Below are 66,271 nucleotides of genomic sequence, written 5' to 3'. Positions count from 1 at the left end.
ATGACAGCACTAGACTTGCACAATTACACTTAAGCACGTCATCTTTTATTAGGTGAGTCGCATATGTTTACTGGTTGAGCCACATGGAGTATATACGCAATGTGTTTTTGTATATTTTTTTTGAGTCATGGCAAACAAGGTGGCTGTGACGGTGAAGGCAGGACTGGTGAGGATGGCACTATGGGGGGTAAAGGGAAGTGAGGGGTGGCAGAAGTAATGGTGTTGGTGGGGGAGGGTGCGGTTGAAAATGGCAAAGAAGGTGGAGGTGGTGGCGAAGGTGGCAATGTGAGGGTTGTAGAGTTGGTAGATGTGGCGCAAAGGTTTTTGGTTGTGGTAGCTAGGGGGGGAGGAAGGTAGTGGTGGTGCTGGTGCTGGTGGAGGTGACGTAGGTGGTGGTTGTGGTGGTAGTGGTATGGGTGGGAAAGAAAGTGTTAGAGGGGGTGGTAAAGATGTATGGTGGTGGTGGTGGTGGATGTGGTAAAGGTAATAGGAGGGGTGGGGGTGACGTTGGAAAGGGAGTTGACAGGTGGTGGTGGTCGTGGTGGCGAGCGGGGTGACTAAGGGCATTGAGAGTGTGGGCAAAGCTGGAGGGGGTAGAAGAACTGGCGGAAGTGGCTCAGTCGATTGCATGGGGTGTGGGAGGGGGGGGTGCTGGGGAGGAGTAGCAATTAAAGCTGGTGGGGGTGATGCTATAATGATACTGGTTGGGGGTAATGGTGGTGAAGGAAGGATGAGGTCGATGGTGAGGTGATGGTGGAGAGGGAAGGGGAGGGTGAAGCACTTGACTGCCTCAGGCGCTCGAGAGTTTACCTTCAATGGTGAAAGGCGGAGATACTTTCTCCTCCTCGTACCTACGCGCCCTGACACACACGCGCACACACACACACACACACGTGGACATTTGTTTGGATCGGGAAAGTTTCTGACAATAAACTTCTCTCCGTCTCTTAATTTACTATATATCACATTTCAAAGGGGCCCCATACGTTTTTTTTCTTTTTTCTTTTCTATCTCCCTCCCGCACGATTTTGGGGAAGTAGGATCATCGGGCAATTTCGTTTCCTACAACGGGAGCGTTCATATGGGATACGGCTTCCGGGCGGAGGCCGTTGACGATTTGGTGACGGCAAGTGCAAGGCGTCCGTGCGTTTACCTCACGGGATTCGCAGGACGGCCTCAAGATGACCGGCTGGTATCCGTGTGGAGCCGTTCGATCATATCGAGGCCACCTTTCATAACCCATCCTAATTTTGTGTGATGATCCCATGAGTGCCTTGCGGAATATAGGTTGGTATGTATATACTCTGCGGACGGGATTGATTGTCAAAAACTCGAACATTGTGCTCTAAGTCTGGTTCATCATTGTCAGCAGTGTGAGACTGAACTTCAGACCAAGACAACAGGAGGATTTGAAGATCAAGGAAGAGCAAGGAAAAGATGACGATGGCACTACCCCACCCCCCATCAAACATTTGAGATAGCTGCAAATCGCAGATCTTTGGTTGCAGCAACGGCAGGTACAACATACCTGTTCGATTTGTTTCACTTATTCAGCACCCTCTTCGTGAACCAGTTCTGGCCTATTTCCTTCCTGAACTTGAACTTGCCCAACTTATAACGTTACTGCGTGTTCTCACATTGATTTTCAATATAAGTGCTTAATTTGAATTGGCCTCGTTGATCCCTTTATTCCATTTAAACAGCAGCGGATGCCGCCGTCGGATACTGTGGCTAACCTACTGCCACCCTGCGATTTTCCTATATTTTACCACCAAAAACATACCCTTTACCTATAAGTGTCTTCGGCATAAGTAACCTACGATGGAAGAGCATAAATTAATTGAAAATTGTAGAAAAATTACGATATTTATTGGGGCGAGATTCAAACCTAGATGCCCACTTTATTTTCATTTTTTAAGACCCCGAGTTCATGAGCACGTTGTAGTCTACCATGGGACATCTGTCACGAACCAACCACACAAAAGCTTCAACAACTCTGTGATGATACAGGACACTGACCTTCGAAACTCAGTGTGGCTGTGAAAGTGGTTATTTCTCGGGGTACCACCACCACCACCACCACCGAAAAAGAGAGAGAGAGAGAGAGAGAGAGAGAGAGAGAGAGAGAGAGAGAGAGAGAGAGAGAGAGAGAGATTACTTCACCCTCCTCTTCTTCGCCCCAGCAAACAACACTGCGTTTGTCAATGCGTTGCCTCATATCTTCATACATTCGTGCGCCTTATCATGCTCAGGTGACCAGAGAGAGAGAGAGAGAGAGAGAGAGAGAGAGAGAGAGTGTGTGTGTGTGCCGGGTGTCTTTGTTTCGGAATCGGGGACATCTCCAAGTAAAACACACACACACATACACACACACACACACACACACACACACACACACACACACACACACAATGTAAAGTTGTAAATGCACACCCAAATTAGAGTTTACCTTCGTGCATGTTACTGTTTTTTTCTAGTTTTCTACTGTTTTGCGCCCGGGACGATCTTCACACATATATTTATATATATCCACTAATATGTGTTGTTTTTCACATAATCTATATACGATGACGAACGTAAATAAGGAAACTTTCTGTACACACACAAACAAACAAACAAAAAAATCAGCCGAAAGTTGGTCCAGGAAATGTTACGATAACCAGCATTTCCGTAGAGAGAGAGAGAGAGAGAGAGAGAGAGGGAGAGAGAGAGAGAGAGAGAGAGAGAGAGAGAGAGAGAGAGAGAGAGAGAGAGAGAGAGAGAGAGAGTTTTTTTCACACACACACACACACACACACACACACACAAACACACACACACACACACACACACACACACACCGTAGTGGAGTGGATGGATCTCCGTAGTGCAGTGGTTAGCGCGTTCGCCTAGAGAACTGTGTTCAAGGAGGCCTTGACTTGCCTCACAATCTAGAGGTTCCAGGTTCGATTTTAGGGCGGAATGGAGACGGATGGGTACCTATCCTTTAATTCGCGCCCCCTGTCCAGTGTCCACCCAGCACTGAATGGGTATCGTGTGTCAGTCGGGGCCGGGTTGTGTCCCGCCTACCGTACGTGTGTGTGTGTGTGTGTGTGTGTGTGTGTGTGTGTGTATGAGGTTTCGCCGTAACCAGAGACACGTTACCTTGAGCTCCAATCTCAGTCGGGGAGGGTACTGGCTGGCTATCGCGAGCATATCGCGTGGTCAGACCATGATGAATTACACACACACCAACAAGCTTGCCAAACCTGTCTCGGTTGGTTCGCTAAAACGCGCCGAAGCACTCACGTGAAGACTACATCACCTGACTCAACGAAAACAACCATGTCGACGAAAACACTGACCGGCTTCGCTCACCACCCTTCCCCCCCCTAACTCATTAACCTATATGATGCTCTTTAGCCCCCCCCCCAAAAAAAAAAAAATAATAAATAAAATAAAATAAAAAATCTGCCAAAATTACGGGCCTGCAAGAAGAGCCAAATGTCGATACCCAAAGCATCTCTGTATGCAGATGTTAATATAATAATATTAATAATAATAATAATAATAATAATATTAATAATAATAATAATAATAATAATAATAATAATAATAATAATAATAATAATAATAATAAGAAGAAGAAGAAGAAGAAGAAAAAGGAATAAAAATAAAAAGAGTAATGATAATAATAATAATTAATAATAATAAATGATAATATAATGATGATATTATTATAATACTAATATTACTGTATCATTATTATTATTATTATTATTGGTTATTAATGGTAATTACCATTATTCTCATTGCATATTATTATTATTATCATTATTATTATTAGTTATAATTATTATTATTATTATCATTACTCTTATTATTATTATTATTATTATTATTATTATTATTATTATTATTCTAATAAATAATAATAATAATAATAATAATAATAATAATAATAATAATAATAATAATAATAATAATAATAATATAGCTACCTCTATTACCATATCCATAAACTGACAATGCATTGTCACACTGGTCCCATTTAGACCTTTTCATGATAGCACATTCAATTACCAGTTTAAGCTCAATAGTTACATGAAAGAAGACCAATATTATTTGGAACAAAGAGGCGATTCTCTAAACACATGGCGCTTTTTCGCTCTACTTCTGACGCTTTTTAAACCACATAACAGATCACATGTATGAGTCCAAACCACACACACACACACACACACACACACACACCCAATGTAATTATAATAAGCATTCATAACGGCAACACTCGAAGATGCAGCTACAGTTTGGAATCTCACATTTGGAGTAAGAAATGAAATGATTGAATATATAAGACTGCTGCAGGAAAGGTTTATAAAAAAAATCATCAATATTAGATGTATGAAAGGAAAAGTGAGAATTTTAAAAGAGAATGGCAACATAAGATGCAAAATGACATATTCGCAAAAGCTGAAAAAGCTTAGTTTGAGACAAAATGATAATTAATAGAACTCTCTCTCTCTCTCTCTCTCTCTCTCTCTCTCTCTCTCTCTCCTCGGTAGCCGGTAGCCTGACCTGCCTGACGCACCATCACCACATTCACATTTTTTCTTTAATTACGTAATGCGTTCCGGGTGGCGTGCTATGCCGCATATGAAGGGAAGTAAGAGAGAGAGAGAGAGAGAGAGAGAGAGAAGGTGCTCCATCTTCGTTGCGACACGAGATGTATGAATGGATGATACGTAGATGTGAATTTGTACTCTCTCTCTCTACGTAAAACAATCTATTTAGGGTAAAGGAAATGCTCTCTCTCTCTCTCTCTCTCTCTCTCTCTGTCAAGCTACGTATTCATGGTAAAGGAAATGCTCTCTCTCTCTCTCTGTCAAGCTACGTATTTATGGTAAAGGAAATGCTCTCTCTCTCTCTCTCTCTCTCTCTCTCTCTCTCTCTCTCTGTCAAACTATACGTATTTATGGTAAAGGAAATGCTCTCTCTCTCTCTCTGTCAAGCTACGTATTCATGGTAAAGGAAATGCTCTCTCTCTAATTAATGCGCCAACACATTATGCAGGTGAAACGCGAGATCTGATGCCAGAGACGAGACATGAAGATGAACAGAAGCGGGAGAAGGAAGAGGAGGAGCTGAAAGATATAATCAACTGCCGGTTATTGTTCCTTACCACGTCCTACTCTTCCTCCTCTTCCAGCTGAGTGAGGAGAAAGTTGAGGGCCTTGAGGAGAAAGTGGAGCGTTTCATGGAGTGGTGCGCTCTCTCTCTCTCTCTCTCTCTCTCAATTATGGTTATGAGTGAATGCTACCTTTCTCACCACAATGTTTCTTACCCCCAAAACACTTATAATGCTGATTACGACTCGACCCCTTACCATGGAAACAGTGAATCACCGAGTCACACTTTTCCTTATAATTAAGAAGGCTACTTTAGTTGTTGGTACTTATTGGAAATTGGTAAAAAAAAATACCGAACTATACTAACTAGGTGGCTGGTCAAATAACAAAATAAGTAATCAGGTGATAGGACAAAGGAAACAACATGATAAACTGAAAGGCGAATATATTGCCCATTTAAGTAAACCATCCACACAATTATACATGATTTTCAACCCGAATTACAACTCCTAAGCTTTGAAAACGACCTCACTGTCATACATTTGGCTCCACACAATTACCTTTATGATTAACTATTAATAGAAAAATGCTAACCAAAAACAATCTTAATAAACAAGATGAAATAACATTATAATAAGATCCATATATGTTATAAAGAGAATATGTATATGGTAGAATGAATAACAGAATAGAATAGAAAGAATATGCATATGGGAGTGGTACATATGTTTGGCTCACAAGAAAAGTCTTTTGGACAAGTAGTAACAGATAGGTTCATTGTCACCTTTTCATACAGGGTCCCTGTCCATTTAAAATCCAGACAATAGCAATGGACATAAGAGACCCCATAACTAAGGTTTCATGAGGCATAATGTGTAAAATGAGTATAAAAAAGGAGCCCTAGCTATATATATAAAAAATAAAAAAGTCTGATGATGAAAGTCCTTGCCTTGGTTTAGATGTCTGGCACCAAGATATAAAGTTATAGAAATATTAACGCATTAACTTCCCATTTAATATAATGTTAAATTAACACAGACTAAAGAGTATGAAAAGTTACCTCAGATAAATAGTGAAAGACCTCTTCTGACATAAAATAATGAATGACTATTCAAGTATTTCTTAGCTCACTCAGCTTGGCAGGGGACATTATTTGCTAATTTTAATCATAGTAGTATCTATATTATATTTACATTTATCTACATTTCATATTTCATCAATTTCATGATGACTGAAGTAATAAAAAAAAAATGCAATAAAAAATCCTAACATTCTTAAGTAAAAACATAAATACATAAACAGCATAAATCTTTGTAGTACATATAATACCAGCTCCCAGTGTGTCAAACACAAAAAACTATGATATGTCCCTTGGTGCTTCATAACAACACCTACATCTCATTACTGTCTCCACAGTCTAAATCCTCCATACCTAACCTTTTGTCTTGGCTCGTTCATTTCTTGTCTTTGCTGGATACTCTTTCTTTGCTTCTTGATCTCTTGCCTCTATTTCCTGAGCTATTCCTGCTTCTTGACCTCTTATTCCTATTCCTTGAATGTTCATCTCTGCTCATTGACCTTTTGTCCCTGCTTCTTGACCTGTCTCTATTCTTTTGCCTTTCACCTCTACTTCTTGATAATGTAGTTCCACTTTTTGAACTCCTTTCTCTGCTTCTTGACCTTCTTTCTCTACTCTTTGACCTCCTTCTCTCCTGGTGTCTGTCATTTTCATGTCTGGTTTCTGACCTCTCTCTGCTTTTCTTTTGCTTCATTATTCCATCACTACTCTTGGTATTACTGATTTTCTCAGTCTCTTTCCTGGGATTTGAATCTCTTGCCATTTCCTTTTCTCTACCAACCCACCGCTCATTTCCTTTCTCATCTTTTGCTTCCCAAAAATCCCAGGCTCTTCCTCTTTTGGCAGGGTATTCCATGGACCCATTTTCTCTTCCCTCACTTCTCTCTGGGCTTGGATTCCTCCTCCTCTTGTTGTGTTCTTCTTTTTGTCTTTGGAAAGCTGCCTCCTCATCTGATGGCTTCCATGGGTTACTGACAGCAGTCATATGGTTCTCAGCTGTGGTGGCAAAGGGGTTGTCCCTCCCAATGAAGTCTACTTTCAGTCCTTTTGTTATCTCCCTGAGAAGAGCCTGTGCATCTGGTTTCTCTTCAGTTTGCTTTTTGGTCTCCTTTTTCTTGCTTGCTTTATTTTTGCTTTTTTTGCTGTGTCTTTTATCATCAGAGTCTTCAGAGCTGCTTTCTGCCTTAATTCTCTTCTTTTTCTTCAGCTTCTTACTCTTTTTTTTCTTTTTTTTGCTTTTTTTCTCATCTTCACTTTCGGAGGAGGATGGGGAGGAGGAGGAAGCAGCAGAGGATGACCGTCTACTCTTTTTGCTTTTCTTTTTGTTTTTCTTGTCCATCATCTCTAATTTCCTCAGAAGCTTCTTTTTCTCCTTGGTAGTTAGAGAATGCAGTAATGTGTATTCATCCACACTCTCCTCATCGCTTGAGACTAGGCGCTGCCAACAAAAAGAAGAACAGATTAAAAATCTGTTCAGAATGATAATACCATCTTTCATTTAAATAATAATGAAAATTATAGAAATCTCATAAATGAAAAAGTGTATGAAACAGTTACATAAGAAGCAATTCAACAAAAGAAGGAAGCTTCTGTGACATCTATGTAAAGCAATAAATGGATGATGCAGTTCAGTATTGAAAAATGCAGCATTTAAAGTACAGGAGAAAATAATCCCCCTTAGTAATTAATTAATTACACACTAAATAATATAACTAGTTTAAACAATAGGGATTTGGATGTGTGTGTTGATTCACACCTTCGACCCAGGAATCACTGTATTACTGGCACAGTTTTAGGTTTTATTCTGGAAGTGTTAGTAACAGGAGTGCAATCATTAAATTACATCCAGCATTTGCTAGACCCCACCTTAAATATGCTGTTGAATATTGGTGTACTTTACAGCAAGAATATAGATTCAATTGAATCAATACTAAGAATTATCAAAATGCTAAAGGTTTAGAAACTTGCCATATAAGAAAGATCAACAAAAGTTAATTTAGAAAATCAAGAAATGTAAATGGATTAAAGGGATTATGATTAATAAAGTTGATTTAAACAATATACTTAAACTGGAAAAAATGTTAGGACATGCAGGAATGAGTATTAATTCAATAAATTTAGGTTCAGGAAGAGTCTGGTCAGTGCTGTTTCTGAAAAGGGTAGTAGATGAATAATGCATATCAGTGGATATGTAATTGATACAAATAGTATGATTAAAAGTTTCATATAAGGGTTAGATAATAGAAATTGGTGCTACTGAGAGTTACAGGAGGAAGCAGTGTGGGAATGGAAGTAAAGAAGGGTATCAGATATAGTCTTATTCTTCTAACCCTGCCAACTGCATCAAAGATGTGAAAGTGATATGCAGCTCAGCAATCACAAATGGACACAGTACAAATGAACTAACGTATTTGATGCTTACAAGACGCATGGGCTTATAAGACGCACTTCAATTTGGGTAAATGTGTAGGCATGTTGTTTCTGTAACTCCATTATGAATCTAGAATTTCAAATTCCAGTGAGCTTCAAGGTTTATTGAACACATATGTAGGGTAAGAATGTTAAAAGATGAGTTCAAAATGGAGCAACAGGCACTGGTAAATACTGAATAATAACCTATCTTTTCAATATATCGTCAATATTATTCATATATTGTTTGTGTCTATCAATTAAACAAAGTTAAACAGTTTTATGAAGGTCTGTCTTACCTCAATGATCCCTGTCTTCATACTAAGGAAACACACTGGGTCTTGTGCGTGCCATCAAGTTTGGTGTACAACAGTCTGCTAGTTTGTTTAGGTACATGCATGGTTAAGCATCATCACTTAATTTTCTTCCTGACTGGTGTTATTTTATATGAAGTGCCAGCAAGTATTACCGTTATATATTGTTACTTAAGAAAAAGGTTGCTGTTGCTGGTGCAGAAGCGATCACCACCTTGTTTACATTTGCGGAGATGTCTGCGGTTTAATAAGGGCCACTGCAGCACTAAAACTCCACAAGCCAGTAACCCAAAGCTGACCTTTGACCTTAAGATGCAGGGTGATCTTTTGGGATATTTTTTTGGAAAAAAGTGCATCTTATAAAAGATGCTGTTAGGCATTAAGGGTTGTTCAGGGGGTAAAGGTAATCCGGGAGCGAAGCGGAGCATCCGAAATTAGCAGTCATCATCATCATTTCATCGATGCCTGCTCCTAGGAGCTCTCACCAGGGGATGGCCACGGTAGAAGAGCTTCCAACTTGCTCTATCCAGACACTCCCTCTTTGCCTGCTCAAAGTTTCTCAAAGATCTTTCCCCCCTCTCCCTAACTTACTCTTGCACCCTATCCCTCCACTTCACTGGAGGTCGTCCTCTAACATTCCCTCCCTCTATCTCACTCACATACACCCTTCTGATCATCTTACTCTCCTCCATTCGCTCCATGTGGCCAAACCACTTTAAAGTCTGTCACTTCACTCTTTCCACCACTCCACACTTCTTCCCTTCACCCCTGTGACACATTCCAAAATGCTTGTACACACTTTCATTACTCATTCCATCCATTCTACTCACACCACAAGCACTCCTCAAATAACTCATTTCCACTGCCTGCACTCTAGACCTCTGACTTTCATTCCAGGCCCACGTTTCACTTGCATATGTGAGGGTTGGTACTATTATTGTATTTCTCAAATCCCTCTTTACCTCCATGCTCACACTTATGCCATTCATGATTCGTCCCAAAGACCCTACCACCCTTCTTCCTTGCAATGCCCTTTCTCTTATCTCTCCCTCCGTACCACCATGCTTACACATAACTGATCCAAGGTACTTAAACTCATTGACCTCCTCCATTTCTTCACCATTCAAAATTATTTTGCATTCTTTTTCACATTCAATTCCCACTCCGTATGGGCATACAAAATCTACAACCTCACTTCTTCTTCGCTCACAAACCATCACTTTACTTTTGTTGACATTTACTTTCAGCTTTCTCCTATTACAGACACTATCAAAAACACTGACCAAATTTTGTAGGTCACTTTCATTTTCTGCAATGAACACCGTGTCATCAGCAAACAGTATCGAATTCAGTACCCACTTCCTTCCCTCATCGAACATTCTTACTCCAACTTCTCCAACTTTGCCCTTAATTTCTCTAATAACACCATCCATATAAATATTGAATAACCATGGTGACATGACGCACCCTTGTCTTAAGCCCACTTTTATCTCAAAATGTTCACTTGTTTCTCCAGTAATTTTAACACCTGCAGATGCAGCCTCATAGAAAGACTTTATTGCACTAAGCAGTTTTCCTCCCACACCATAAATCTTTAAAACATCCCACAATGCAATCCAATCGACTCTGTCATAAGCTTTTTCCAAATCCATGAAGGCAGCATATAGTTTCTTTCCTTTTGCTATTATTTTTTCTACTACCATCCTGAAGGCAAATATCTGATCCACACATCCCCTTCCCTTCCTGAAGCCTCCTTGTTCTTCACTGATTTTCTCTTCTGTAAGTCTTGCACCCTCTCTATTATGACTTTTCCATATACCTTTCCGGGTATACTCAGGAGACTTATACCTCTATAGCTCCCACATTCCCCTCTCCTGCCCTTCCCCTTGTTAACTGGGACAATGATGGCTTTCGTCCAGTCTGCTGGCACCTATTTGAATTCGCTTCGAACCATGAAAGACTGTTCTAGAATGTCCCGTAAGAGACAAGGGTTCTGGCCCACCGCGCACACCCCAGTCAGCTGTTAGATGCCTCCGTGACAAGACCTCAGTGCTTGAACAGTCTGCTGCAGTACAAGCATGCAAGCAACGTGGCCGGCTGCTCTACAATACACTAATGCTACAACAGGCCGGCACACAGCGCCGACACACTTCAGGTCAACCTATTCTGAAAACCCTCCAACCATAAGTAGTACCAGTATCTCGTACCTTTGGGCCCATTGGGAAGGGGTATTTGGGGTACATTTTGGGAGGAAGGATCTGATTACATCACAGGTGAGTCGGGGTGTGTGATTCTGGCCTTAACAGCGTGTATTGCAAACAATAAATTCGCAACATAATTTCAGAAAAAGAGAACAATTTGTAAATAACCAGCCTGGTAACGGCCGCGTTGCTGTGAACTATGTCTTACAGCTGACTCCTCTTCAAAGAGGCAGCCTCCCTCTCTCTAGCCATTTCTCACTACCTCCTTATTTTTAAAGTAATTCAAAGGGGTTTTAGCCAGGGACGTGTCCATTACCTTGATATGCGGGTGGTATTAGTTGGTCACTCGTACGTGAAATATCTGGAGCGGCTACCCGGGTGGCAAGGGGCAGTGACCTTGGACAATGGGGAACAAGTAAAGCTCGAGTTTGAGTTCAGGTCCCAGCCCGGAAAGGATTACCTTTATTTCCTAGACAACCCGGGGAAAATTGATGCAAAAGGAAATTGCAATCCTGAAGTGGTAGTTACCATTCTGGGAGGAAATTCAATTGTCAATTCGGTGACAAACAGTGAAATAAACAGCAGAGCCAGTGCCTTCTACACAAGGTTAAATCATCTTTTTTATTGCCCTTGAGTTGCTCTCTGTGCTAAAAAAAAATATAAAAATAAAAAGTGTAGTGGGAATGAAAGTTCCAATGGTGATGAGAGTGAAGTGCCTAGACCACACCGAGAAAAATGACAGGCCTTACCTCGTACCTGTATTATATAGTATAAGTATGGTGTGTAAGACTGACTCATGAGTGAAAAGTTTTTAAAAAATAGGATTTTGGAAGAAATTAACGCACCCGTATCTCAGCTCCTGCACTCCTAAAAACACTGTAACACCTATGGATATACTCAAGGTAGTATATACTCAGTATTATCAGCTTAAAGTGATCTTGAATTGTGCACAATACAAAGTACAAAAGCTCAAAGTGTCACAAAAAGTTTCAAAATCGTGTTACACCCGTACTTTTGACAACCAAGGTTCCTCCTGTGCATGTACGTAAACCCTGAAAAAAACGTGTGCATACGAAAAGGAGTAAATACTAAAGCCTACACTACCTTAAGCTCCTTTGCCTGTCCCAGCAAGTTGCTGAGAGCAATTGTAAGACAGGCGGCAACACAGATTTGGCAAAAAAGTCTACGGGGATTTTATCAAAAGTTTCGCTGCCCCGTCAAAAATTTTGGAGCCCTATTTTCACCCAAAAATTTCCAAGGTGATACTTTTTATACACACTAGACATGTTTTCTCAACCTTCCCAATAGATTAAGCCCAGAAAAAAAAGGCACTTGTGGTAAGTTTTGGTTTAAAGCCTCCAGCACTCAGCGGGTTAAAGATGAGGAAGCACTTGGGGGACGGTCATCAAATGCCTAGCTTCAAAATAAAAATGAGAAGATTGATGGAAAACAAACCATGATGATTAGAATTTCCTTGTAAAAAGTCTCCACCTACTGTACATTATCAGTTACTGAAACATGCACTTCTCAACATCTCTTTTAACCCTTTCCTTGCGGGCAGTGTGGACGCGACTATCCCCTCAGGCGCAGTCAGGCAGCCCAATGGGGGGTCTCTTTTAACCTCTGTATCTCAAAAACTATTCATCACAGCTAAAAACCAAAAACACCAATGGAAAGAGGAGGTCCAGATCTATAGGAGTCGGTTATGTATGCCTCTCTTGTGAACGTACATGCACGTTCAGGGAGTGTTGAATGTTAACACTTACGTCAGTGCATGCGGGATGATCAGCCATATTGAGGGAGCTGCGGACATCTTTTCTTCAGATTCTGGCAAGGGAGTATTGCCAACTGCAATATTTACAACTATTTGGTCAAAGAATCACTCGGTGATAGGTGAAGCCATGCAAAAATGCCGCTATATTGGGCAAGAACATCCACCAGTTACTCGTCCGTAGATTTACCGCGCTGGGCTGATATGATTTTCCACCAAATTTTGTGAAGAATCCACTCAATTGGCAATCCTGTGTTGTGAGAATTAGTGTTGGAACACTCTCATACACGGGAGATTTGAGTGTGGGTGGAGCTCACAGCGAGCGTTTAGCGCCACCAGCAAATACACCTAACGCCTGCTGCAAGCGTTTAGCAATGAAAGGGTTAATGCATGCATATTAGAAACATTGGCTTATATTGTTAATTTCTTGTCATAAGGCTTCTCATCAGCAGCTATCGATTATTAACCCGTAAACTGCGCCAGACATTTTAAGATGCTATGAGTTAGACTGCGCCAGACATCGTAAGATGACACATATTCCAAGGTTAATATTTATATTTCCTGCAATGCCAAAGTATATTCCAATGACCCTCGTGTGGCAACATCATCCCTCTTTCGCACCATGTAGTCACCATTGTCATATTAGTTACTTTTTAGTTGTCATGGAGAGTAGAAGTATGCCATATATTGATGCTAACCAGCCCCATAGCTCCTGCGGTCGTGACCGTGGGGGAGGCATGGGAGGTGGTAAAAAGAAGGTATTGGTAAAGAGAGAGATTGTAGTAGACAAATCTGAAAGTGACAGTGATTCAGATTGTATTCAACCATCTGATTCACCTGGTCTGAAGAAACATGTCAAGCGTAAGCACGCTTCTGGCCCTCAAGGTCACAGATGCGCTGCCTCTCCAACAGTACGAAAAGTTACTAGCCCGCCTAGTCAGTCAGACACCAACAAAACTTTTACCAATGCTAGTAGACCCTGATGAATCATTGTCATCACTCTGCGATGATCCAGAGTGGCAGAAAGACGAGGAAAACGACAGTGGGGGTATAGGAGAAGACTCAGCTAATGAACTGAGTGAGGGAGGGGTGTCAGCTGGTGTGGGAGAGGAGGGGGAGGCAGAGGGAGAATAGGAGCCTCAGAGACGCGGGACAACGTGTACTCCATTCGTCTGGTCTGATGGATCAGACTTTGTGCCAGACATTCATAACTTTGACAGGAATATTGCTGGTGTGACTAATGGCTGGCCTCTTGATGCACAAGAGGTTGATTATTTTGAAACATAAATTGATAACCAGGTAATGCAGCTTGTTGTGTCACAAACAAACAGCTATTATAAATACACTATGGAGCATACTACATTCACCCCAAAATCACGTGTTCATTGCTGGTCAGACACAAACATAGAAGAAATGTATGTTTTTTTTTGCTCTGTTACTGCTGATGCCACATATAAAAAAAAACATGTGCTGAGTGATTATTGGAAAACTGATGCCTTGACTCCAACACCAATTTTGGGGAAATTCATGAAAAGAGACAGATTCCTTATATTGATAAGGTTTTTACATTTCCATGACAATAACGAACGTAATGAAAATGATCGTTTGTGGAAGGTTAGAAGAGTATTTACCATGATTACTAAGAAGTACAGACAATTCTTTTCTCCTTTTTGCAAGGTTGTTATAGATGAAAGCCTGGTATTGTTCAAGGGGAGACTTATATTCAAACAGTATATACCTTCAAAAAGGCATAGGTTCAGTATCAAATTCTTTATCCTTTGTGACTGCGAAACAGGGATAGTCTTAGATGCAATAGTGTATACTGGCACCCCTGTTGACATTCCACAAGGTGACCCTTTGGGAGTATCTGGCGCAGTTGTGAGGAAAATGATGGAAAGGTACATGGGTAAGGGACATATCCTATATACCGATAACTAGTACACTAGCCCTAGTCTGTGTCAGTATTTACTGGAAAATGTGATTGGGTCATGTGGCACAGTACGTAAGAACAGGAAACATATGCCAAAATTTGAAGCACAACCTGTTCCTGGTAATGTGGAACAGCAAAAGAGTGGAAAAGTCCTGGCCATAAACTGGCATGACAAATGTGACGTGACCATGCTCACTACTGTTCATCAAGGAAATATACAGGACACTAACAAGGAAGACCACAGGACACATGAAAAAATTAGGAAGCCAGATGCTGTCATTGACTACAACAGGAATATGCGCCTAGTCGACAAAAGTGACTGTCAGCTTGCTGGTGTTGAATGCGTGAGAAAATGTGTCAAATGGTACCATAAGCTATTCTCTCATGTTGTTGATGTTACAATGCTGAATGCATAGAACATGTACTTAGTCAAGACTGGAAAAAAAAAAAAAAAAAAAAAAAAAAAAAACTGAGATTTTTCTTACAATGTAGTTTACCAGCTTTTGGAGAAATATGGGACAGTGACAGGTACAGCTTGAGGACGACGTCAGACACATGGTCCTGACAGACTCCTGTGTAAGGACTGCCTCACCAGACACAAGTTAGAATATTTACGGGACACAGAAAAAGAACGCAAACAACAGACTGTGTCATGTGTGTACCTCTACAAACAAACGTGTGAGGTCAAGAAAAATAGTTGTGACTATGTGCGCAGAATGTCAAGCACCAATGTGTGCTGTACCCTGTTTCACTGAGTACCACACACTGAAAGAATACTGAAAAGCAGTGTGAGGTAGATTGTAAATAGTTTAGGGTAAGGGAAAATAAAATAGGTGATCTGAAAGCTGAATGTGCTAAAAATAAAAATGCAAGCAAATGTTACTGTAAATTGACAAAGTGATGTTTCCTGTGATTTTTTTTTGTATTTTTTCTTTTACAGCTAAGGAGACAGTTCAAGGGCATAAAAAAATAAAAAAAATAAAAAAATAAAATAAAAAAAAAGCCCGCTACTCACTGCTCCTGAATAGAGATCAAAGGAGTGTCCAGAAAGAGAGGTCAAATTCGGGAGGAGAGGTGTCCTGATACTCTCCTCTTGAAAGAGTTCAAGTCGTAGGCAGGAGGAAATACAGATGAAGGAAGATTGTTCCAGAGTTTACCAGCGTGAGGGATGAAGGAGCGAAGATGATGGTTAACTCTTGCATAAGGGGTTCGGACAGTATAGGGATGAGCATGAGTAGAAAGTCGTGTGCAGTGGGGCCGCGGGAGGGAGGGAGGCATGCAGTTAGCAAGTTCAGAAGAGCAGTCAGCATGAAAATATCGATAGAAGATAGAAAGGGAGGCAACATTGCGACAGAATTTAAGAGGTAGAAGACTATCAGCAGGAGGAGGAGAGCTGATGAGACAAAGAGCCTTTGACTCCTCTGTCAAGGAGAGCTGTGTGAGTGGACCCCCCCCCACACGAGATGCATACTCCATACGAGGGCGGACAAGGCTCCTGTAAATGGATAGCAACTGTGCGGGGGAGAAGAACTGGCGGAGACGGTACAGAACGGCCAGCCTAGAGGAAGCTGATTTACTAAGAGATGAGATATGAAGTTTCCAGTTAAGATTTTGAGTTAAGGAAAGACCGAGAATGTTTAGTGTTGAGGAAGGTGATAGCTGGGTGTTGTCGAAGAATAGGGGATAGTTGTTTGGAAGCTTGTGTCAAGTGGATAGGTGGAGAAACTGTGTTTTTGAGGCGTTGAAGGACACCAGGTTCCTCTTGCCCCAATCGGAAATAATAGTAAGGTCTGAGGCTAAGCGTTCTGTTGCCTCCAGCCTTGAATCGTTAAGTTCCTGTGGAGTGGGTCTTCTATTAAAAGAAGTTGAGTAATGCAGAGTGAAGTCATCGGCATAAGAGTGGATAGGACAGTTCGTTTTGGAAAGAAGATCATCAATGAACAACAGAAAGAGTGGGAGATAGGACAGAACCCTGTGGGACACCACTGTTAAGGGGCTCTCACACATTCCCGGTCCCGGTACCGATCGTCCCCGATGACTCCCAATAAGCCAATCGGGGCCTGACCGCCGACAAAATAGGCAATAATCCCAGGACCGGCGGTTTACCGGCGACCATATACGATTTTTGATTTCTCCAACCGGTGACTGCAGCAGGTCAGTCGGCGGTAGACCGCCGGCCTACCGGCGGCAGACCGCCGGTCTACCAGCGGCAGACCTGTGGCACATCGACGAGCAAACACTTTCTATGCATTTTCATATATTTATAATTACCTCATAAACAGCTTCATACCTAAATTCATTCGTGTACATAAAACTCTCTCTCCTTTCACCCATTCCTCTTCCTCCTTTTTTCATCTCTTTCCATCCTCTCCCTTCCTTCCTCACTCTCCTCCATCCCTCCCTTTCTCTTCCTCACTCCCTCTCTCTTCCTCACTCCTCTCTCTCTCTCTCTCTCTCTCTCTCTCTCTCTCTCTCTCTCTCTCTCTCTCTCTCTCTCTCTCTCTCTCTCTCTATCTTTTCTCTCTTTCACCCATTCCTCTTCCTCCTTTATCTCATCTCCCTCTCTCTCTTCATCCCTCGCTCCAATCTGTTCCTCCTCGTCTTCCTCCTTCCTCCCTTGCTAATCCCCAGGTTAGGCACAGGTGTTCACTTTCATGACAGGTCTACCGGTCTGCCGTGGGTGTCGGCGGTTGACCGCTGGTTGACCGGCGACATTTTTTGACACCGCTGGTCGACCGGGCGCATCGCCGATATCTTTGAAAATTTTAAAGTTGACAGGCGGTGGTCGGCTGCATCTACGATCCTCAGGGTCGACCGGCGGTAGACCGGCGGTCTGCCGCCGACAATCCCCGATCTTACAGCCGGTCAACCGGCGACGCAACCGGGACCGGGAATGTGTGAGATCCCCTTTAATAGGTTTAGGGGAAGAACAGTGACCGTCCACCACAGCAGAAATAGAACGGTCAGAAAGGAAACTGGAGATAAAGATACATAGAGAAGGATAGAAACCGTAGGAGGGTAGATTGGAAAGCAAAGATTTGTGCCAGACCCTATCAAAAGCTTTTGATATGTCCAACGCAATAGCAAAGGTTTCACCGAAACAGCTAAGAGAGGATGACCAAGAGTCAGTCAGGAAGGCAAGGAGATCACCAGTAGAACGCCCCTTGTGGAACCCATACTGGCGATCAGATAGAAGGTTAGAAATGGAAAGGTGCTTTTGAATCTTCCGGTTAAGGACTGATTCAAAAGCTTAAGATAGACAGGAAAGTAAAGCTATAGGGCGGTAGTTTGAGGGATTGGAACGGTCACCCTTCTTAGGCACAGGCTGTACAAAGTCATACTTCCAGCAGGAAGGAAAGGTAGATGTTGATAGGCAGAGACGAAAGAGTTTGACCAGGCAGGGTGTCAGCACGGAGGCACAGTTTTTAAGGACAATAGGAGGCACTCCATCAGGTCCATAAGCCTTCTGAGAGTTGAGGCCAGAGAGGGCATAGAAAACATCATTAGAAAGAATTTAAATAACAGGCATAAAGGAGTCAGAGGGGGGATGAGTAGGAGGAATATGCCCAGAATCGTCCAGGGTGGAGTTCTTACAGAAAGTTTGAGCGAAGAGTTCAGCCTTAAAGACAGATGAGACGGCAGTGCTGCCGCCAGGGTTAAGGAGAAGAGGGAAAGAGGAAGAAATGAAATTGGAGGAGATATTTTTGGCTAGGTGTCAGAAGTCACAGGAAGAATTAGAAGAAGCAAGATGTTGACATTTTCTATTGATAAAAGAAGTTTTGGTAAGTTGGAGAATAGATTTGACACGATTCCGGGCTGAAATGTAAAGGTCAAAGTTAGCGGGTGTTCGAAGGCTCTGGAACCTTTTGTGAACTGCCTCTCTATCTTTAATAGCACGAGAACAAGCATGATTAAACTAAGGCTTTTTAGCATGAGGAGTAAAGAAAGAACGTGGAATGTATCCAGAGACAATCACCTCTGTGATGCGCTGGGCACACACAGAGGGGTCTCTCTCCTGGAAGCAGTAATCATTCCACGGGAAATCAGAAAAGTACATACATCCTCAGGTCATCCCACCGAGCTGAAGCAAAATGCCAGAAGCATCGCCTCTTCGGTGGGTCCAGAGGATGTACAGGAGCGATAGGACAGGATACAGAAATAAGCTTATGATCGGAGGAGCCCAACGGAGAGAACAGTTTGACAGATTAAGCAGAAGGATTAGAGGTAAGGAAGAGGTCTGGAATGTTGGGCCTGTCTCCAAGACGGTCGGGAATACGAGTAGGGTGCTGAACCAACTGCTCTAGGTCGTTGAGGAGAGCAAAGTTGTAGGCTTGTTCACCAGGCTGGTCAGTGAAAGAGGATAAAAGCCAAAGCTGGTGGTGAACATTGAAATTTCCAAGGATGGAGATTTTAGCGAAGGGAGAGTGGGTCAAAATGTGCTCCACTTTAGAGTTCAAATAGTCAAAGAATTTTACATAGTTAGTAGAGTTAGGTGAGAGATAAACAGCACAGATGTATTTAGTAATAGAATGACAATGAAGTCTTAGCCAGATGGTAGAAAATTCTGAAGAGTCAAGGTCAGGCACGAGAAGTGATGTCGTTAAGCACGAGGCGCAACATCCAGCTTTGGATTGAAATTTAGGATAGAGATAGTAGGAGGGAACAGAGTAGAGGTTGCTGTCAGTAGCCTCAGAAACCTGTGTTTCGGTGAGGAAGAGAAGGTGAGGTTTAGAGGAGGAGAGATGGTGTTCCACAGAATGAAAATTAGAACGAAGACCGCGAATGTTGCAGAAATTGATAAGGAGGAGGTTCGAGGAGTTATCAGGACACTTCTCAAGTTGGCAGCCAGAAGGGGAGTCCTCCCTGGGGGAATTTATGGTCCCCCCCAGGCGGGGGGGACCATAAACGTGACTGTGCCATGTGTCATCTTCCCTTTGCCACCATCCTGTCTACCCCATCACTGCCAGCGCTCCCAAGGTCGCCTCATATCCTCAACCTTTATCCAGCCATCATTGCCACATTAGGTGAATTATTATCATTTTTTTGCACTTTTTGGTGCTCAACACGTCTCTCTTAGGTGTTGTAATACTAAAAATAGTTTTCCACCAGGTTATTTTTTTGCCATTTATTGCACGCCCAGGAGCTATTCCTGAATCTCAATTGAGCAGTTTACGGGTTAAAACAAGTAATCTACATATGCCAGCTTGTGCATTCCACAAATATTTGTATTAAACATTGAAATATTTATATTTAAATATGATTAGTTTTAATGAAACCTTTTTAGAGTAACAGAAAGTTCTGGGTCACTGAGGGACTGAACACGAAAAATTTCTTGTGTGAATTTCCATTTAAATCAATGGTTTGTACTGCTTGGCAGCAAAAGGTGGTGACATTTTGTAAAAAAAAAATAATAATAATTTTTTTTGCTGCTATTGTATTTTCCACACTTAGTGTGTGGGCTTCCAAATAGATATGCATTTTTCATTTCTAAGGATGAAAAATGCTAGAGCCAGCAGCAAAGTAATACCTGTGTGCAGAGGTATGAAATAAATGACATTTTACTTACCTGATTCTTTGCATAGGGATTCTGTGAGAGTCCATAGATCCCATACGAAACTGTTGGAATGTTCTTCAGCCGTAGACCATCATCTCTCATACCTGCTGCTAGCTCTTTGTGACTTAGTCCACCTGAGCCCTCAGCTGGTTCAAGGACCCGGCCATATAGAGGACACTCTTTGTCAGTGTTGATGTGGCCCCAAGCCTTGCACTTGATGCACCGCACATTTCTCACAGCAATGCCAAATGGCTGGTCACGAATGGTGTCGTCATCTTTGCAGTAACTGAAAAGAATGAAAACTGGTTTGTGAGTGTTGATTTGAGTTATATAAGCAAAAAAATTGTTTCAGTTTTCAATAAAATTGGTTTCTTAATAGAATTAAGGATCAAATTAAGTTCAAAAACTGAGACTCTACTGTATATACAGAGAGTCCTTGAGTTACAACATGGTTTGGGACTGACAGGCCATTCCTAAGTCAAATTGGTTGTAAGACAAAATTTACTTTAAAAAATAAAATAAAATATTATTCAAATGTCCCGCCGCCGCAGACAGAGATGCATTCCTGTGCCTCCTAATCTTTCACCCTAACCCTAACCCGTAGCTCTGTATTAATGCACTTGCCTCACTCCAGCCCTTCATTCAGGTGACCCCTTAACCATGTAACGTTGTGCAATGTTACTCAATGAATCTACTATATTTTGCCAAAATGGTGGCAGTATTCAAATGCCCGCTAATTTATAAACAAAATTTTAAAAAATTGAAGATATACATTATATTAAGCATTTATTATTTATACTAAGCATATATTACCCATGTAAAACATCTAAACAAGACAAAATCTAAACAAAATCATTTGATGAAATTATCAAATGGTCTAACCACTGGATCATAACTACAAGCAGTTGCCCAGCTGATACATGTAAACAAAGAGTTGGTGGGGGCAGCGACGTGTTCGCCATTTCCTTTTTCAACTGTTGGGAAAATATTAAACCTGTTCCCCTGTATTTGCAGGTTCACTATATGTGGACTCACACAATTAGAGCTGGGCAGGTACCAGTACCAGCACTGGTACTAATATTACTGGCTATACGACACAGAAGAAGTACCAGACTCAGTGCTCAGTACTGATAGCAGTGGGTACTGCTATGCAGTATTCAGTATTCATGATACTGACAGGTCGTCAAACACGAATATGTAAGCATGTATGATGACCTGTCAGTGCTCACCAGCACCAATACTGAGCAGTCTGGTACTGATATCGTGTCATACAGCCAGTACAGTAAATGCCATTATCAGTACCTGCCCAGCCCTATCACACCCTGCCTTTCCTTAGGAACAGCCAAATGGTCCACAGGCAAATCATGTTTGGAGTGCTTCCACAAAAAATCCTTTGGGTTTGGTTGACCTTGTGCATTTTGGGGGAAATCTATGAATGTATCAATCTGTGAATAATGACCATGTGAATACCGAGGGACAGGTGTATACTGTAGTCCCTCCACATGCATGTTTTTTTTTATGCATGTAGCAGTATCGTAACCAATGAGGTTTTTCCGAGGTGCGTTTTGCTGCCTATGCGTACAGCTCCCTTGTTTAGGGTATTGGGAAAGGAGCAATACGGCTACCCTCTGACTGGGAAGGTAGCCTACCCCATCCTCACCTTCACGTGGTGCGCACCGTTACTATACCCTGCGGGGTAGAACCAACGGGGAAGGGGGATAGTAAAAGAGAAAAGGGAACTTTTCAAGAAAACTCAAGAAAGAAATGTGGCTGAACAAGTAAAAAGGGAAAGGAAAAAGAAATATAGAGAATGCAAAATGATATTAAAACAAGCATTAAAAGAAAGTAAGAAGAGAGTTGATGAAGACTTTGGAAAAAGACTAAGTGAAAAATGTAGAGGGAACAGGAAATCATATTGGAAAGAAGTAAAAAACAAAAGAAATGCAGAAAATATCTCCTTAAGTAAAATAAATGAAGTTATGGATGAGAATGGAAAGATGTTGAAAGACGGGGAAGCTGTGAAAGAGAGATGGAGAGAATATTTAAAAAACTTAATGAATTTTGAGGATGGACATCCAGCAACTGTAACAGCAGCAGTTTTGAGTAGAGGTAGAGGAGGAGTATATAAAGAAAGAAGTATAACATATGAAGAAGTAAATCAGGCAATAAAAAGATTAAAAATGGAAAGGCAGCAGGAATTGATGGAATAACAGCAGAAATGTTGGAGTGTGGAGGAGATGTAGTCTTTAAATGGATGGTCAAGATATGTGAAGTAGCATGGGAGGGGGGGGGGGGGGGGTGCCAGGAGACTGGACGAAAGCCATCATTGTCCCAGTTTACAAGGGGAAGGGCAGGAGAGGGGAATGTGTGAGCTATAGAGGTATAAGTCTCCTGAGTATACCTGGAAAGGTATATGGAAAAGTCATAATAGAGAGGGTGCAAAGACTTACAGAAGAGAAAATCAGTGAAGAACAAGGAAGCTTCAGGAAGGGAAGGGGATGTGTAGATCAGATATTTGCCTTCAGGATGATAATACAATAAATAATAGCAAAAGGAAAGAAACTATACGCTGCCTTCATGGATTTGGAAAAAGCTTATGACAGAGTCGATTGGATTGCATTGTGGGATGTTTTAAAGATTTATGGTGTGGGAGGAAAACTGCTTAGTGCAATAAAGTCTTTCTATGAGGCTGCATCTGCATGTGTCAAAATTACTGGAGAAACAAGTGAACATTTTGAGATAAAAGTGGGCTTAAGACAAGGGTGCGTCATGTCACCATGGTTGTTCAATATTTATATGGATGGTGTTATTAGAGAAATGAAGGGCAAAGTTGGAGAAGTTGGAGTAAGAATGTTCGATGAGGGAAGGAAGTGGATACTGAATTCGTTACTGTTTGCTGATGACACGGTGCTCATTGCAGAAAATGAAAGTGACCTACAAAATTTGGTCAGTGTTTTTGATAGTGTCTGTAATAGGAGAAAGCTGAAAGTAAATGTCAACAAAAGTAAAGTGATGGTTTGTGAGCGAAGTAGAAGTGAGGTTGTAGATTTTGTGTGCCCATATAGAGTGGGAATTGAATGTGAAAAGGAATGCAAAATAATTTTGAATGGTGAAGAAATGGAGGAGGTCAATGAGTTTAAGTACTTTGGATCAGTTATGTGTAAGCATGGTGGTATGGAAGGAGAGATAAGAGAAAGGGCATTGCATGGAAGAAGGGTGGTAGGGTCTTTGGGACAAATCATGAATGGCAGAAGTGTGAGCATGGAGGTTAAGAGGGATTTGAGAAATACAATAATAGTACCAACCCTCACAGATGCAAGTGAAACGTGGGCCTGGAATGAAAGTCAGAGGTCTAGAGTGCAGGCAGTGGAAATAAGGTATTTGAGGAGTGCTTGTGGTGTGAGTAGAATGGATGGAATGAGTAATGAAAGTGTGTACAAGCATTTTGGAATGTGTCATGGGGGTGAAGGGAAGAAGTGTGGAGTGGTGGAAGAAGTGAAGCGACAGATTTTAAAGTGGTTTGGCCACATGGAGTGAATGGAGGAGAGTAAGATGACCAGAAGGGTGTATGTGAGTGAGATAGAGGGAGGGAATGCTAGAGGACGACCTCCAGTGAAATGGAGGGATAGGGTGCAAGAGTACATTAGGGAAAGGGGGGAAAGATCTTTGAGAAACCTTGAGCAGGCAAGGAGTGTCTGGATAGAGAAAATTCGAAACTCTTCTGCCATGGCCATCCCTTGATGGGAGCTCCTAGGAGCAGGCGTCGATGAAATGATGATGATGAGTGTAACATGCTTTTGTTACCCATTAAACTGATTCGTTTCCTGTTTTAAATCTTAGATTTAGAAGATTTATAATCTTTTTTAATGAGTAACCAAAAGAAATGTCACATGCAGACATTATTTTCATGTTCTTTTTAGTAAACTGCGGCATTTGTTTTTTCCTAATCCAATGAAATAGTACTTTGAAACACAACACATATTATATATGCTATATAGAGGATGTAACAGTCAAATTATGTGAAAGTGTTGTTTGTGCGACATATGGAGAAAGGTGACGAGTATTCTTTTTTACATAAACAAATAAAAGGCTAGTAGTTGGGGCAATGAAAAATACAATAAATTTGCAAAGAAGTGTTTGATCACCTCCTACTGCCATTCAGCGAGTGTTGATGCCGGAATTTTTATATATATACCTTGGCCCATGGGAATCTAAGGATGGCAGCTATGGGCTTCAAGATTTGCATGGAGTTAACCAATCCAGTTATATTAGAGATCAGTGCAATATATGCGTGTTATGCACCTGTACGGGTGCCCTGCGCATTATCGTCCAGATCCAGATCAACTAACAGGTCCAGTTATGCACTGTTCAACATGAAAAGTTATATATAAAATTATCAGAATTAAAAATGAAGATATATATCCTAAAATAAGCATTTATTATTTATATTTAGCATATATTAATAAGTTAAATTAATGAATGAAAATATCAAACAGTAATAAAAAGTGGATCATAACTACAAGCAGTTGCTCAGCTGTTACATGTAAACAAAAATAGTGGCAGCAGCGATGCCGCAGTCATCTGTTTCTTTTCAACTTACTGACTGGGCAAAAATATTATACAACCACTAATTATATAATGTACTTGACTCCAGTATGTACTGCATTTACATAGAAATGAAGGTCACAGTCCAGCCGCTTAACAGTATAAGACAACAATAAACAAACAGGTCTGCCAGCGTGCATGCAGCAACCTTCCAGGTGTTGCAGATATTGATTGCTCAGGGGATGGAATCCAATGTAAATCTGAACTTCAGTTTTGCTTATTTTGAGTAATGTATGTAAAAAATCTACAATACACAGCTGAAACAAGTGCTTTTGATAATTCTGCATCTAAATTAAGTTTCAGAAGAAAACAGGAACATTGTACGGTAAGAGAAAACTAGATAATTTGAATAAGAGAGAGTAAATTTTGTTTTCTGCCATTACCCAGTGTATACTGTACTTGAAATGTTGTACACACTTTTTCCTACTGCATGGTTTAATTCAGAACTTCATATCCATGTATAAGGAGGGATTACTCTATATCTTTTGTGTGGGGGTTACGATTACGATCATCTGTAAAAAAAATCCTTGGGGGGGAAAAATAATTTCATGGAACAGCTTAGACCTACCTTTCTCTTGGAGCGTTGAACTTGCGCTGCCATTCAAACTTGTACTCTGGCTCACCCTCTTCCTTCTCACGTTCTTTTTTGACCCCTGCAGGAGCCTCATACATGAAATTCAGTGACAACTTCTCCTTGTTCTCGCCCTTAGCAAGTAGTGCCTTGTTATTATACAGCTCCTGTTCCTTCTCATACTGAACACGTAGCTCCTCCTGCTTCTTGCGCTCTGCATCTGCTTTCTGCTCAGCTATCCATACCTGTCAAAGGACATTTACTTACATTGTTACTCACAATTCCACTTTTTCTAACATTTTTTTTCCACCAAATTTTCAGAAAAGAGCCCACTGCTCTCCATCTTTCGATATGCTCAAGCCATGAACTCCGTGGGCGTCCTCTTGGCCTTCTCTACTCTTCCACTCATCGGGTAGTCTCTTACAAAGACAACCCGATGAGCACAATCAGTTTTTGGGTATCGTGCCACGTGCCTGTATAGCCTGAATTGCCGTTGACGAACTATGTAGGTAATAGATGTTGAATCAGTCTCACGGAATTGTCACCAGTTTGACAAAGTCATTCCAGCGATATCCCACGATTCTGCGTAGATATTTATTACCAAAGGCATCGATCCGCCTCTCTGAGTTCCCATTTAGTCTCCATGTCTCACAGACATAAAATAAGACAGGGAGCACAAGGGACTTGAAGATCCGGATCTTCGTCCTTCTGCATAGGTATCGACAGCGCCATATAGTAATGCTGAGCAAGTCCATAACTTGCTCGCTTGTAAGACTTCCTGATGAGACTCACCATTATTATGAACTAGGTTACCAAGGTATGTGAAATTTTCTGATTCTGGATTCTGGGATCCCCCCCAAAAATCCATTTTGTAAGTATTAACTGCAAGAGGTGGCTACCCCTTCTTCAACATTAGCCCCAAAACATAAACAGTATGGTTGATGTACGACCCTTTGGTACCAGTAAATATGGAGAATCACTACGCGCCTCCAATATTGCTCCCACGGAATTACTAGCCTTTCCAAGCTATCACATACTGTTGTGTTACTTTAGTTTTACTGGCGCATCAAACATATACTGTGTCGACAAGTGATGATATGGAATAACAGATAATATTCCTGTCCCCTTCAACAAAATTAAAACAACTGGTAGTGGGGAGGGCTATGAAGATCTGGGAAATTGTGGGGTAAAAGCAGCTATTGCAATGATGCTGTCTACCTGAAATGAAGTGTTTTTGTGCTCTCCTTATGGTGAGAATATATAATTTGTAAATAAAGCCACCAATATGGCCGCCGTGTGGGGCAGCACCATTTTGATGGTGACTGCGCATGTTCTATAGATGCAGGTAACCCATCTCTTGCTGTAAGGGATCCAGTGTTAAAGGAAAATTGAGTATTAAATGTATGAGATTCCGGAGTCCAAGTAGTTGGTTTCATATGTGCAACGAGTATAATAGGTGTCGCGGTAAGCTGTTTCTTGGCTTCCCCCTGCTGAGGTCGCCACTCACCAGTATTTGGAGAGGAGAAATGGCGGATGGATGTGGCAACATTCTGTCCAGTAAAGGTAAGGGGAGGTTCAGGGGGGGCACAGCCCTCCCTTGGTTAGCAGGGGGGTTGAGGGGGGCGTAGCAGGTCGTAAAGTTTGGTTGGAGTAGTTTAAATATGCTCCCCCACCCAAAAACCCTGACTTCACACGGGTCCCCCAAGATCGTTGGGGGAAGGGGGATTAATTTGTCTTTTTCTTTACTTTTAAGTACTTCCGCTTTCATGTTATGGGTAAGGGGCTTACAGAGGTTTTGCTACTCGTAGCGTTTGCGCAAGAAGTTTCGCTACCTAACAGGGGTCCAGTTCACCACCGAGTGGTTTCAATACCTGAAGATTTCGCTCTTTATAGATGTTTTGGTAATTAAATGCTTAGACTAATCTTATCATAACCCTTCCGTTTTTTTGTGAGGAAAAAAGTCTGAAATCTTTAGTTTAGCCAGACTTGCTCCACAGTCACCATGCCGCTACACAACTGTATCCTTTGTGGCAAAACAGTGGCAAATAAACATCATGCTGTACAATGTGATATTTGTGAGCAGTGGCAACATCGTCTTCGCAATACAGGTAAGTCGATATTAATTATAACAATAAGTAAGTGTACATTCGACGTAGCAAGGTGGTGCAACATAGTTTGGTTTATAAAATGCGGAGAAGGGAGTCAAAGCTACTATCTTGAGTCCATTTCGTTTTTTCCTTTACATACATAATTTTTTCTAGGAATTTCTTATGAAGAATATAAGATGATGGTGAGGGGCTTACTCGAGCGTGAGTGGATATGTCACGGTTGCCAAACAACAACTTCTACAGTGTCGGAGCCCGCTTTAGAGCAGCAGGAACTTCAGACCTTTACTGTTCTGCAGCCAATGGAAGTTGAAAGTTTTGATATACCAGCAGGACAGGAATTCGAAATACCGGAGCCCGCTTTAGACCAGCAGGAGCTGGAACCTCAGGCCCAAGATGTTCCTCATCCGATGGGAGTAGAAAATTTTAATATACCAGGATGAGAAATTGAATTGTCAGCACCAATAGTATGAACATAGCACACTTCTGTAACATTACAATAGTTGAGCTCTCTCTCTCTCTCTCTCTCTCTCTCTCTCTCTCTCTCTCTCTCTCTCTCTCTCTCTCTCTCTCTCTCTTATATTCGTCCATATTGCTACATAATTCTGGTCTATATGGATGCACATATATCGCACACTCCATTTCCCTAGATCACTAGATGATCCAGAGTTGGATGACTACGCACCAGATGATTCACCAGTAGTAACATCTGAGGAAGTTGCAGGTGGCACTAAAAGGGGAGGCAGGAAATTTTTAAGCAGTGACGGTTACTGTTACACAGTAAAGGTTAGTTTTATTTATTTCTTGTTTGTTTGTTTAACAGCGAAGGGTAACATTAACCTTGAATGTACACATAACGTACCATACACAGGGTGGGACGCATAAAAGTAGCCCGCCTTATTGACAAGGTCATTTTATGACTGACCTTGATGGACCATGGTGGTCCCTTGTTATCCTTAAATGATGTCATGTTATATAATGCAGTACTGAGCCATCCTCACCCCTGCCACACTTAGCCAACCAGCCTACTTTTAAGTGGCCCACCTTGTACTTATTTTTTACAGAAATCAAAGGTATTGGTACTGCAGCGTGCGAAACAAAAAAGTACACTGTACAGCCACCGTTACTCAAACTGGCGAAACATTAAGGCGCGGCAAACATGGCCACAACCATGCAGCAGATCCTGGGGCAGCCAATAGGGTGAAGGTGTCTGCTAAGGTAATCCACGTTGATAATCAATATTATAATTCATTTTGTTATTACACATAATTTATTCAGTATTCATTATTCTAGATTAAGAGATAGCAAAGCAGGAATTATTCAGATCATCCTCTGCAATAGTTGCTGAAGTCATGAACACAGTAATCCCAGAGGGTGCCCACTCGCTGCCAAATCCAGCAACCTTTGCAAGAGCAGCAAACCTGCACAGGCAGAATCTTCGACTTAAAGATCCGAACCCAGATGAAGTGGGTTTTCAGGTACATAAAAATAATAAATATATAAAAAAATTAAAAAAAATAAAAATAAATAAATAATATATATATATATATATATATATACATATTATTTATTTATATATATATATATATATATAAATATATATATATATAAATAAATAATATGTATATATATATATATATATATATATATATATATATATATATATATATATATATATATATTCTCTTTTAAGCATACGAGGTTGAATGAAACTGCTGTTTCTGCATTATTCAGCTTCTGCTGCATTTTTTTAGTCTTATGAACTCTCTTTTTATGGTGTCTAAAGCCCCAAGGAGCTGTCCAAAAGTTGGGTTGTTGGTTGCAACGTTTCGTTCCTGCCTAGGGAACATCTTCAGGCTGAATGGAGCTGGGTCGTCTGGGTTGCTCCTTTTATATGCGCGTTCTGGCTTGTGATTGGCCGGTGTGGCGTGTACAAGTAGCGCGGTGAATGCTGCGCGGCGTCCTTCGCTGCGCAGGTACCTAGGTGTTGTTTTTTCTGCTACTTCTCTTCTGCGTTGGTAAGATTTGCAGATCTTGGGCTTGAGTGTTCATTGTTGGCCCTAGATCTTCAATGTAGAGGGCTTCCAGGAACAATAGTCGGCGGGGGTCAGTTTCCCTGTCAAGTATTTTCGTTGAATCTTCTAGGTGGCTGCGTGCTAAGGTTTCCTTGTGCTTGACTGTGTAGTGGTTCTTGATAGCACCATTTTGTAGGTGGCATGTTAAGCGCCTAGTCAGTTTTGTCCGTGTCATCCCGATGTATGTATGAGGCCCACAGTCCTCAATAGCGCAGGTGTGCTCGTAGATGACATGGTCTTCCTGAAGAGGTGCCGGTGGTGGTGTTTGGCGGTTCTTGATTAGTAGGTTGGCTGTTTTGGAGGTCTTGTAGTAGATGATGAGTGATATGGTTTGGTCTGCGTCTGTTGGTTTGACATTCTTGTGGATGATATCTTTGATCACTCTTTCATCTGTCTTATACTCGGTGGACATGTAGTTCCTGTAGTAGAGATTGATGTTGTTTTGGTTTGTAGAGGTGGTTGCAGGGTTGTACCATTTCTCTAGGGTGCAGTTGATGGCCTGGGTCACTTCACTGTTGGGGTAGCCGTTGTTTACAAGGACTTCTGTAATTCTTTCCAATTCGTTATGTAAATTCTTCCTTGTTGAGCTGTGTGAGATTGCTCACCGTATGTATGCGTTGATTGTGGATCTTCTGTAGTGTTGCGGGCACTCGCTGTTTCCGTTGAGGCAAAGTCCTGTGTTTGTTGGTTTGATGTACACTGAGGTGTTGAATCCTGAGTCTTGTGGAGATACTAGTACGTCGAGGAGTGGCAGGCGTCCTTCTTGTGATTCTTCAAAGGTAAAGTTGAGGCCGGAGATGTTGCTGAGCTGCTGCTTAAGTTTCTGTAGTTCGTCTATGTCTTTCACTCTGATAAATATGTCGTACGAAACGTTGCAACCAACAACCCAACTTTTGGACAGCTCCTCAGGGCTTTAGACACCATAAAAAGAGAGTTGATAAGACTAATAGAAAAAATGCAGCAGAAGCTGAATAATGCAGAAACAGCAGTTTCATTAAACCTCGTATGCTTAAAAGAGAAATGACTCCCTGGCTACACCAATATATATATATATATATATATATATATATATATATATATATATATATATATATATATATATATATATATATATATATATATATATATATATATGCATTTTTCTGCCTTTGCAAGCCTGTCAATGAAATATATATATATATATATATATATATATATATATATATATATATATATATATATATATATATATATATATATATATATATAAGAAATAAAAGATGAGTATAACTGTGAAAAGGCAGAGGCCTTAAGTGAAAAATGGGAAAGTGTAAAAGATAATACAAATATTGAAAAAGTTTTTTGAAAATTTAAAGAAATAATGGTAACTACAACAAAAAAAGTGTTAGGGATGAAAGTGGTGAGAGATGGAAAAAGAAAAGGAAATTCATGGTGGACAGAAGAGATAAGGAGGATAGTAAAAGAGAAAAGGGAACTTTTTAAGAAAACTCAAGAAAGAAATGTGGCTGAACAAGTAAAAAAGGGAAAGGAAAAAGAAATATAGAGAATGCAAAATGAAATTAAAACAAGCATTAAAAGAAAGTAAGAAGAGAGTTGATGAAGACTTTGGAAAAAGACTAAGTGAAAAATGTAGAGGGAACAGGAAATCATATTGGAAAGAAGTAAAAAACAAAAGAAATGCAGAAAATATCTCCTTAAGTAAAATAAATGAAGTTATGGATGAGAATGGAAAGATGTTGAAAGACGGGGAAGCTGTGAAAGAGAGATGGAGAGAATATTTAAAAAACTTAATGAATTTTGAGGATGGACGTCCAACAGCTGTAACAGCAGCAGTTTTGAGTAGAGGTAGAGGAGGAGTATATAAAGAAAGAAGTATAACATATGAAGAAGTAAATCAGGCAATAAAAAGATTAAAAATGGAAAGGCAGCAGGAATTGATGGAATAACATAAATGTTGAAGTGTGGAGGAGATGTAGTCTTTAAATGGATGGTCAAGATATGTGAAGTAGCATGGGAGGGGGGGGGGGGGGGTGCCAGGAGACTGGACGAAAGCCATCATTGTCCCAGTTTACAAGGGGAAGGGCAGGAGAGGGGAATGTGGGAGCTATAGAGGTATAAGTCTCCTGAGTATACCCGGAAAGGTATATGGAAAAGTCATAATAGAGAGGGTGCAAAGACTTACAGAAGAGAAAATCAGTGAAGAACAAGGAAGCTTCAGGAAGGGAAGGGGATGTGTAGATCAGATATTTGCCTTCAGGATGATAGTACAATAAATAATAGCAAAAGGAAAGAAACTATACGCTGCCTTCATGGATTTGGAAAAAGCTTATGACAGAGTCGATTGGATTGCATTGTGGGATGTTTTAAAGATTTATGGTGTGGGAGGAAAACTGCTTAGTGCAATAAAGTCTTTCTATGAGGCTGCATCTGCATGTGTTAAAATTACTGGAGAAACAAGTGAACATTTTGAGATAAAAGTGGGCTTAAGACAAGGGTGCGTCATGTCACCATGGTTGTTCAATATTTATATGGATGGTGTTATTAGAGAAATGAAGGGCAAAGTTGGAGAAGTTGGAGTAAGAATGTTCGATGAGGGAAGGAAGTGGATACTGAATTCGATACTGTTTGCTGATGACACGGTGCTCATTGCAGAAAATGAAAGTGACCTACAAAATTTGGTCAGTGTTTTTGATTGTGTCTGTAATAGGAGAAAGCTGAAAGTAAATGTCAACAAAAGTAAAGTGATGGTTTGTGAGCGAAGTAGAAGTGAGGTTGTAGATTTTGTATGCCCATATAGAGTGGGAATTGAATGTGAAAAGGAATGCAAAATAATTTTGAATGGTGAAGAAATGGAGAAGGTCAATGAGTTTAAGTACTTTGGATCCATTATGTGTAAGCATGGTGGTATGGAAGGAGAGATAAGAGAAAGGGCATTGCATGGAAGAAGGGTGGTAGGGTCTTTGGGACGAATCATGAATGGCAGAAGTGTGAGCATGGAGGAAAAGAGGGATTTGAGAAATACAATAATAGTACCAACCCTCAAATATGCAAGTGAAACGTGGGCCTGGAACGAAAGTCAGAGGTCTTTAGTGCAGGCAGTGGAAATGAGTTATTTGAGGAGTGCTTGTGGTGTGAGTAGAATGGATGGAATGAGTAATGAAAGTGTGTACGAGCATTTTGGAATGTGTCACAGGGGTGAAGGGAAGAAGTGTGGAGTGGTGAAGAAGTGAAGCGACAGACTTTAAAGTGGTTTGGCCACATGGAGCGAATGGAGGAGAGTAAGATGACCAGAAGGGTGTATGTGAGAGAGATAGAGAGAGGGAATGTTAGAGGACGACCTCCAGTGAAGTGGAGGGATAGGGTGCAAGAGTAAGTTAGGGAGAGGGGGGAAAGATCCTTGAGAAACTTTAAGCAGGCAAGGAGGGAGTGTCTGGATAGAGAAAGTTGGAAGCTCTTCTGCCGTGGCCATCCCCTGGTGGGAGCTCCTAGGAGCAGGCATCGATGAAATGATATATAAGAACATAAGAACGTAAGGAGTCTGCAAGAGACCGGTTGGCCTATACAAGGCAGCTCCTGTACACTCAACCCCACCTTACCTCACCATCCATGGCTTTATCTAACCTCTTCTTGAATGTATCTACGGCATTGGCACCCACAACATGGTTCCCAAGCCTGTTCCATTCGTCCACCACTCTATTGGTGAACTAATTCTTGCCTGTCTTTCTTTAATCTGAATTTGTCGAACTTAAAACCATTGCCATGCATCCTACCTGGTTCTTTAACTATCAAAATCTTACTGACATCCCCTTTATTAAAGCCCTTCATCCATTTATAGACTTCGACCAGGTCTCCTCACAACATTCGCCTTTCTAGAGAGTGTACATTTAACTGCTTCAGCCTGTCTTCATAGGGCAAGTTTCTCACCCCGTGAATCATCTTTGTCATCCTCCTCTGTACAGATTCTAACATCTTGATATCCATTCTATAAATAGGGGGACCAGAACTGAACTGCATAATCGAGATGAGGTCTAACTAGTGCTAAGTAAAGTTTGAGGATGACTTCAGCGCTCCTATTGCATACGCTCCTTGAGATGAAACCTAGTACTCTGTTTGCCCGATTTTTAGCCTGAATGCATTTGAGCCCTAGGACGGAGGTCAGCGCTCACTAGGACTCCTAAGTCTCTCATGCCCAGGCCTGTTTAGAGGAGTGTCATTTAAGGAGTAGTTGTGTAAGGAGTTATTCCTGCCTACACTCAAAATGCTACACTTCCCGACATTGAATTCCATCTGCCATTTCCCTGCCAATCATAGAGTCTTTCAAGCTCATCCTGGAGAACGGTAGCATCGCTGTCTGATTGGATTACTCTACCAATTTATATATATATATATATATATATATATATATATATATATATATATATATATATATATATATATATATATATATATATATATATATATATATATATATATATATATATATATATATATATATATATATATATATATATATATATATATATATATATATATATATATATATATATATATATATATATATATATAGAGAGATAGAAAGATATAGATATATATAGATATATATGATTCTGAAAGTTACAGATTGACTATGCTTACTTGTAAGCAGACGAATTCCTTGTTGGCGATATTACAGCCGACACGGCAAAGCATATTTTGCTGGGAACGAGGGCACAGCTTCACCATTTGTCAAAATGCAAGCAATGGTTTATGGATGGGACCTTTAAGGTGGTAAAACATCTGTTTTGCCAACTCTCTAGCATCCATGGCTTTGCAAGAAGAGATAACAATATAAAGCAGGTGCCGCTAATGTTCGTGCTGATGACACGACGAACAAAAAAAGTACGTCAAAGTACGTTTATCCTTTTACGCTTCCCATATTGCTTCGTTCTTATATGACGTAACATCCTTTTGCCCGTGCACTGTTTATTATGGATATATATGTACCTCTTACAGAAGTTTTTAGTACGTATATATTCAATTTCCTTTTTGAGCCATTCTACGGCCTTTAATTTTGTTTGTATTGATAATATTTGTCACTCAACATACGTATAATATCAAAGCAATAAAATGAAATGAATTTGTTTCTCATTTTATGGGGCAAATAAAAAATATACGAAAAAAATGCAACCTACCATGACCCCTTTCTCTGACAAAGGACATCACTGTATACGGGTTAAACAATGTAGATCTGCATGTTTTTGTCAACATTTTTAGAATTTTAATAGGTTTTCTTGGTGAGTAGCGAGACCTCTCCTTTCAAGTGGCGAAACAACTAGCACGCGAAATTACGGAGGTGTGAACACCCACAGGTGGCGAACCGAAGTGGCAAAACCTCTGCTACCCTTAAAGGACATGTATTTAGTCCCTTAACCCCTTCGGGACGCAAAAAATAATCGCCTGTGAGGGCCAGAACGCAAAAAAACCCGTCGATTTTCATGTGCGTATTAAATTTTTTTTTTATTTAACAAAAGTTTTATAGTTTTTCTAGTGCTTTCTAATGGTATATTCAGAATTTCAATTATTTCCATACTTCGCCTAGAAAGCAAGGAAAACTGAAAAAAAAATGACCTTTTTTTTTCGTCTGACAAAAAATAACTGAACAAAAGTTGTAGATATGAGCAAATCATACACAAAAATGCATAGTAATTTGAAAAAAAGAAGAAGAAAAACACAACTACAGGAGGTCTAGAAGTCAGAGGTTGGAGCGAATTTCTGGCGGTCACGTGTACATGCGCTCAGCTTCCTTTGTCACAAGACAGACAACAGGAGAAGAAGTTTACAGAAGACACAGGTCATGTCAGGTGTGGTGGTGGGAATGAGAAGGGAGGGGGGCAGAGCGCATACCAGGGGGAAGGGTCACTGGAAAATTCCAGGCCGCCTGCCCCTCAGCCACTCCTTGTTTCCCAGACGTGACTCAAGGGCTCGCCGAACATCACCACTAGTGTTTAATGTAGTTGTTTTTCTCTTCCTAACAACACGACGTGGACGAGTGCCGGTGGAAGTGGATGGCTTGGGAGAGGGTGGGGTCTCACTTCCACCCTCCATCATGGTACGGGTGTGTGACTGTGTGGCTAGGCGTATTTTTGTATGTCTACTGCGTGGGGGTTTGTCACGGTTCAAAGCGTGCAGTGCGTGCGGATGAGTGCACCAGTGGCAAGGCATTCAGGGTTCGGGATCGAACTCAGTGTTTCAGAGTTGGGTTTGACCCCAGATGTGTGGTGAGGTGTGAGACCTGCGTCTGGGGGGTGGCAGAGTGGAACCGGTTGGCGACTTGAGTGCTTCATCGGTGGGTTGGCTGGGAGTGGACCGTCTTCCCAGTCACAGCTTAACGGCGTGGAGGATTATTCCAGACTTGTGACTGACTGGCCAGCAGTACTGAACTGACGGGACTAGAAGACTCTGTTTGTGACGGTTTGAGAGGGAAATGGCCACTCCCACCTTTCTCCCGGTGAAGTACTCTTTAGCCATGGGTTCTACCTCTGCTCTTGTGGCTATTGGGTATCGTGGTTTCCTACTTAATTTAAATTAATCTTTCAATATATACTGATTTCTTAATATTCAATGACTTATAGGTGACCTATGTAAGTGTTCTTAACCCTTTCAATACGATGACGCCTACGTAGGCGTCATGAAGCCCCAGTAGCATATACGATGACGCCTACGTAGGCGTCATATTTCTATTCTGTTTCTTCTTCTATTGAGTTGTCCCGTACTTTGTGTTGGTTACTAAGTAAAGACGCCGTATGCTGTCCTTGAAATCCTATTGCTCCTCCCACCATCCTTGTTCCCACCAATCACAAAAAATGAGCTACAGTATGCACCGCCTTCTTCTCGCCTTTTGTCTAAAATTAGGAAGTCTCATTGGCTCTCTCTCTCTCTCTCTCTCTCTCTCTCTCTCTCTCTCTCTCTCTCTCAGACACCGAGGCGCCGACCAACGTTGCCAGATTGTCATACTCGGCCTCCTGTCTACCAATTTCCGACCCAAAAATCTGCCTCCTCGACCCCAATAACTGACTTCATATACAGTTATCATTAGAATGGTTAATTATTGGTGTGTTTTGGCAATAGTTATGGCTCAGAAACCGGTAAATACGAGGCTACGAGTATGATAATCTGGCAACAGTGGCTCCGATACCATCACGTCTCGCCCACCTCTCTCTCTCTCTCTCTCTCTCTCTCTCTCTCTCTCTCTCTCTCTCTCTCTCGCTGATAATTTCTAGACAAACTTCCACCACTACACAAACACCAGCTTTCTCTATTTATTTCCCCCAATCCCTTTTCTCCCCTTTCTTTATTTCGCTTTTTTTTTATTTCGCGTTGACGCAATTTATATTATGCATAGCAGGTATATGTTGACTCGTCGTGTATGCTGCTTTGCAAATACGGGATACATGTAATGAGGGCTTTCAGCAGCATAATATACGGAGGCGACAAACAGATACATGCCGGCTCAGGTTTCCCGCGCGCGGCAGAGCACGCCATATATCAGCCAGGCGGGCTTTTTGAACATCCGGCGCGAAGGGGTTAAAAGAGCATTCATAGAGACTCAAAGGAAGCCAGTAGGGTATATTAGGTGGGATTTTGGTGTTTACAATTTCAAGGTTGAAGTAACTATTTATTATCTTTATTACTTGTAACTCTCTGGTTATCAGACATTTCATTTAAGTTTCCATGTTGTACTCGGTGTTATTTGGGACGCCCATGATGAATATAATGTCTTTATGAGAAAGTGGCTTTTTCTGATTAATACCCTGAGCTCGAACTGGTCCCAAAGAACCTGTGCCGCACTCTGTATTCTCTGTCAAGTAGGGAACAGTGCATGCTGTGACATCTGGCGACCGTGACAGGACCAGTTCAGCGTCAGGCTTATTTGGCAGTATTGTGTATTATAGTACCTCATTATGTCTTCTCTTAAGGAACTTGTAGAGTTGGGGAAAGAGCTTGGCTATGAAGGAGAAAATCTTGCTGAATTTGTGAAGGAGGAACAAGCACGAGAGTGCCAGGTGCGTGCAGAGGAACGAGAAGCAGAAAAGCTCAGATACGAGTTGGACCGTCAGCAGCGTGCAGAGGCGCTGGAAGCAGAAAAACTAAGGCACGAGTTAGAGGAGCGAAATCTGAAGTTACGGTTGGAACTTGCAGATGTGGAAGGTCGAGCTGCCTCAAGCCGTGAACCCGTGGCGGTGAAAGCGAAGGGCCCCTTGCTACCGGTGTTTGACAAGTCCAAGGATGACCTTGACGCCTGTTTGCGTCGGTTTGAGCTCTTTGCAGACATGGCGAGATGGAAGAAAGAGTCCTGGGGTGTCATTCTCAGTTCACACCTACAGGGACTGGCCTTGGAAGTTTATGCACGGTTAACGAATGAAGACGCTAATGATTGTGATAAGGTCAAAGAAGCGTTAATGGACCGGTTCGAGTGTATACGGAAGACGGATTTCGTAGAAAATTTCGAAGCAGTAATCCTCAAAAGGATGAAAAGGTTGAGCAGTTTGTTAACCGGCTCTGAAACTATCTCGTGCAATGCACTGAACTGTCTCCTTGTGAAAAGTCGTACAAAGGACTTTTAGACTTAGTGCTGGGTGAACAATTTGTTAACACCTGTGGTAAAAGTTTACAGATCTATTTGAGAGAACGATTCCCCTTGACCGTACAGCAGATGACCGAACTAACAGAGAGTTACACGTTTGCCCACGGAGAATTTTCCAAACTTGAAGGAAGAAAGCGAAGAAAGCTAGTTAAGTGAGATACAGAAAACGGACCTGAAAAACTAGTGAAGGAAAGGAGGTTAAGTGCTTTACGTGTGGAAGACTGGGCCATAGATCACCGGAGTGTTGAAGCTTCAAGAAGCCTGCGGAGGTGAGTGTCTGCCAAAGCTCCCCTCCATCGACCGCTACAGATGCAGGTACGAAAGAGCCTGCGGACGAAGACGATGTATGTGCTCATGCGGAGGTTTTATCCTGCGGTCACCTGGTGGAGGTGGTCAGTGCCCTGGCCAGCATGCCGGTGGTAAGAGGACGGCTGTGTGGAGTAGATGTAGAGGTGTTGCGTGACACGGTGCAGTACCGTTGTTGTTAAGAAGGGCTTATTACCAGAGGGTCGGGTAACGGGGAAAAGGTGCCTATAAAAAAGAGCTTGCTAATGGAAAAATTGAAACCTATCCTCTTGCCCGAGTGGAAATTGAGTGTCCCTGCTATAAAGGTAGTGTTACTACAGTGTGCATGGAGGACCCTGCTTATGATGTTATGATTGGTAACCCCGAAGGAGCAACACGGCTGGAAGAACCACTGGAGTCGGCAACCAGGGAGGTGAATGCAGCAGTGACCAGGGCAGCAGCGAAGCAGGCTAAACAGGCTCAACCACGGAAGAAACTTAAGGTCCCCGATTTGGAAGAAATGTTGAACATGGACGCCACGCCTTGAAAGCAGCTCAACAGGAAGATGAAAGCTTGAAGAAATGGAGAGAGCAAGTCCTTCGTTCTAGGCCCTACAAGACACCCTACGCGTTGAGGGAGGAAGTAAAAGCGGAACTGGATCAGATGAAGGAACTCGGCATCATATGAGCCATCAAACTCCCCGTATTTCACACCCATGGTTGTAGTTCGCAAACCTGACGGTAAGCACCGCATCTGTTTAGACTTCAGAAAGCTAAATCAACTAACCGTCTTTAACAGCGAACCCATGAGTGATCCAGAACAGATAATGACAAATCTACGGGGAGCAAAATTCTTCAGTAAGATCGATTTAAGCAAAGGCTATTGGCAGCTGCCATTGGATAAAGACAGTAAACAATATATTGCATTCCAAACCGACCAAGGGCTATTTCAATTCACAGTTCTACCCTTTGGATTAGTTAATGCTCCCGCCACTTTCAATAGACTAATGAGAATGGTGCTGAGGGGCATAAAAGGAGTGCAACACTTCCTCGATGATATATTAATCTATTCAGAGACGTGGAGTGATCATTTATTTCTTATCAGGCAAGTGTTGACCAGATTGCAGGACACGGGACTAACAGCTCGTCCTTCGAAGAGTCGGCTGGGCATGGAGACGTTGGACTACCTAGGACCCGTCATCGGGAGTGAAGGGATGTGGCCTTTACAGAGGAAGGTAGAAGACATCATCAGAGCGCCTCGCCAACGTCTTAGAAGACACTTCGTTCCTTCTTAGGGCTTAGTGGGTACTATAGGAAATGTATTCCTCACTACGTCACTATTGCTGCTCCCTTAACGGACCTAATTAAGAAGAGGATGCCGAACAAATTGGAGTGGAGTAATGAACAAGAGAGGGCTTTCCAAGCACTTAAAGGAAGTCTTTCCACCGAGCTGGTGCTGACCCTTCCTAACCTCGATAATGAATTTATCCTGCGCACAGATGCTTCAGCACAAGGCTTGGGATCTGCCCTACTACAAGAAGTAGGGAAACTGGAAGCTGGCGCCGAGGGAGCAACGTTATTCAGTAATTGAGAGGGAATGTCTAGCTATTGTTTGGGGGGTACAAAGGTTTACACCATATTTGTACGGTAAACCCTTTAGGTTAGAAACTGATCACAAGCCCCTGCATTATCTACATTCTATGAAAACTTTAAATGCTCGCATAATGAGATGGGCATTGATACTCCAACCGTATGTTATGACACTAAAAGTAATCAAAGGGTCTGAAAACGTTGGGGTGGACTTTCTCAGCAGACTGGCTATGTAAAAAGATGGAAGGCTTGGTCTGGTAGAAAATTGTATTTTCTACTTAGTGAAGGGGGTATGTCACGGTTCGAAGCGTGCACTGCGTGCGGATGAGTGCACCGGTGGCAAGGCATTCAGGGTTCGGGATCGAACTCAGTGTTTCAGAGTTGGGTTTGACCCCAGATGTGTGGTGAGGTGTGAGACCTGCGTCTGGGGGGTGGCAGAGTGGAACCGGCTGGCGACTTGAGTGCTTCATCGGTGGGTTGGCTGGGAGTGGACCGTCTTCCCAGTCACAGCTTAACGGCATGGAGGATTATTCCAGACTTGTGACTGACTGGCCAGCAGTACTGAACTGACGGGACTAGAAGACTCTGTTTGTGACGGTTTGAGAGGGAAACGGCCACTCCCACCTTTCTCCCGGTGAAGTACTCTTTAGCCATGGGTTCTACATCTGCTCTTGTGACTATTGGGTATCATGGCTTCCTACTTAATTTTAATTAATCTTTCAATATGTTGATTTCTTAATATTCAATGACTTATAGGTGACCTATGTAAGTGTTCTTAAAAGAGCATTCATAGAGACTCAAAGGAAGCCAGTGGGGTATATTAGGTGGGATTTTGGTGTTTACAATTTCAAGGTTGAAGTAACTATTTGTTATCTTTATTACTTGTAACTCTCTGGTTATCAGACATTTCATTTAAGTTTCCATGTTGTACTCGGTGTTATTTGGGGTGCCCATGATGAATATAATGTCTTTATGAGAAAGTGGCTTTTTCTGATTAATACCCTGAGCTCGAACTGGTCCCAAAGAACCTGTGCCGCACTCCGTATTCTCTGTCAAGTAGGGAACAGTGCGTGCCGTGACAGGGTTGCCAGAGTGTTTATCTGAGTAGGGAAGCGGTCAGGGACACTGAGAAAGCGAGGGAAATTCAAAGAAAATGGGCTGTCCAAGGGCGGGACGAGTGTCCTGCGACGGTAAACCACCATTTGGCTGAAGGCGGGACGGGTGTCCCTGAGGGGTTAACCAGGTAAAGATTCGTATTAGGTCCGTGCCAGTATCTCATAATCTACTTTATGAAACATCAGTATCTCCTCATATATCTTTTCTACAAACCTTCAACAGTCATGGAAACGCTTTGAAAATCCAATTCAAGAACTTTTTTTTTACTCTTGAAAATAGGGGATAATGTTTACGAAACCGCGTCGCCCTGGTGCTGGCTGCGGCGACGCTGCAGCCGCCGCAGCCGTAAAATAGCTTGCAGAGGGTTTAGGGTCGGGGAGCATATTTAAACTACTCCAACCGAACTTTACGACTTACTAACGGGTGGGCTGCGCCCCCCTGGACCCCCCCACATGTATATGTGACTTATTTCAGTGAGGAGGTATTTCTCGCAACACCGGCTGCAGCGCCGCCACGGCCAGCACCAGAGGAGGCGACACACTTTCGTAAACATTATCCCTTATTTTCAAGAGTAAAAAAAAAGTCCTTGAATTGGATTTTCAAAGCGTTTCCATGACTGCTGAAGGTTTGTAGAAAAGATATATGAAGAGATAGTGATGTTTCATAAGGTAGGTAATGAGATACTGGCACGGACCTAAAACGAATCTTAACCGTTAACCATAATATAGAGGCGTAATATCGGATTTTGGAGGCGCGGAGTGATTATCCACAATTACCCCTCTGTTTGTATTTCAGTTTTTGCCTGATAAATAACTAAAATGCAAAGGAATTAGAAGTGCTAATAATTATACGACAAATCCCTTGTGTGCCCGTCACTTACCCGCTTGAGATTGTCCCTTGAAGCTGGGTGAAAGAACTTCTTACACATGTAGTTATTGAATCCCTTCCCCATGTTGCTGTGGCCAGGGCAGGTGTCCCAGCAGACGCGAAAGAGTCACCACAACGGAACTCGCTGCTGCGTTCCCTCCTTAGTGTTGTTGGGAGACAGTGGCGCCTCTATACAGCCTCCTGAACCCTGCAATGCATGCTGTTCAGGACGCAGGAGTCAGCAGGTCAGCAGTAACCTGAGGGCAGCATGTGGCTTGCGCAGGGCCACGAGCGTTTGTTGTTTGATGCAAGATGATCTTGATCTTGATGTCACAGGTATCTTGAGATTTCTTCTTATTTGTTCACCATCGTAACGGAGTTACTTTCAAGAGCTCCGGAGGGTCAGCAAAACAACACGCGTCGGTGTTTTATGGGGCTAGTTAGGCTGTTTCTGTCTTGCAGCACCAACGCGGAACAGGTCAAAAAAAGAAGCGCGGTTTGTTGGCCCTCAGATCTTGATCTTGATTTTGATGTCACAGGTGACTTAACTGGAATTTCTCCCAAGACAGGCCTTTGTATCGGCAGCTCCTGCGAACGAAAGCAAAACATACAGAAAGACAATGTTCAACTACTCGGTGCGAGATATCATATTGCCTACATCTGTCACGCCACATACGCTCTCCAAGAACTCTTTCACTGCCTCAGTTACTCGTCCATTCAGCATTCGTCTCTTCGATTGCCATAAAAAGATGCCATTTGCACCATATTTCTGAACTATGACCATTTTTCAGACCAAACGGTTAACATTAGCCAAATTTTGTCGGAATGTAAGTTGTTTGTCTTGTCCATTGGAGTCATTTGCGACCATCCTGCCATCTCTACCGTGATTTTCAGATCAGGACCAAAGTCAGTGTCTTAATAAATGCTATGGGGCTACAACTTTGGCATGACCTCATGACCTTGTCCACCACGGCAGGCCCGGTAGACTTCAGTTTTCATGCAAAGGCAGACACAAGGACCATTGCTATATGGGCTTGAATTTGTTACCTTTCCAGCTAGGCTGACCCCTCCTGGCTCCCGGTCTAAATATTATCTGATCTTATTGACTCAAGCATTTTACCTATAACTGACGTCAAACTAATCGGCCTATAGTTTTGCATACAAGATTTGTCTCCCTCCCTAAATATTGGAATAACGTGTGTCTGCCTCCATGAAATAGGCACCACCCCTGTGTCTAGTGACTTCCTAAAAACTTCTGTTAGCTGCCTACTGATTTCAGTTTTACATTCCTTTAATACCCTGGGGAAAATTTCGTCTGGCCCTGCCGCTTTAGTAACTTTGAGTGTATCTACCTGTCTAATCACAACCTCCCTATTTATGTTGATGTCGGTTAATCCTTCTAGCTCTTTAGTAAATACAGTTAAGAAATATCTGTTTAACGACTCACTAATTTCCTCATCTCTATCAATCAGTGATTTTCCCGACTTAAGCGGCCCGATCTTATCCCTAACCTTGGTCTTATAGAGCTGATCGAAAAAAAACCTTCGGTTTGGTCTTTGCTTCCCTGGCAATTCTAATCTCATAATTACGTTTTTCTATACGCGTGTTTTTCTTTACTGTTCTAGCTAAATCGTTGTAATTGTCCCTTAGGTGAGTTTCCCCCCCTCTTGATTCAAACATATAATCCTCTTTTCCTTCTTATTTCAGTTTTTAGCCTGTCTGTCATCCATCCCGGGTAATTACCTGTTGACCTGACTTCCCTGTGAGGTATAAACTGTTGCTGACCTAGTTTAATCTCCCTGACCAGACTATTGTACTCACCCTCCAAGCTACTGACCTGACTAATGACCTCACCAGAGATTAACGCCCCTCCCTGCTCTGGGTCCTGACCTACTTCTGATCTTACTCCTCTAAGCCTTTGCAGCTGCTTTCATAACCCCTCGTAGTCCGCCTTCCTGAAGTCAGGTATTAATGTGTTGTTTTTGCTGACTATGTCCTCCCATTTAATATTAAATCTAATTTCCTTATGATCACTGTTACTAATGAATCCTCAACCTCTATATTGCTTATTATGTCCTCTTTATTAGTTAACAACAAATCCAAAATATTGTTATGCCGGACGTGTTACTTGGGTTCCGTGTCGCCGTCAAGAGACTCCGTGGGAGGGAGATATGTAAACACTTTGCACAGCTTCTGTAGTTTAATATTTTTCCTTAGTAGTACACTTCACTCTGACTCTTCACTTACCACTAGCTTACTATGACTGGGACTGGGACTCTCTCGCCCTCTTCTCCAAATATATCCAGAACAGTACAGTCTAGAATGTTACGGTATATTTTAGATCACACAAGAACATGTAGCAAAAATATAATGCGAGTTGGCAACACTTCCCGCCTGGCGCCTGGCCGCGCCCCGCGGGGCGCGGACGGCTCGCCTTGCTCCCCGCCCCCTCGCTCGTTTCTCCGGGAGCCTTCTAGAGGCCTATGGTCGCCGGGGGAAGCTTCCAGCACAACAATATTTTCTTCCCTCGTTGGTGTTCTCATTAACAGTTTAAGGAAAATATCCTGTATCACATCTAACAAATCCTGCGCCTCCTGGTGATGCGCGGCGTTAAACCCAAAAGCGTTCAATGCGTTAAGGACTTGGGGGTCAAAATCGCGTCAAACCTCAAATTCTCACAGCAATGCATCGATGCAGCAAATAAAGAGATCAGAATGTTGGACTTCATTAAAAGAAACTTTTTATTCAAGAATAAAGATGTAATACTTCCACTCTACAATAGTTTAGTCAGACCCCACTTGGAATACGCGGTGGGGAGACCAAATTTGGTCTCTCCACCATGCAAAGGACATTGCTAAATTAGAAGGTGTTCAGCGTCGGGCAACAAAAATGATCCCTTCCTTGCGCAAAAAATCTTACGAAGAAAGGCTTTCCACCCTTAACATGTTCTCTCTTGAGAAACGTCGCCTCCAAGGAAAACTGATCGAATGTTTTAAAATACTTAATGGTTTCACGAATGTAGACAGATCAACATTGTTTATGATCGATGACACTTTGCGTACGAGGAACAATGGTGTAAAACTCAAATGTAGACAAGTAAATTTAGACTGCACCAAATTTTTCTTCACTAACGTTGTAGTGCGAGAATGGAATAAGCTCCCACCGTCAGTGGTCCAGTGTAACACGATTGACTCCTTCAAAAACAAGCTCGACCGTCACTTCCTCTAACTTAATATCAACAAGAGTTGAAATGCATCGTTTTGGAGCCTTCTGATTAATGTAGAATCACTTAGGTTTAAGGACAGACCACCTAGTCTGGACCATGGGGTCTGTGGGGTCTGATTTTCTGCGTAAATCTATATAAATCCTGATAAAGTATCCCACTCTATGTTCCTATAATTGAAATCCCCAATTACACACACATTCCTATATATATCTTGACGCCCTACTAATTTCCTGTAAACGGGGTTGGCTACTATCCCTGTTAAGGTTGGGCGGTCTCCTTCCTATCTATTGTTTCTACCCAGAGGGATTCTGTATTACTATCTACCTTGATTGAATTGTTAATGACACACTTAAGATTGTCCCTGACGAACAGTGCGACCCCACCCACCCTTCCTGCCTATTCGACCTTGCTGGAATAATCTATACCCTTCAATCTCTAATTCTGGGAGAAAGTACCTGTCTGAAGTATTTATCCATGACACTGTGATCGCTATCATATCAAATTTATCTACGCACGGCTTTCCCCTCAATAAATCTATCTTATTCCTAATACTTTTACTGTTTGTATAGTATACATTTAGGCCTACCCCTTGATTTACCCCGCTACTGCTATCATTACTATTACATTTTATGTTATCACTAGCTATTGCCACCTCAGGCCCACTCTTACTTACCCTAAAAAACCCTGCAGGGCCCCCAATCCACGTTCAAGGGAATCAGACAAGATCTGAACCCCCCTTCTTTCTCTTCATCTCATTCTTCCACTTGTTTAGTCCTTCCTCTTTCAGAGCTTTGTCTATCACATTCTTCCACTTTCTTACAACCCATTCAAACCCTTCTCTGTTCCGGTTTGTTATTTTTCATTCAGACACATTCTGCCTAGTCTAAACCGATCGATGCACCCATCTACTTAGCGTACCAATTCTTTCTATCATTCGCCCATGTTTATTCGCTCATTTGCTGTCTCTTATAGTTCATAAGTATACCTCTCGTGCTAGTCTTGCATCCACCATTCGCTCCAGCCTAACTTTATATTTCAAAATTGCTTTCAGGTTCAGGAGTCTTGTTCTATAGGTAGGAACTCCATCCTAAAATCACCTTAAGAGCCTCTACCACCGCGAATTTCGATGCATTCAGTTCCATTCTTGTTATCCTATTCATTCTGCCTTACTTCTAGTTTCTCTATCTCACTCTAGTTCCATACGATCACGTCCATCCCATGCATAATGATAGGGAAGGCCACACTCTTCCAATCCTCATGTAATGTATCATACTTGCTCGCTCTCATCCTTGCTGCATTCCCCAGGCGGCCTACCCACTGGTTCGTCATACTTATCTTTTCATTCTTAGCCCTATCACATCCATTCACATACATCCACGTCCCTAAATACTTGTATTCTACTGTCTGTTCCAACTCATTTCCTTCCAGTCCCCAAGTTGTTTGACTCTCATCCTCTGACCTATTCACTATCATTATCTTGCTTTACTCACTACTACATCTAACCCCCAAATCTCTTCCAGATCCCCCTACCACATCCAATAGACTTGTAAGTCTTCCGCAGAACGAAATTAACAATCCTTTTTAAATGGATAGAGGCAGTGAACCCTATACTTAGGATGTCACTGATAGAGGCCATTAGCTCCACACTCATTATTTTTGCCGTGTACATCATGTCCTGCAGTACTTTATTTTCGTTAGTCAGAGACGACCCATACGCATTTGGCCGTGTGCTTGACCTGGTACAGGATCCATACGACAGACAGGTCGGCTCACGCACTCGCTCGGGGTCAGTGCGTGACGTCATGTGTCCCACGAGCCTCATAGCCAGGCCACGCTCCATTCAGAAAACAGCCATCCATCTACTCTGATGTGTGACACAATGCTCTGTCCTTTTCAGCAGACATGCCTGGTAACTCCTACGTGTATGGGTGCGACAATACTGTACAAAAAAAAAAAAAAAAAAAAAAAAAAAACATTGGAAATACTGTGCGGTATTTCAGATTTCCTAGGGAGGAATCGGTAAGGAACAGTTGGTGACTTGTTGCCCCCTATAGGCAACATAAACACAAAATATGCACTTGTCTGTTCTGTGCATTTCACACAACACGATTATGCAGATGACATAAAACACAGGCTGCTTGGGACTAAAAAGTCAAAAAATAAACGATTCCTGAAGAAAGATGCTGCCCCCTCTCTTTTGCTGCTGAAGCAGCCTGTGTTTTATGTTATCTGCATAATCGTGTTGTGTGAAATGCACAGAACAGGCAAGTGCATATTTGGTGTTTATGTTGCCTTTTCGTCGGCAACAAGTCACCAACTGTTTCCTTACCGATTCCTCCCTAGGGAAATCTGAAATACACCTTCTCTCCCCTCCTTCCCTCTTCAACAGTCCTTCTCTCGTCTCTCACCCTTCAGTCGTCTGTTTCTATTTCCTCTTTTTCCCTTTATTTCCCTCTTACTCGTGCTGCGGTCATTATTCCTTTCTCTCTCTCTCTCTCTCTCTCTCTCTCTCTCTCTCTCTCTCTCTCTCTCTCTCTCTCTCTCTCTCTCTCTCTCTCTCTCTCTCTCTCTCTCATCAAAAGTCAGACTATATCAGTGTCAGTATCAGTTAAGTAAGTAAAGATATCGTACAAGGCATTTCCCTTCTCGTACACAAGTCTGTATCAGCCCTGGGAAATGATGAGCCGAGTTTGTTGGAGACTTTTTTCCTTTATGACGCCATCTCACTACGCACTCCTCGTGCCTTCATTCGGTCAGCAGTAACGGAAGAGGGCCGCCACGAGCTCATTCCTTCAGCAGTGACGGGAGAGGGCCACCACGAACTCAATCCTTCATCAGTGACGGTGGAGGGCCGCCACGAACTCATTCATTCAGCAGTGAGGGTGGAGGGCCGCCACGAACTCATTCAGTCAGCAGTGACAGTGTAAGGCCGCCACGAACTCATTCTTTCAGCAGTGACGGTGGAGGGCCGCCACGAACTCATTCCTTCAGCAGTGACGGCGGAGGGCCGCCACGAACTCATTCCTTCAGCAGTGACGGCGGAGGGCCGCCACGAACTCATTCCTTCAGCAGTGACGGCGGAGGGCCGCCACGAACTCATTCCTTCAGCAGTGACGGCGGAGGGCCGCCACGAACTCATTCATTCATTAGTGACGGTGGAGGGCCGCCACGAACTCATTCCTTCATCAGTGACGGCGGAGGGCCGCCACGAACTCATTCCTTCATCAGTGACGGTGGAGGGCCGCCACGAACTCATTCCTTCATCAGTGACGGTGGAGGGCCGCCACGAACTCATTCCTTCATCAGTGACGGCGGAGGGCCGCCACGAACTCATTCCTTCATCAGTGACGGTGGAGGGCCGCCACGAACTCATTCCTTCATCAGTGACGGCGGAGGGCCGCCACGAACTCATTCCTTCAGCAGTGACGGTGGAGGGCCGCCACGAACTCATTCCTTCATCAGTGACGGCGGAGGGCCGCCACGAACTCATTCCTTCATCAGTGACGGTGGAGGGCCGCCACGAACTCATTCCTTCATCAGTGACGGCGGAGGGCCGCCACGAACTCATTCCTTCAGCAGTGACGGTGGAGGGCCGCCACGAACTCATTCCTTCAGCAGTGACGGTGGAGGGCCGCCACGAACTCATTCCTTCATCAGTGACGGCGGAGGGCCGCCACGAACTCATTCCTTCAGCAGTGACGGTGGAGGGCCGCCACGAAGTCATTCCTTCAGCAGTGACGGGGGAGGGCAGCGCACGAGACTCGCCGCTACTCATGCTACGGAGGACTAAATACATTCGATTCCATTCACTTGATTTCAGTAAACAATCTGAATGGGAAGAAAGCAAGTAAACACGATATTATGTTTTAATTATGTGTGTAATACTATTAATTAAAATTAAGAACTTAGTGTTGCAATAATCATATGGGTTAAGATTCGTTTTAGGTCCGTGCCAGTATCTCATTACCTACCTTATGAAACATCAGTATCTCTTCATATATCTTTTCTACAAACCTTCAACAGTCATGGAAACGCTTTGAAAATCCAGTTCAAGGACTTTTTTTTTACTCTTGAAAATAGGGAATAATGTTTACGAAAGCGCAGCCTCCTCTGGCGGCGGCCGCCATGGCGACGGTGCCGCCGGTTTTGCGAGAAATACCTCCTCGCTGAAATAAGTCACATATACATGTTGGGGAGGGGGGTCGAGGGGGACGCAGCCCGCCCGTTAGTAGGTCGTAAAGTTCGGTTGAAGTAGTTTAAATATGCTCCCCGACCCTAAACCCTCTACGAGCTATTTTGCGGCTGCGGCGGCTGCAGCGTCGCCGCGGCCAGCAGAGGAGGCGACGGGCTTTCATAAACATTATCCCCTATTTTCAAGAGTAAAAAAAAAGTCCTTGAATTGGATTTTCAAAGCGTTTCCATGACTGTTGACGGTTTGTAGAAAAGATATATGAACATAAGAACATAAGAACATAAGAACGCAGGAGTCTGCAAGAGGCCGGTAGGCCTGTACGAGGCAGCTCCTTTGACCCTAAGCTCCCGTGTATCTAACCCCACCTAATATCGCTGTCCATGAATTTATCTAGTCTATTTTTGAATGTGACAATTGTATTGGCACTCACCACATGACTGCTAAACCTATTCCACTCATCCACCACCCTGTTAGTAAACCAATTTTTGCCTATGTCCCTGTTGAATCTGAATTTATCCAGTTTAAACCCGTTACTTCGTGTCCTACCCGGTTCTCTTACCAACAAAACCTTATGAATGTCTCCTTATTAAAGCCCTTCATCCATTTATAAACCTCGATCATGTCTCCACGCACCCTTCGCCTTTCTAGAGAATGCAAGTTTAACTGTTTGAGTCTTTCCTCGTATGGCAAGTTTCTCAACCCCTGAATCATCTTAGTCATCCTCCTCTGCACCGATTCTAACATTTTGATATCCATTCTATAGTAGGGTGACCAGAACTGAACCGCATAGTCAAGATGAGGTCTAACTAATGCTAAATATAGTTTGAGGAAGACTTCGGGGCTTCTGTTGCTTACTCTCCTTGAAATAAATCCCAGTACCCTATTAGCTCGATTTCTAGCTTGAATGCATTGTGCCCTTGGACGGAGATCAGAGCTCACTAAGACACCTAAATCCCTCTCGCACCCAGACCTACTTATGAGAGTGTCATTTAAGCAATAGTTATGTGAGGGGTTGTTCCTACCTACACTCAGAATACTGCACTTTCCTACATTGAACTCCATCTGCCATTTATCCGCCCAGTCATATAATCTGTTGAGTTCACCTTGGAGAATACTAGCGTCCTGATCCGACTCAATTACTCTACCGATCTTGGTATCATCTGCAAATTTACTAACATCATTACTAATTCCTGTGTCTAAGTCATTGGTATAAATAATAAACAAAAGTGGACCTAATACCGAACCTTGTGGGACCCCACTCGTAACACATCCCCAGTCAGATCTTTTACCATTGATTTGCACTCTTTGTTTCCTATTGCTAAGCCACGCCTTGACCCAGTTCAAAACTTTACCCTCTACTCCGTGAGCCTGTAATTTAAGCAACAGTCGTTGGTGAGGAACTTTGTCAAACGCTTTACTAAAATCAAGATAGATTACATCATAATTTTCATCTCTGTCAACCGCCTCAAATACTTTATTGTAGAAGGACAAGAGATTGGTGAGGCATGACCTACCTTTTGTGAACCCATGCTGCGAGTCGTGAATTAAGCTATGTTTCTCTAAATGCTCCCGAATGTTCTTGGCTATTATGGACTCCAGCATCTTCCCTATAACCGATGTTAAGCTAATTGGGCGATAGTTTGAAGCAACTGACCTGTCCCCCTTTTTAAAAATCGGCGTCACATTGGCTACTTTCCATAGGCTCGGCACATAGCCAGTATTAACCGACATCTTAAAGATGTCGGTTAGTGGGTCACTGATTATATCACCTAACTCCTTTAATACCCTCGGAAATATCCCGTCAGGACCTGGCGACTTGTTCTTCTTAAGCTTATCTATCTCATCCTAAACTACTTGCCTGGTAATGATTATATCCCTCAATTTATCGCCATCCCCGCCCTCGTACACCTGAACTCTTTCCGGTATAGTCGTTCGATCCTCCTGTGTGAATACTGAAAGGAAGTAGTCGTTCAACAATGTGCTCATATTTTCGTAATTTTCTACTAGCTCCCCTGTGTTTGTTTTCAGCGGTCCAATTTTCTCCCGTGTTTTTGTTCTATACATCTGAAAGAAGCCCTTAGGGTGATGTTTCATAAAGTAGATTATGAGATACTGGCACGGACCTAATACGAATCTTTACCATCATATGAAATGAATAATGGCTGCATATAATATGGAAGTCCTTGACAGATGAAACAGACGAACTATTGGCGGCAGAATCAGACGACGTCTCATCTTGACAACTGTCACTCCTTGTTTTACCGAGTTGTGACAAATGTAATTATGTTCTACAATCATTACCGAGTCTTTTTCTTTCTATCAAAATACCGTAGGTGAGCTACGGGAAATAATTAGAAACATAGCACCAGAGAGGCCCGTGACTGAGCAGTGAGCACATGACTGGACAGCCAATCACAAGCAGCGCCCGTGAGCGAGGATTATGATCAGGTAGTCTATCACGTGCGTCGTTACAAAACCCCGGCCGCTAGGAGCATGGGCGTCCGCAGGGGGGGGCAAGGGGGGGCATTTGCCCCCCCCTGGAAAATAAAAAAATTGAAAAAATTACATGGAAAATACAAAATGAATAAAAGAACATAAACATTTCTCACCAGTTCATTCAGTTAGAGTAGATTACTACTCTCGGAACACAAATTGAAAATTTTGAAAAAAATTACTTGGAAAATGCAAAATGAATAAAAAAACAAAGATTACTCAACAGTTCATTCAGCTAGGCCAGGTTATTACTCTCGGAACAGGAACTGGAGAAAATGTAACTGAGCTACTCTGTCAGATGAAAAAGTGCCACCATTTTGCATCTAAGCTCTTTCCTGGGAGCAAAATTTTTTCCAACGGGGAGGGGGACACCCCCTCCCCTCAGACCCCTCCCCCAGGACAGCAATCTCAGGAGTCAGGACAACATTGCCCCCCCCTGCATTTTTTTCTGCGGACGCCCATGGCTAGGAGCCAGCAGATGCACGCTTCGAGTGAACATAGTATAGTAGTAGTAGTAGTACGTATTATAAGGTAATGATACTATAAATAGTTAATGATGCAAAATTACACCTAAGAACAAACTGGAAAATAATTTGAGTTTTGTAACTATATGAAAACAACAATATTAAAAAAAAAATAGCTATACATGGTAATCTTAGTAGGGCAACAGCTTAATGTGACTTATTACGGTGGGTGAAATTCTTTATTCAAAACTGCTTCATATTATCCAAAACAAGTATTTGGAAAAACCTTTTTACATATACAGCATCCATCGTCTTGCATGTTTCTGACTGATGTAAGACAGTAATGAGGAGGAAAAAGTTTACACACCCATCCGCACACACACAGAGAAAAAAATCATAACTATTGGATTCGAACCTTCATAACCAGTCGATAACAAGGTTTCAACATAACAATATATACGCACGTAAAACATTCCCCATCTAATATATTATTGTCTATCACCCAAGTTAAGTTTTCCTTAAAGAGATATGTTTGTTACAAGACGGACGTTATACTTTACGTAATGCTGTAATAATAACACGATCACAACTAATTCATGCCTATAAATACTGACAAGTGTGAAATTACCATATTCAGTGTGTCATAATCGGACAAACAATATTACAAAATAAGGGATTTTTTAGGATTGATGGTTGACAAGGTATACAAGGTGATATTATAATATGGTGTGACGGAGACCAGAAACACATGATTAGAAAAGTCGTCTTAACACCATTACAAATGTAGTTGACTTCCTCCTCCGCCAGGTTAGTGTGAACAGTGGAGAAGCCCAAAAGAAGGAAAAAGTCTTAAACAAAATTATTTGGTAATTACGTCCCAGTCACGACGTGGAGTAGTGGTAGGTTACACCATTTAAAAACGTCTTCTCATCCAAGTTAATATGAACATTTAACAGGCCCAACACTCTTTAACTACATCATTTCAATTGGCAGGAGGGTCAGTATCAAGTGATTTCTTAGCCTCCAGCGAAAACATGCCGTTAACACCTGTTTATGGCCGCTGCGACTCGCCGCACACCGCTGATATAGGTATCATAAAAAAATCACGGAGGAATACTGCTTTCAATATAAAGCTGGTACAGTCGCTCATAGAAGACCCCCACCCAAGCGAGACACTGTAACTCATAGGATTCAATGACGTCAGGGTAAATTGATACGTGGTCTGAAGCAATTTTTCGATCATATCAACTCCCTACCGATCCTCAAATGTTAGTCCTCACCCCATCTCCCCCCCTCCATGACGTTGCGTGCATTGATACATAAAAAAATTGGTGGCTACAAAATCTCTCGCTCGTAGGGGGTCTCTTTATTTCTTTTATCAACGACTGAAACTGACGTTCTCTCTTAGCGCAACGGCTTAGTTTCGGGTCAACATAAGAGACACATTATATTCATTCGTCGTTGCCTCAACATCACGTAGGGAGACGTCACTATAGCTTGTCAGGATCGACCTACTGTTACTACAATAAGATACGAGAGTAGATCCCTGTAAAGGCTTAAACGAATCGAAATGTTGCATGTACTATACAGACACATACGTAATCAAATGGAAATAGGGAAACTATAAGGGGTAGATTGCACATCGCCATTAAGCACACATAAGATCACTTCATTTTCTAGCTATTCCCTCTAGTTCTAGACGAGTTTTGATCGTCTTATCCTTAGGCTTGTTTTCCATCCATTGATTCAGCAGAGCCACCATAACGACAAGGCAAAGGATTTCAAGGTCATAACTTTGAATATAATGGTTTTCAGATTCTAGGATTCTTATAAATCCATTCTCTATTTGTAGACCAAGAGCAACAACCTTCTCATCCACAGTACCACCTCAACCTCACTCAATCAACCACTCAACAGATCAAACAACAAAACCTTTAGATGTATTCAGCAAGTCAATCAACCAATTACCTCGTCAATCAATATTTCAATCAACCAGTCAATCTGCCAACCGATCAATCAACCAATCGTTTAATCATGAGATCAATCAGTCAATCACTATCAGTTATCACAATCCCAAAGTTGAAGAGACCTCTCTCTCTCTCTCTCTCTCTCTCTCTCTGACCTTGACCACTGGTGTAGTTTCCTGAGTTGTACAACCAAGGAAAGGTTCGTTTTAAGGCCACACTCATCAGAAAGTTTACATCGCTGTTAACCAATGGGAACGACGAAACATGCAACCACAATACTCACTCACCAGGGCTAAATGTATGTGAAAAGTGTAGGGGGGTGTTGTATCTCTCCCTTCCTGGTCTGTCCTCTCTCTATCATAATTTTACCATTCATCCCGTCTGCACACTCTCCCATTGTCACTGTCTTCAGGGAAGGCTCTATGGTTGACTGTCCGGTGGCCTTCATCTCCTTTCCTCGCCTCACCCTCCACTCCTCCCTCTCACAAACCATACACTGTCACGAAATAAAGATCCAGTAAGAGCTATGTGCCTTCTCGCGATAAAATTGCTGGACATAATTAAGACACACGGCCATGCTCATTTGTCCAGTCGGGAGCAGGACTGATTTCGACCTTCCGTCCACAAGACCGAGACCAAGCTGTCGATACTTGAGAAATCGTTACCTGCGACATCAAGATCAAGAGTAGTCTATTCTTTGGAAATGAATACCGGTTGCAATGAAACATTATAGAAGCTAATGGAGTATACAATATATATTATGAAGTATATTATATTAATTGAATGTAATTAAATGTGAAAGGAAAAGCTCTTAAAAGAAATACCGGCACGAACATCCTAGAAGCAGGAAAAAAAAAAAAATCATGCCAAAACTGCCCATGATCTGGCTAAGTGATCTTTTTCCTCATTTCAGCTCTTATATATATATATATATATATATATATATATATATATATATATATATATATATATATATATATATATATATATATATAATGGGGGAATGAAGCGAGCATAAGTAATTTGGGGAAGTTTTTTTTTTAAATTAAGCGCTTTTAGGGACATTTCGAGGCCATTGGAGGAATACATTTGGCTATTTAGATAATTATTCAATTTAGTGAAAATGGTATAAATCAGAGCGAGACAATGATCTTGGCTAAAAAATACAAATATTGTTTCTATATACTATCGAATTTTGATAAGGCAAGGAAAAATATCGGAGAAATTAACGTAATAAGGGGGGGGGGGCATTACCTCCCCCCCCCCCCTAGCTCCTCCAGAAATCACGGCCCTGAATGGACTACGAAGATCTTCAGCCGTGGGGGATAGGCTGGCTCTTATATCAGACCTGATGTGTTTCGAGGGCCCAATTTGAATCACGGGTGGAGAGTTAGATAAAAAAGTATTCTCGTTTAAGTCAATTATTCATACGCTTTAAGAAGTTGCAAAACCCCCTATGACATGGGTGGCATAGAGGTGGGCACCCTTTACCTATGTTGCGTTTCTCCCTATTTGGGGGCTGGGCAATTGATGGCTCGCGTTCATCATCGCGGAGGAGTTGCTTCAGGTTATTATATAAAACGTAAAAGTGACAAATATTTCAATACAAAAAAAAATATAAATGAAAGATGAGCCCATGTAATGGCCCGAGTCGCGGATAACCTCGAAGGCCTAAAGCTAGATGATAACTCTGGTGTGACGCTTGAGAGTACCTACCACTCGGGTCTCGAGGGCTCGAGTTCGAGGGCGTGTTGTCTAGAAAAGTAGTTTGATCCCGAATACATCAGTTTCTCCTGTGCTTCGAAAAGTACCGATACCCTCATGACAAAGTAAAGCAAATCGCTGAGCATCACAAGCCTCCATCTCGGTTGTTTGTTTTGGTTTAATTATATTTGAACTGTAAATGCGTACGTCATTCGTTCACCTTAATTCGTATCGAAGTGAAAAAAAGTACTGTATTAGGTCGATGAATCAACGTTGTATGTAGGCGTACGCTGTTAAAGATACACTTTTAATTTTCCTCTCAAGGCATAATCATTTTTTTCTTCTCTCATCTGTAGGCGGTATTCTGCTATACAAGGGCCACACAAGGGGATTAACGAACGAAAATGGAATAGATACTTTAAGAAATCGTTCAGAGGAGAGTTATAATAACGAACGAACAAGCGTAAACACCAATTCCGTTAGAAATCGCTCAAATAAAATTAACGAACGAAAAAACTAATAGTCCCCTACTAAATCACTCAGACGGAGAGATTAACGAAGAAAAAATACATTATCCCGGTCAATTTCTAGCGCTATTTGGCTGTAATTTGCAGGGACAGGGGATCAAAGAAGGAGAGAATTGATAAATACCTTTAAACATCTCTAAGAGAGGAGATTAACGAACTAAAGAAAAGCATAATCTTCATTTGACTATGATTCGCCTGGCATAGGAGATTGGTGAGCAAAAGAATCAACAAATCCCCATTGAAACCGCCCAGACGAGGAGATGAAAGAGATAAAATAAAGAAAAATTTCCTTCGAAAGCTTGCAAGGCTTGTTTACCTATATCATTAACCAGGAAAAGTAATTCCCTTACACAGTTTCCAAGGGTCATCTGACTAATTTATCAACATAAGGAGATTAACGAACTAAAGTACAAATACATTCTTTTGGACATCGCTCACACACGAATGAGATTAATGAAGGAAGAAAAAAAGTAACCCCTAAGACGTTGAGCAACCACGACGAACCACTAACAGAAGACACGAGAAGAGAACAGTAAGGTGAGAGGTAAGAGGAGGGCGAGGCGGGAGAGGGTGTTGGCAGGGGGAGCTGCATTACACCCATTGTAGCTACAGGTGAGGATGCAGCCAGTCAGTTGCTCGCCGCCAAACTTGAAGACACCACACTGGGAGTCCATGTTCTCCAGCACACACGTTCGGATCACCAAGGACTCGCTCGTCATCACTGCAAGGCGAAGAGGTGGTTACTCTGTCGCTGTCATTCTTATCACATTGTTATTTGAAGAACATGACCAGTATACACTTACTGAGGCGAGCCAGAAATTGAACAGGCCAAAGCTACAAATATTAGAGATCCTTTTGAGTTTGAGAGAGAGAGAGAGATTTACATGGGTTACATAGATTTACATAGAAATCAGACCACACAGACCCCATGGTCCAGACTTGGTGGTCTGTCATTAAACCTAAGTGATTTTACATTAATCGAGAGAGAGAGAGAGAGATCATAAGACTGCTTCTACCAATAGTGGCCTGCAAGTGGCTAGGTCACATGGGTGACATTTTGTGATCAACTCTATGATAAAGGGAAGAGTATTCGGTGGTCTGCAAATTCGGACCACAATTTTTATATTTCAATATACGTAACATACCTGAATAATAATTGTTGATGGAAACTGGATTTTATAAAGCTATAGTAGTAGACCTCAACGCTATAGTTTTGGTAACAATTCGAACCAAATAAAATATCTGTTTCAGGATTTTACGTCCGATGAATGTCCCGAAGTTAAAGGCCTAGAGAGGGGGGTATGCGACACTACCGGCAGTGGCCCGTGATTGACTGACGCACGTGGACACCATTATGTGGATAAAGGAGGCCTTGCCACCATGTAAATATGGATGATTCGTAGCTGTTCTTAAGGGATTATCTGCTCAATATGGGGTTCAGCTTGAGTTATATAATAAATGTGGCTTCACGCTTTATAGGTTCTTCATGAACCAGAAAGATAGGAATTATAAGAGGCAAAACTCCATGGGGAAAGTGGTTACCTAACGACAGCTTCCGAAAAATACATTGTCTGCCCAAATATAGATTGGGTCATAAGTTGATAGATGTGACAAAATGTGTGCTGTTCGTGGAGAGAACATCTGATGTATCAATAGCATCAAAATCATGGTGTAGCCGACACGTAGCAGATATTTGTATTTTCACACCCCTAGAGGTAGAATACGTGTTTTACATTGTGCATGTAAACTGTATATTAGCACTTGCCCGGGTTTAGGTAGAGATCCTATTGAGTGAAAGCCATGGCCCTGGTTCTACCGGAAGCATGCATATTGCATATGTACCTTGTTGAGTGACTTGCTCTGCAGTATAGATCCTGTTGGACTTGGCCACTTTAATATTTGTAAATTGGTTCATGAGAGACAGATAAATGGAGACTAAAATCCCCATGGTCCCCAACACATCTCTCCCTTTCAAGGATTTCTACCCGAAGTCAGTTTACACGTGGCCGTAAATAAGGAATGATGACTGTCTGTTTATCTGTCCGTCTGTTACAAAAATATCTCCATAAAAGATAAAGACATTACCTCCAAGTACATAAATATAACATCCATATGTGAATATCTCAAGCTGATAAAATTTCTGAGAAAATTTGGTAAAAACTTACAATTGTGATAATTGTGATAAAAACTGACTAACAGAATGACCCAGGACACCAAAATAAAAACAAATAAACCGGCCTATACTCTGAGGGCAGACCAGAAAAAGACTAGAGGATTTCCATGAGAAACTGGCGGGTGGGGTAGTGGCGGCTGCGGGGTCAGCCCCGCCCCGCACCTTGCCACACACTCTCAACACCTCTCGCTTCCTCTCATATGTCAGCTATTTACTACCTTTAAATGAATTTAATTAAATAATTGGATAATCCAATAAGGTCATATAGTGTTAAGGGGAGGTTTCCACTTGGGTGTTTCCCATGTTAAATGACTTGTCTTCTTTTCAATTCTCCTCCCTTATTTCTTAACCGATTTGCTTCATTCAAAAAGCATTTTATTCAGGAAGGATGAGGGAAGAAGGTGGAGTCCTTTATTGTTAATAAAAAAGGAAATATATTTTTTTTTGTTCGATGACAAAATATAAAATAAAAAGACAAATATTTTCTAAAAATCAAAATGAACTTCAAAGAAAATCTAGCAGACTCTCAGTTGTTCCTTTTGTATTGTTTCATAACTCTGAAGCATTGAAACTAGTATAACAGTAAATGCCAAGGAGGAGATATTTTTTTAAAGTGCAAAATCATGGTTTTGAAATACCAAGTGATGAAGTTTCAATATTTTTTTAATTTTATCTATTCCACCAAGGGACTTGAAATCCACAGGATATATACATCAGGATATGAAGAAAAAGCAGACTTGGTTTCCCTTACTTACTTAATATTGATTGTGTAAACAGGCTGCTTTGTTTACCCAAGATTACGTCGTTTTTACGGGATCATAACTCCATGTACTCGAATTTTACCATATTTCGACGTATTTCAAAGTAAAAACCAGTGTTCTACTGTGTAATATTAATAAAATATAATTAAAAAAGACATTTGAAGCGGATACATAAAGTAATTTGTTAAATTTATGAAAAAAATTATATAAATTGATTTTTCACGGATAAATACGAAAAATATTAGTGACTGCTAAAATTTCCCATTTTATTAACCAGTGGTGAGACTTGGTCATGATAGACCAAGAAAAAAAAAATCCTAAAATTAAAAAGTGGTGAAAACATGGATTGCAAGCCCGTAGCGCCGCGCGGAAGCTCATTCCAGCACGTTGCGATGCATGTTGCATACCACTACAGAACAGACAGGAAAGGCCGATTGTAAGGAGGAACCATAATTTATATACCAGGATTTATCCCTTCTGACCTACTCACACACTCCAATAGTGCTTGTGAAGTCATTGTTGTATATATCAGGATAAAAAAAGAGAACTATCATAATAGCAAACATCTATATACCACCAGACAGCTCCCTATGATAAATGAAAGACATACTTGATAAACTCACTAACTGCCCACAAATTAAAGACCTTACCAAAGAACTAATAATAACTGGAGACTTTAACCTCCCATACTGCACTTGGAACATGCATGGTACCATGGAAACTGGAGCCAATAGTACGAAAGGAAAACTTTTTGATAACTTAATGGAACTACTCCTACTGACCCAACTAGTACATACTCCCACAAGACAAAATAACTTACTAGACCTTATCTTAACTAATAACCAGAAGATTGTGACGGACATCAGTGTATCACCAACCATCCACTCTGACCACAACATTGTTAAAGTATGTACAGATATGACCCACTCACAAATGGACTCATACACACAAAAACCTATACCCTACTCTGACTTAAATCTGCACAAGACTAACTGGAAAATAGTGAACTGCTCCCTTAAAGAAATAAACTGGAAAGAAGAATTCCAAGACCTTAATACTGAGGAGTGCTGGACTACACTGGAACAACACTTAAAGAGAACATTATATGACAACTCCCCAAAGAAAAAGATAGAGATACCCAGAAAGAAGCAACTAACAAGGGAACATAAATGTAGAAAGATACTGATGAGAAGAAGAACCAAGGTGGAGAAAATATTGAAGATAAGGAAAAAATATAGCCAATCCAACGGCGAAGCTTATAGAGCTGAAAAGGAAATATGTGAACTGGAAAGAAAAATCAAAGAGTCACATGAAAAAGAAACTACCAATAATGAGAGAAAAGCAGTGAATGCAATAAAGACAAATAGCAAATTCTTTTTTAATTATGCCAAAAAGAAAGCAACGTTGAAAAGTAATATTGGACCACTAGTATGTGAAGATGGACAGCGGACTACTTCGTCACCCCAAGACATGGCCAATATCCTGCAAACCCAATACGTGGAAGCATGGAGCACTCCTCTACCCGACAAGAATATGGCACAGGACAGACTAGACCAGGACACAACAACCATACTTGCAGATATTCAAATCAAGATAGAAGACATAGAGGCAGCGATCGATGAGATGAAAACCTCAGCTTCACCGGGACCAGATGGTATTGGGACCAACATTTTAAAAGAATGCAAAGAATCCTTATCCACACCACTACAAATACTCTGGAGAAAATCACTTGATACAGGAGAAATCCCAGAAATATTCAAACTGGCACACATCACACCAATCTTTAAAGGAGGATCTAAGAAAGAACCAAAGAACTACAGACCCATCTCTCTGACTTCCAACATCATAAAAACTTTTGAAAGAATATTAAAGAAACACATGGTAAAATTCTTGGAAGATAATCAACTTATAAAAGACTTTCAACATGGCTTCAGAAGTAAAAGATCTTGCCTCACAGAACTGATTGACTACCACAATTCTATCCTGAAATATATGGGAGAAAATCTAAATGTGGATGCAATATACCTAGATTTTGCAAAAGCTTATGATAAAGTAGACCATAACATCCTCCTACAAAAAATCAAAGCAATTGGCATAAGAGATAAGATATGGGAATGGATCAGAACATTTCTTGACAACAGAAGTCAGATAACATATGTGGAGGGAACAGCTTCAAGAAGTGAAAAAGTAGTGAGCGGTATCCCACAAGGCACAGTCATTGGCCCTGTCTTATTCTTAATAATGATAAATGACATCAACTCAAACATTAGCAGTCAACTACTATCATTCGCTGATGACACCCAAATATTCAAACCCATAGATAAGATTGAAGACAGTCTCCAGCTTCAAGATGACCTGGATAAAATCTACAAATGGGCAGAGGAAAACAACATGAGTTTTAATGAGGACAAGTTTGAACTATTAAGATTTGGTAAAACAGACCGCCTCGTTACAACATACCAAGACCCCAAAGGAAACAATATCACAAGAAAATCACAAGTGAAGAACCTTGGTAAAATAATATCTGAAGATGCCACATTTGACAACCACATAAGAAAGACTATCTCAAAATGCAGACAACTCATGGGATACATATTCAGAACCTTCAAAACGAGAGATCCACAAACTATGACAACACTATGGAAAGCTCTAATTCTCCCCCACATTGACTACTGCTCTCAACTCTGGGCACCCCACAAACAAACCCATATAATGCAACTAGAAGGCCTCCAAAGAACTTTCACCTCCCGCATCAAAAACTATCATGAGCACACAGAGGAATAAAAAAATCATGACTATTGGCAAAAACTAACAGAACATAATTTGTACTCAGTAGAGAGGAGGATAGAAAGATACCAAGTAATATACACATGGAAACTACTTGAAGGACAACTTACTCCACCCAAAACAGAGACAATAACCCCCAATAACACCAATGATGCAAGAACCGGAAGAAAATGTGTCCAGTACCACCTCCCATCTAAATGCCAAGCTAAAGTAAAGACACTCCAATACAACAGCATCTCAAAAAAGGGGGCCAGACTCTTCAACCACCTCCCCAAAGAGCTGAGAAACATTACAGGGGTGGAAACAGAGGTGTTCGAGAGGGAACTGGACAAATTTTTGGCATCAATCCCGGATCAACCAGGTGTCTCGGGATATACTGCAGCACGACCAGCAACTTCTAACTCCATCACTTCCCAGCTGGAATACATGCAGCAGTGTAAGGGGTGGCGGCAACGCCGTGGCCCTGCCTCAACGTACATCGAGGGTGTAACGCTCTCTTGAGGCTGAAGCACTTCAAGGTAATTTCAAGGTATTATTTTTTCATCAGATTCATTCATATACCAAAAAAATGAGAAAAATTCACAGAATTTTATAAGCCATTTTTTTTTTTTCAAGTGGAAACCTCCCTTTAAGATTGTTTCGTTTTTAGGATAATAACAAAGATTTTATATAAATACCACGACAGTTGACAACAATGGAATACACCGATGTCAAGCGTCGTGGTATTTATACAAAATGTTTGTTATTATCCTAAAAACGAAAGTCTTAACACTATATGACCTTATTGGCTTATCCAATTATTTAATTAAATTAATTTAAAGGTAGTAAATAGCTGACATATGAGAGGAAACGAGAGGTGTTGAGAGTGTGTGGCAAGGTGCGGGGTGGGGCTGACCCCGCAGCCGCCACTACCCCACCCGCCAGTTTCTCGTGGAAATACCATATGACCGATGTCACCCTTGGAGGCGTTACTGCTACCCGATGAAAAAAAGTTGACAAGCATGGCGAATTGATGATAAAACTGACTGAATGATGGCGAATTGGTGATTAAAAACTGACTGAATGAAGGCGAATTGATGATATAACTGACTGATTGATGGCAAATTGATGATACAACTGACTGAATGATGGCAAACTGATGATACAACTGACTGAAAGGTGACAAATTGATGATACAACTGACTGATTGACGGTGAATTGGTGATGAAACTGACTGAATGATGGCGAATTGGTGATAAAACTGACTGGATAATGGCGAATCAGTAAATTACTTCAATAATTTATTAATGTATCTGATATATATATATATATATATATATATATATATATATATATATATATATATATATATATATATATATATATTAAAACCCCGATTATCCGAAATGGAAGGGGGGAAGCCTCTTTCGGATAAGCCGATTTTTCGGATAATCCGGATTTATGGCCGCCATTTTGATCGCCGCCAGTTTGATCGTCGGCATTGTGTCTTGCTTTCTCGTTTGGATTGGTTTCGGCATGGTGATGTAGAAAGAAGTGAGGTCGAAGCACAGGTAGAACGCGATGCGACTGCCCAGTGTGAAGTGTGTGACGCGACTGCCGCCGACTGACGATGTAAACAATGAAACCAAACAAACACACGCTACGCTAAACAAAGTAGTACGCTTAAAACATGTGATGTAAATGTTTTATTGTATGTTTGTCTGTGTGTCTCCTTGTCTGGACCAGTGTATGTTGATACTTGTGAGCGTTGCAGATCTGAATTGTGAATGTTGCAGAGTGCGATTGTGAATGGTTGTGCAAGCTTGCAAGTGTGACCTTGATGCATCGTGCAGGTGGAGACACAGTATGATGACTCATATTATCGCGCAACTCGTATGTTGGAAGGGGAATGTGGCATGGAGTGGAGAGGGGAGTCGTGTTTGTGTCGTTGTCTTGAGAGTACGGTGTGAGAGTAGTCGTGCAGTAGTTTGTTCGTTCGCCGCACCTACGTCCTTGCTGGGGAGAAGGTGCGGACGTGGTGTTGTTGGGAGTTTGTTTAATGTTTTTTGTCTAATACATTGATCTATTCGTTACAAGCTATTTCGGCAATACGTATTAGAAAGCATATTCATTTTAACTGTTCTTATCAATTTTAAATGTGTTAATATAGTACATATGTAGTTACTTTTATTTATTTTTGATGTTTTATAACGTTTTAGTATAGAATTTTTTTTTTTTAATTGCATTATCCAGATCAATTTCGGATAATCCGGTTTTTCGGATAATCCGCTTTCGGATAATCGGGGTTTTACTGTATATATATGTATATGTATATATATATATATATATATATATATATATATATATATATATATATATATATATATATATATATATATATAAGCTGCGTTTCTTTCATCCAGCCTTAGCTGATTAAAATGTCGAAAACACTAATCACGATAATTATGATAATTATTACAATCTCAAATCGAATGATGACTAATTGAATGATGATTGAGCATTCACACTGAAAAATAAGCCCGCCTATGCCTTGGGGGTAGGCCATGAGTGCTTTCACTACCCCGTTACCCGGAAGGATTCTCCCGCTTCCTGCGGGGTAATCAGACAAAATTCAATAAAACTAACTGAATAAATGATGGCGGTCGTATTCAAAATCATATGTCGGCCAGTTTAACCGAAATTCTTTGCAACAGGTTGTTTAATTATTCCAATAATTTATTAGTATATCCACAAACAACCATTCATGCAAAAGAATATAAGCCACGTTTCTATCCAATCTTAACTGTTTAAAATGTCGATAATAGAGTGATCATAATAATGATAATTATTACAATCTCAAATTGAATGACGACAATGATAGACATATCTCTAACCTGAATTAAGACGATGATGACACTCTCGAAAGAGCTCTCAGCTGATGACGGTAAGGACAACCTCCACTAACCTGATGTCCCGATGATCTTGACGCAGTAGTTGGCAGGGAACTGTCCGATGTGACCCTCCTTGGGCACCTGGCAGTCCTGAGAATAGATTGAATACGCCGGGTGGTAAGGGTCCTCACAACTGACATCAGACTTGTTCTTAGAGGAACAAACGTAGCAACTGATGCCCCGCACACCTGTTAGGAGAGACAGAGAGAATGGCAGGGAATTTATCGAAGTGGCTGATGATAATGTATATATAATAAGACAACCACACTTGTGAGTTTGACTGCTTAACTTACCTTTGCCCAGCGCCAAAAGGTGAAGCAGCAGCAGCACTAACTGACAGCAAAGACCCTTTGGTACGCCCATTGTCTGGAAAGAGCAGGAGAGACTACTAAATAAGGGTCATTGGTTTCATAGGGAGTAGGTAGGAAGACACCTACCGAAACGGGCGTAAGCCACTCCCGGTGAGAAATATATGGGAGGCGAGGAGGGTGCTGCAACCCCTTCAAAGACCCTTCCCGTATTCTCATTTTCCGTTTCCCTATTGTCTCATCAACACCAGAGAGTAGTTCAGTATGCTCTCTAAAGACAGATCCTCTTTCTTTCTACACCACACTACATATTACATGGAACATACACACAATTTCCCCAATTTTTTTTCAAATTCAAAATGGCGAATAATCACAGAGGCTTGGAGTCCCCGCCTATGGGGTGGACCACAAATTCCCCCAGAAAGGACTCCCCTTTAGGCTGCCGACTTAAGAGGTGTCTTGATAACTCCTCTGACCTCGTTTTGATCAATATCTGCAACATTCGCGGTCTTTGTTCCAATTTCCATTCTGTGGAACA

General features: G+C 41.7%; 1 protein-coding gene across 1 annotated transcript; it reads right to left on the bottom strand.

Annotated features, from left to right (window-relative positions):
- Positions 1-5,536: 5,536 nt before the first annotated feature.
- Positions 5,537-42,543, bottom strand: LOC126996670 (corepressor interacting with RBPJ 1-like). Its single transcript, XM_050857393.1, has 4 exons — positions 42,215-42,543; positions 25,539-25,786; positions 20,378-20,651; positions 5,537-7,624 (listed from the first exon to the last, which is right to left on the bottom strand). The coding sequence occupies exons 1-4, from the start codon at positions 42,284-42,286 to the stop codon at positions 6,563-6,565; spliced, it is 1,656 nt and encodes a 551-aa protein (XP_050713350.1). The 5' UTR covers positions 42,287-42,543; the 3' UTR covers positions 5,537-6,562.
- Between the last annotated feature and the right edge of the window lie 23,728 nt (positions 42,544-66,271).

This window comes from Eriocheir sinensis, chromosome 10 (assembly GCF_024679095.1).
Source record: "Eriocheir sinensis breed Jianghai 21 chromosome 10, ASM2467909v1, whole genome shotgun sequence".
In the NCBI taxonomy this organism is placed as follows: domain Eukaryota; kingdom Metazoa; phylum Arthropoda; class Malacostraca; order Decapoda; family Varunidae; genus Eriocheir; species Eriocheir sinensis.
The sequence above is the reverse complement of the archived record's forward strand: the minus strand, read 5'-3'. Positions and strand labels throughout refer to the sequence as shown.

Bases quoted from the DNA above. Each gene is read 5' to 3' on its own strand.
- LOC126996670 (XM_050857393.1), bottom strand. From the start codon at position 42,286: ATGGGGAAGGGATTCAATAACTACATGTGTAAGAAGTTCTTTCACCCA. The intron at 25,787-42,214 runs GTAAGTGACGGG...GTCCTTTGACAG, and splicing joins CAAGGGACAATCTCAAGCGG to GTATGGATAGCTGAGCAGAA. The intron at 20,652-25,538 runs GTAGGTCTAAGC...CATTCTTTTCAG, and splicing joins TTCAACGCTCCAAGAGAAAG to TTACTGCAAAGATGACGACA.